At 44.4% G+C, this 71,298-nt stretch overlaps 1 protein-coding gene across 6 annotated transcripts; it reads left to right on the forward strand.

Annotated features, from left to right (window-relative positions):
• The first annotated feature begins 5,997 nt into the window (after positions 1-5,997).
• On the forward strand, positions 5,998-58,067 carry Dnajb6 (DnaJ heat shock protein family (Hsp40) member B6). Of its 6 annotated transcripts, none has more exons than XM_021162037.3 (10): positions 6,009-6,163; positions 19,502-19,592; positions 21,708-21,817; positions 23,203-23,265; positions 24,494-24,604; positions 35,292-35,420; positions 36,380-36,521; positions 37,351-37,421; positions 52,854-53,174; positions 56,742-58,067. In XM_021162037.3, the coding sequence occupies exons 2-10, from the start codon at positions 19,528-19,530 to the stop codon at positions 56,822-56,824; spliced, it is 1,095 nt and encodes a 364-aa protein (XP_021017696.2). In that variant the 5' UTR covers positions 6,009-6,163; positions 19,502-19,527; the 3' UTR covers positions 56,825-58,067. The 6 variants fall into 6 exon arrangements, with proteins under 6 accessions (XP_021017698.1, XP_021017696.2, XP_021017693.1 ...); XM_021162038.3 differs by having other exon boundaries at positions 6,012-6,163; positions 35,289-35,420; XM_021162034.3 differs by lacking the exon at positions 56,742-58,067 and having other exon boundaries at positions 6,011-6,163; positions 35,289-35,420; positions 52,854-55,696.
• The last annotated feature ends 13,231 nt before the right edge of the window (positions 58,068-71,298 follow it).

The following is a 71,298-nucleotide window of genomic DNA, read 5'->3' on the forward strand; positions in this document are numbered from 1 at the left end:
ACCTTCAAGTGAGTAACAAGATTTAGCATCAGAAACAGGAAATGAATCAGGGCTGGGTGCTGCTCAAGGATACTCCTCAGTTCCTGTAAAATGCCAGAAGTCTTGGGATCCAGTCTCAGGCACCACAACAATCTAATAATAATAAATAATAAATAATAATATCATTCAAAAAGAAAGAAAAAAACTGGAGGCAGGTATGTGACTATGTGATGTCATGTACAAGGGACCGACTGTGGACAGATTGTACCTTTTTTTTAATTAAAGATTTTATTTATTTATTTATTTATTTAATGTATATAATGTGTACACTGTAGCTGTCTTCAGACATACCAGAAGAGGGCATCAGATCTCATTACGGATGGTTGTGAACCACCATGTATAGTTGCTGGGAATTGAACTCAGGACTTTTGGAAGAATAGTCAGTGTTCTTAACTGCCAAGCCATCTCTCCAGTCCCAAACTGTACCTTTTTCCTCAGCACCTGAAGCAAGTGGATCTCTGAGTTTGAGGCCAGTTTGGTCTACATAGTCAGTTCTAGGACAGCCAGGGCTACCTAGAGAGAAACAAAAACAAACAAAAAACAAAACAAAAACAAATAACCAGGAAGTGGTGGCGCACGCCTTTAAACCCAGCACTCGGGAGGCAGAGGCAGGTGGATTTCTGAGTTCAAGGCCAGCCTGGTCTACAGAGTGAATTCCAGGACAGCCAGGGCTACACAGAGAAACCTTGTCTCGAAAAACCACACAAAAAATACCTACAAAAATAAATAATAAACAATTAAAATATGATGTTACGTCCATCAGGGAACTCTCAGCTATAGACCTCAACTGCTATCTAAGAGCATTTTTAAACCTTTGATTACTTCAGAATAGGGGTTAAATTAGGATATCCCAAAGGATTTTTTTTTTAAACTATTTATCACCATGTTAGGGATGTGACAGAGGGGGTCAAGGAATGGCTATTTAGTGGACTAAAGATAGCCTAAATAAATTGTAATTAGGTTCTGGACTTGCAACTACTATCCACAGTCATTGACGTTTTAATTAATCAGCCTTTGCAGGCACAGTTTCTTTGCAGGGATTCTCCTGCTATAAAAGGACACATACTTATTAGGGATGATCCCTCCCTCCTCCCACATATCCTCTGATCTCAACTCTAGCAGAAGTCTTGCTTCTTGTCTCTGAGGAGGATTTGCACCAGGGCCCAGGCAGAGCAACCTAATAATAAAGGTTTACTTCCATGGGTGAGAAAGCAAGAGTGGAAAGTCCTTTGCGTCTCCAGATGGAAGGCAGACAGACTGGGCAACAAAAGCCGAAGCCTAGTTAGTATGGTGTCTGGAATCTTATGTCTTGGTCTACCATGTCTCCTCTGGGCTGTTCTCCTTCCTTGAACATTCAGAAGCGCTTCCTGAAGCCCTTCTTCCTCATTCAAAGCTCGGCTGTTACAGTCAGATGAATAACCACAAGGAAGGAGTTGACAGGGACTGTTTGTGCGACATTCCACAAGGTCTGAACTATCTTAGGATCCAGTCACACAGCACGGTGACTGGGAGCTTGAGAAGACTGAGACAGTGATAGCAGGCTAGCGAGGCTGGGAGATGGCTCAGCAGGGAGAGGTGGGGGCTGTGCAAGCCTACCCGATGACCTGGGTTGAATCTCAAGAACCAAGAAAAGGCTCCTCTGTAGTACACAGAGTGTGGGAGCAGCAGGATAGACCCTGCTTCAATAAGGTGAAAAAAAACCAAGAGACTTCTAGAAGTTGTCCTCTGACCTTCCCAGGGATGCTGCGGCTCACAGAGGCAAGCATGAACGAACACACACACACACACACACACACACACACACACACAAACATAGACAAAGCAAACCAAAAGAACAGCTGGGTATGGTGTCCCATCCTTTAAGCTTGAATGAATCAAAGACTAGGGAGGCAGAAGCAGGTGGATCACCATTAGTGAGTCAAGCTAGCCATGGCTTCATAGTAAGACCTTGTTTTGAAACAATAAAACTAGGACTATCTAAGGTGATGCCAGGTGACTGGTGCTGTCTATGAAGTGAAGCCTTTAATTTTAGGACTTCAGAGGCAGAGACAGGTGGATCTCTGAAAATTCAAGGTTACAGAGTGAGACCCTGTCTCAAAACAAAAGAAAAGAAAAGAAAGAGAAAGAGCAAGCAAGCAACCTGGGTGTTAAGTGGCTCCTGCCTGTAATCCTAACACCTGAAAGGCAGAAGAGGCCCATGCAGAAACACTGCTGTGAGTTTTTGCACATCCTACAGGGCAAGACCCTGCCTGGAAAAAAAAGGTTCTCAATAGCTCTGCGTGGTGAGACTCCTGCAATCTCAGCACTTGAGAGTTGAAGGCAGGAATGTCAGGAAATGGTCTTCTGGCTACAAAGGGAGTCTGCAGCTTCCCTGAGAAACATTGTCTCGGAAGAAAGGAAGGAAGAAAGGAAGAAAGGAAGAAAGGAAGGAAGGAAGGAAGAAAGGGAGAAAGGAAGAAAGAAAAGGCAAAAATAGAAGGGGTATTCTACCAGGCAGTAGCTAAACAACATGTTTTTGAAACATGTAAACACTGAATAGCTTGGATTTCTTTCTGTAAGCCTTAGAGCATGGGATTTTTCTATTCACTGGCCTGGTTGGAGCCAAAGGCTCAGTTTTCAGGAAGAGCTGGTTTGCTTGGGGCTCTGTCACAAGTGTGTTTCACTTTGGGACATTTCCTATGAGTGACTGATTTACTCTGTTGGTGTCCTGTGCAGGAGCTCAGTACAAAGAACTGAGCCAAGAACTTTGCCAACTATGCCAAGAACTTTGTTAAATCTAGAGCAGCTAGCCAGGCAGTGGTGGAGCATGCCTTTAATCCCAGCATCCGAGAGGCAGAGGCAGGCAGATTTCTGAGTTTGAGGCCAGCCTGGTCTACAAAGTGAGTTCCAGGACAGCCAGGGCTATACAGAGAAACCCTGTCTCGAAAAAAAAAAAACCAAAAAACCAAAACCAAAAACCAAAAACCAAACAAACAACACCCCCCCCCCAAAAAAAAAAAAAAAAAAAAACCCTAGCCAGCCACAAGACTGAGTTCAGATTGTCCCAGCCAATGGGAAAAAGATACAAATCTGAACTTGTGTTATACTTGCTAGCTTAGTTTGGGTCACGGCACACTATTCTGTAAAGAGAAATTAACTCTGTTTGTGTGTCTTTGTTGTCACTGAGAATAATGTCTTCAAGAGATTGAACCCAGGGAGCTGGTGCACACAAGGCTTGTCTGGAGCTGTGGCTTATACTCCCAGATCCATGAATACTTTTTCCAAATTGTTTAGTCAAGGGGTGTTGAGTATGGTGGCTCTCACCTGTAACCTCTAATTTCTGGAGGTTAAGGCAAGAAGATTATCTCTAGGTTGTTGCCAGTGAGGTCTATACAAACAAGACAGTAAGACCTTTCCTCAAAAAAACAAAACAAAACAAAACAAAACAAAACAAAACAAAACAAAACACCCAACCAAACCAAACCAAAAAACCAGGAAATGGAAGTAATGCCTGAGGATTTCTTTTCAGAGACCTATATATTTTTCATTTTTTCCTCTCTTTTTTAAAAACAGAAGTCTCATTCTACATATTCTGTAGTCTTGGATGAACTGACCTCACAGAGATCCTCCACCTCTACCTCCCAAATTCTTTTTTTTTTTTTTTTTTTTTTTTTTTTAGGTTTTTCGAGACAGGGTTTCTCTGTATAGCCCTGGCTGTCCTGGCACTCACTTTGTAGACCAGGCTGGCCTCGAACTCAGAAATCCGCCTGCCTCTGCCTCCCGAGTGCTGGGACTAAAGGCGTGCGCCACCACGCCCGGCTTACCTCCCAAATTCTGGGATTAACAAGGTGTTCTTTGAGGCTGGAGAGATGGCTCAGTAGTTAAGGGCACCGACTGCTCTTCCAAAGGTCCTGAGTTCAAATCCCAGCAACCACATGGTGGCTCACAACCATCTGTAATGAGATCTGACACCCTCTTCTGGTGCATCTGAAGACACCTACAGTGTACTTAGATATAATAACAAATAAACAAACAAGATGCTCATTTCCAGCCCAAAAAAGACTTTAATATAGATTTAATATTGTGGGTCTTTTGAAAGCTCTGCAGAAAGATAAAACTAGGTATACATGCAAACATGCACATGTCTGGAGTGAATCACATCCCCTGGAGCTGAAGTACTAGGCAGTTGTGTATCACCTGATATGGGTGTTGGGAATTGAACTCAGATCCTCTGAAAAGAGCAACTAACGTTCTTTACTGAGTCATCTCCTCAGACCCTGAGTTAGAATTCTTTTTTTTTTTTTTTTTTTTTTTTTTTTTGTGGTTTTTCGAGACAGGGTTTCTCTGTGTAGCTCTGGCTGTCCTGGAACTCACTTTGTAGACCAGGCTGGCCTCGAACTCAGAAATCCGCCTGCCTCTGCCTCCCGAGTGCTGGGATTAAAGGCGTGCGCCACCACGCCCGGCTAGAATTCTTTTTTTGTTTGTTTGTTTTTTTTGTTTTCGAGACAGGGTTTCTCTGTGTAGCCCTGGCTGTCCTGGAACTCACTTTGTAGACCAGGCTGGCCTCAAACTCAGAAATCTGCCTGCCTCTGCCTCCCAAGTGCTGGGATTAAAGGCATGCACCACCTCGGCCCGGAGTGTTAGAATTCTTAAATGTCACCTGGCAAGAGGCTTCAGCCAGACTCTGAGGCAAGGAGAATCCTTTTCCTATTCTCTGCCTTATAACTGGCTTTATCTTTCGGTGCTGCTTCAATAGAAAGCTTGGGTTGATTGGGCAGTCAGCCCTCAAGTATGCAAGCACACACACCTTCCACTTGTCACTAGGCCAGACTCCTTGGTTCATGCCATTGGGGGTGGTAGTGGGGAGGATTGAGAGCAGAAAGGTGGAAGGAGAGGTGGAGGAAGGTAAAGGAAAGGGTAAACTGTTGTGTTTAGTTTTCATTTCAGTCTTGGACAGCCATCTTGTAGGGCTGAAAGTCAATTAGAAAAGAGATCTGGCCAAATTCTGTGTTTCACAAAAGGGGAAGTGTGGTGTTTGGGAACCTTGGTGGCAGAACAAAAGCATGGAGACAAGGGGCCATTCTGGAGAGTTCTATCTGGAGATGAGTCTGGAGAGGAGTATATCCCACATGTGAGGGAGCATCCAAGGATCTGTGACTCCAGACCATGGGTCTCCACGTCTTTTGTGCCTGTCCTTCTCAGGCGTTGAGAAGGTGGGTGTCCAACCACAACATTCTGAGGTCACTATGTTCACTTTCATTCTTACTTTCCAGTGCAGTGTTAGCTGACTCTTTGAACCTTGCTGGGCAAGACGAAAAACTACTCACCCTATGGGTGTAAGTGGGGGTGGGGGTGAGGATTTAAATGTCTATTTATTTATTTATACAGGAGCTTACTGATTTATTGACTTATTTATTGAGACAGGAGCTTATCGTGGGGTCTGATGCCCTTCTCCGGTGTGTCCGAAGACAGTATATTCACATACAAAAAGTAAATACATCTTTAAAAAAACCGTGGTTGAAATCTAGATCCAGGATTCAGCACTGCGAGTTGGTAATGATGAGGCCTCTCACGGTTCAATCTAAGTCGGGACTGCTTGTTGGGTCGGCCGAACCGAACCTCGGGACCACAATTCTCCAAGTCCATAGGAGTGTGAGTCATACTATGCTATCAAGTCGTTATCTCCGAATCCACTGTGTCAGAGGCTGTGAGCGTCCTTCCTCCCAGCCTGCTTCCGGGCAAACGCAGGCTCCTGGGCTTGTCTACAGTCGCCTCAGGCTTTAGAGTCTTCCAGGCCCAGAGCTTGCGCAAGAGGACGCTTCCCGCCCTATTCAGCCGCCTTCGCCTATGTAAACCCTCCAGAATCCCACCGTCCTCAGCTCCGAGAATCTTCCGGAACCCTAGACCGGCGCTATCGAGTCCGACGCGCAGGGAGGCTGCTGCGCACGCTAGCTTCAGGGCCGGGCGTAAGTCGACGTCGCCGCGCCGCCACCGCGTGACGCACTTCCTGTTTGTTGTTGGAGAAAAGAAGAGAAAGGAAAGCGCGAGGAGACGCCGCCGCCGCCACCGCCACCAGCGCAGCTGTGCCACAGCCGCGAGGAGACCGGCCGCCTGACTTCCCTCCTCGCTGGCCGCCGTGTCCTCGGTGAGGGTCCGCGAGCCGCGGCGAAAAGCAGGGTTGACTACGGCGGGAGGGGAAGGCCTGCGGATGGGCTAACCCGCTTGGCTCCCGGAATACGGGTGCAGGAAGCCGGGTCGACAGTGGGGCCGGTACTGTTCGCTAGGGGCGAACGGGCTCCAGTCCAGGCTGTAGTCTGGTGTCTAGGTCTGGGGCTTAAGGTGTTCCTGGTCTGGGCCGGTTGTAGATTGGGTCTGTGGAGAGCGTTTGCCGTTCTTGGTCAGGCCTAGCTCCGGGCTTAGCTGCGGTCCGCTTCCCTAGTTCTCTGGTCGGCGGTTGGGCCCGGCACGCGCTAGGTCGGCAGCAGAGCTCCAGGAGTCGGCGAGGGTGGTGTCACCTAGTCCTGGCGTCCTCACTGCACTCTGCAAGCATGGGGTCAGGTGGCATGCGAAGAGCAGGACTCCCATGGAAGGCGCAATCACTGGCCCAGGCCTCCAGGCTGCGAAAGGGGCCGGGTGGGAAGGCCAAGGCGGTTTCCAGGGACTGTTGGGAAGTTTGCTAGGCGACCCGCCTGGCTCAGCTTACTTTTAAAACTAGTTTGATGTTGGCCTGGAAGGTTGCTCTCCTGTGGTTTACGTAACAAAGTTTATGTAACTGGAGTTTACACTAAGTCTTAATTTACTTCGGTTGTGTAGACAAGGAACTCTGCACTGCAAACTAAAAGGTTGTCTTAAAAACTTTGGAGATGGAGTTTTTTCTTTTTTACAGGATGGGTTTGTCAAGTTTTAAAAAGCTTTGTTACCGAAGAAGTTGTGTGTGAACCGTTGAAAGGGAATGGTGGGGATGGTCCCACCTTCTAAGGTGTGTGTGTGTGTGTGTGGGGGGGGAGTGCCTGCCCAGTGCAGCGACTTTGTTTTTTTTTTTTTTTTTTTTTTTTTTTTTTTGGTAACATCTTTATTTGAACCTTAGATTTGTGGTTAGGGTTTACACATTCTAGGCTGTAGAATCTCAGGTTGTGCGTGCTAGGGAAGTGATAGCAACTTTAAGGCAACTGTTTTAGTAGAAATATTGGACATAAAAGCCAGAGGAAGGGACAACCTAAAGAACAAGCGTCCTGATATTTGAACTTAAGTCTGTTCTTGTTTGTAAAGTAAACCTCACAGCAGACTTACTGATTCCTGGAAGGACTCCTTTGTTGTACTTTGGGATATCACCACCACAGGCCGAATTGCCCTCCGGTGTGTGATTAATGTGTGATCAGTACATACACTTGGGTGGAGCTTTGGAATTAGGAAGAACGTGAAAGAAATATGGGAAGAAATGCTGCCTTTGTAGGTATGGGTAACTTGGAAGTTTCAGTCTTCTCTTCCATTCACTCTTTTGCCCAGGCAGACCATGCCTGTCTTTTTGTTTGTTTTTTGTTTTTTTTTTTTTTTTTTTTTTTTTTGAGACAGGGTTTCTCTGTGTAGCCCTGGCTGACCTGGAACTCACTTTGTAGACTAGGCTGGCCTTGAACTCAGAAATCCGCCTGCCTCTGCCTCCCAAGTGCTGGGATTAAAGGCGTGCGCCACCACGCCCAGCTAGTGAACTTTTGTTATTGTTTCTCATGGTTTCTTTGTGTACCCCTGGCTGTCCTGGAACTCACTTTGTATAGCAGCCTGATCTCAAACACAGAACTCTGCCTCCTTGTGCTGGGATTAAATAAAGGTGTGTACCACCAGCACCAGCCACATCTCTAGAATTTTAAAGACTGTCCACTGTTGGTGTGATAGTGTGTGCCTTTTACACTATTTAATATGTACGTATACTTTTAGACCTTGTCTGATGCCTTCCTAAAGAGCAAGCAAAGAGAACAGAATCGTCCTTTCTACTTGGTTCTGCTTTGCAGGATTCTTAAAAAACTGATACTTTGAAAGTGATTGTCTGTTAATTAAGTCTTAAATTTACCCTGGACACCATCTGGTAGTGAAGGGCCTACAGCTAAAGGCAGGACTTTGTAGGAGGGATTAGAGTGGCAAATTAATATTATTTTCATGTTTGAGAGAGTTTAACCTTGGGAATAAAAATAAGCCACAGTGAGCTGTGTAGTGTTGTGTGGTCCTTGATACCAGTCATTCAAGAGGGTGAGGTCGAAGTTCAGATAGAGGCCATCTCGGCCTGTAGAGTGAGACTCTAATAAGCCTGAAGTTAACTAGAAAAAAAACCAATGGAGATGGAAATGTTACTGTTGTAATTGGGCTGGTGAGGTGGTTAAGCACCTCACATAAGCATAGGAAGAAGGCCTGAGGACTAGAGTTGGAACCCAAATAAGGAAGTTGTCTTGTGGACTCCACAGGTGTGTCCCTCCCCTAATGAGCACGGGAGGGAGAAATGGACCATTCTCTCCTGAAGCCACTGTGTACTGCTCTGAGTGCTCCCCAAGCATGTTTAAGTCTGCTAAAAATCCTTTTTTTGGAGGGGTGGGGGCTGGAGACTGACTTAGTAGATAAGCCAGCTAGTAGCTAGCTTGTTTGTTTGTTCAGAGACAGGGTCTCTGTAGCCCTGGCTGTCCTTGGTTGAACAGCCTGGCCTGGCCTCACAAATATCCCCCAGTTTCTGCCTCCCAAGAGCTGGGATTAAAGGAATGCACCGCCATGTCTGGTCTAGGAATTTTGTTTGCTTGTTTTTTTTTGTTTGTTTGTTGTTGTTGTTGTTGGGTTTTTTTTTTTTTTTTTTTTTTTGGTTTTTCGAGACAGGGTTTCTCTGTGTAGTCCTGGCTGTCCTGGAACTCACTTTGTAGACCAGACCGGCCTCGAACTCAGAAATCCGCCTGCCTCTGCCTCCCGAGTGCTGGGATTAAAGGTGTGCACTACCACCGCCCAGCTCTTTTTTTTTTTTTTTTAATTATTTAATGTATGTGAGTACACTGTCCAACCTTCAGACACATCAGAAGAGAGCATCAGATTCCATTACAGATGGTTGTGAGCCAACATGTAGTTGTTGGGAATTGAACTCAGGACCTCTGGAAGAGCAGTTGGTGTTTATGGAGTTTGACAAAATACTTTATCCATAGAACTATCTAATAAAAATGAAATTCCTCACTAATAAAAACAAAATTCCACCGGGCGTGGTGGCGCACGCCTTTAATCCCAGCACTGGGGAGGCAGAGGCAGGCGGATTTCTGAGTTCAAGGCCAGCCTGGTCTACAAAGTGAGTTCCAGGACAGCCAGGGCTACACAGAGAAACCCTGTCTTGAAAAACCAAAAAAACAGAACAAAACAAAAAAACCCTCCATAATTTTGGATGGCCAAAGAAGAGCGCATGACTACTTTCATATGTTGTGCCTACCTGAGAGTGCAAAATGCTAAAATACTTTTTATCTCCTAGGGTTACAGTGTTCATCTAAAGAGGATTTTGTTCCATGTACTTCAGTTGGCTATAGGGTAGTTTTCTCTTAAAAGGACTCTCTAATCCAAGTCATAAAGACCTTTTCGGGCATTGTGAATAAATAAGGCCATCGATTCTGGCTTCAACTGCTGAACTGTGATGTATTAAATAATAGTATTAAATACTAGGGTATTCAGAAAGGTTCCTTTATGAAACATGTGATTTTTGTCCCCTGTAAAATTTTGTATTTTTTGGGGAAAGGGGATGATATTGAACCTGAAAAAAGTTGTATGTGAGGTATAGGTATGTGTATGTGTAAGTGAGGGTGTGCTAGTGCTTTTGGGGGCCAGGGGTGGCCATTGGGTATCCCCATTGCTTTCACATCTCTTCCCCCCCCCTTAATAGAGGTCTCCCACTGAATCCAGGGGCTCACCAAATGGCTACACTGGCTGTTCAGATGTATCACCCAGATTTGCCTCCAGCCCTCCTGCTCTGGCTAAATGTGGGTGGTGATGATCTGAATCAGTTCTAACTGCTTGCTTTGCAGGCACTTTACTGCTACCACAGCCTACTCTCAACCCCAGGATTTTTCTCAGTGGTAAGTTTTGAGACAGGGTGTCACTGAATTGTTCAGACTGGTCTCAATACGTGTTTCTAGCAGGGCTGTGGTTGTGCACACCTTTGGGAGGCACACAGGCGGGCAAGGCGAATCTCTAGTTCAGAAGCTCATCTGGTCTACACAGAGAAACCCTGTTTCAAAACAACAAACTAAACCAAAACAAAAATCCTAGCTAAAATTCTCTTAACCCTCAAAGGTGTGTATTGTGTATCCCCTCACCCACTCAGATTTGACAGATGCTTCATCTGTGGAGGTTGGAGAACAATTAGTAGGAGTTTTTCCATTTGGGCCCTGGGGATTGAATTTAGGCTTGGGGACAAGTGCTGAGGTCTCAGTATATTTAATATATTTTGGGAATTCATGAGATGATGATGATGATGAAAACAATGATACTGGATTTATAATTTATTTCCTTCCAAATAATTTGTTACTGCTTTGACAGTTGAAGTTTTTGTTAAGATTTCCATGGTTTGGAATTTTACTACTACCTTTGCCCCCTAGCTAGCTTTTTGTAGGACTGCCTCACCTGGCCTGGTTCTCTTCACATTTGTTTCCTGCTTCCGTTGTCAAGGAAATAGTACTACATTTACTTAGTTTGATGCTACCACATAAATTGAACTCCCACGTGAGATTTTTAATCCCCCCCCCCCCCCCCCCGCGCGCCCAGACAGGGTCTTGCCAAGAGTAGTGCTAGTTGGCCTGTAATCGAATATGTAGCTTAGGCTAATTATGAACTCATCTGCTGGACTTTGTCTCCTAAGTGCCTAAATTAAAAGCGTTTGCCACCATGCCCAGTGAAACTTACTAAAATTTTTTTCTTGTTTTTGTTTTTGGAGGCAGGGTAGCCTTGGCTGCCTGGAATTTTCTATGTAGACCATGCCAGATTTGAACTTAACAAATATCCATCTCCTCGCCCCTGTCTATAATGCTGGAATTAAAGGTGTTTACTACTACACCTGGCCTTAATTTACTTTTAAGAGGAAAGATAGCTTTAGTCTTTAGTGCATATGGCCTTGGATTGTATTACTTTTCAATACTGATCCTTTTGTGGGAAAGGAAAAGAGCTATTTTTGTTGGTGACCTGGCAAGACTCTTGCAAAAGATTGTTGCCCAGTCCTTCATGGACAGAGAAATGTGTGTACACCAGGAAAAATCTGTCTGGCAACAAGGCCCAGAAATATGGCTGTAGAGTTCAAAGCACAACAGATGGAAGGGATGCAGTAACAGGTTTGCTCTGACAGGTTTCTGGGCTGCCAGTGGGAGTGGGTTTCTTAAAGGAAAAATGTCTGAAGGACAGAGTTAAATCTTGGGGATTGAATCTGATTTATATGAAAATAAGCCACTGAACCAGGGTCAGTGTATGTAGATCTGAGATTTGAAAGATTTACACACATGTTGTATATTTCCTCTTTGATTTCAGCCTGCACTCCACCTTGCTCCTTCTCTCTCAGGACGGACAGTCTGTCAATGGGGCTTCAGTAAGCTTCCCATCTGGCAGCTAGCTTGTACTGCTCTTGCAGAGAGTTGATCCCAGCATTCTTATCAGGCAGCTCACAAGTAAGTGCCTGTAACTTAAGCTACCAGGAGGTGAGACTTACGGCCTGCCTCCCTCCCTAGGCATCTGCATTCACGCATTAATTAAAAATAAAGCAATCTTTATAATTTGTTTTACCTGGAATCCTACTATCAGAATGTTCTTTAAAATTAAAACTATCTTGCCAGCCGGGCGTGGTGGCGCACGCCTTTAATCCCAGCACTCGGGAGGCAGAGGCAGGCGGATTTCTGAGTTCGAGGCCAGCCTGGTCTACAAAGTGAGTGCCAGGACAGCCAGGGCTACACAGAAACCCTGTCTCGAAAAACCAAAAAAAAAAAAAAAAAAAAAAAAGCAAGCTGGGGAGATGTGGGACAATGGGCTACAGACAGACAGTCTGGTATCCAGTCAATCTTAGGTCTTGAAACCCGGTGGGACCTGGTGGGTGGTAGATGGTTGGACTAAGTATGGTTGGGTTCATATTGTATGTGGCAGTCTGTAGTATCACTGGAGGTAGTTGCCTGTAGTGTAGAGTACTTGTTTGAAGTGCATCTTGGTAGGCACTATCTTGTAGAATTGGACCAACCAGTGGGTCCTTGGGCTTTCATTCTACTCCAGTGAGTATCTTTTCTCTGTAGTCTTCCATCTTCATTTGTTTACAAGTGCTCTTTAATCTTTGCAGTTCATTGTTGGCTTCATCTTTCCTTTTTTGATCTTAGTTCAGCTTTAAATGCTTGTAATCATCACTGTCAACTGGTCTCCCTCCCCCCATACCTGGCCCTTGCTGGCATGCCTGTATTAAGGAGTAAAACATGGAAGAGTCAAAGCTTGGTTTTTAATGATCTCAGCAGGAAAGACCAACAGTTAGATGGAAAATGGACAAAGGTTATATAGGTAATCACTTTATAATAATGCTGTAGGTCCTCCCACCCCTAGACTTTATGGATACAAGCTTGCCATCTATCTCATGTGTGCAAACATGTCTGCTTGTCTAGGCTTGTGCATTCTGGGCAAGTGCTTTACTACTGAACCATGTCCATGGTAGATGGTGGTGCTAATACAAGAAAGTGCTAAAAGAAAGGCATAAATCCAGCCTTTTATTTCTGAGATAGTCTAAAGTAGCATAGATGGGTCTGGAGCTGGTTGAGACAGGATGAGCTTGGAGTTTTTTTTTTTTTTTTTTTTTTTTGGTTTTTTCGAGACAGGGTTTCTCTGTGTAGCCCTGGCTGTCCTGGCACTCACTTTGTAGACCAGGCTGGCCTCGAACTCAGAAATCCGCCTGCCTCTGCCTCCCAAGTGCTGGGATTAAAGGCGTGCGCCACCACGCCCGGCGAGCTTGGAGTTCTTACTCAGGTTTCACCTCTGTAGTGGATGGGATTAAAGGCCTGTGTGTCTTTACCACTCCGTTTTTGGTAGTACTGGAGATTGAACTCAGGCTCTCTGCTATGCCAGAATAACCCTCTACCCATTAAATGAAAAAAGATGGAACAGTGACAGAATTGTTTCTGAAGTTGACAGTAGGGTCAAAATGTAAAAATACTGCTGACTGTTGAGCTAAAATTTAGTGTTTTGGATAGAACTTGAATATTTTAGCCAAACACATGGTAGTCACTGGGTAGTGACCCCCAGTTCAGAATTATTTGTTTATATAATATAGTCTTATTCTAAAGATCCACTTTCTCTCCCCCAGAGCTTGAATTACGCGTCATGAGTTGCTGGGGATTAAATCCAGGGCCTTGTTCAAGCACTCTGCACCTGAATCCTCTTCATTCCAAGGTCTAGAAGATCTATCTCAGTGTAGCAGGTAGCTAGGATTATAGGTCTGCACCACTAGCTCCTACAATGATGAAGTTTCTCTAGTCTTTCTTCCTTAGCAGTCCCACTGCCACTCCACTGTTGCACCCCCCCCCCCCCCCCGAGGTCCAGAGAGTTCTTACTTGGGTTCTGCTGCCTTTAGGGACTCACACAATGTGTTTTCTTTTTGGGGGGATGTGATCTCACTGTGTACCTCTTGACTGCCTTCAACTCTCAGAGCCACCTGCCCCCCTGCCTTCCTGGTTTTGGGATCAAAGATATATGCCTGGCTTCTATCAATGTCTATAATAATGATCACAACTCAGATATATAGATCCTTTTAGTACCTGAAGATTAGAGGCCAGATTCCTGCTAAGGAATCCTAAAGGATCCTAAAGGAATACATAAGACACCACAGAGAGAGACAGAGAGAGAGAGAGACAGAGACAGACAGAGAGAGAGACAGAGAGACTCAAAGTGGGAGGAAAGGGCATGGATATCTTGACTCATTTGCTTAGGTATTTTTCAGGACCCTTGTTTGGATTTTGGTTTACTTTTGTTGCTTCCAGGCAAATCCAGTACGCTGGATACCTCAAAATAGGAATATGAGAAGTGCCAAAAGGAATTGTTTGATTTGGAAAGTTATTTATTAAGAAATATTTTGAGATAAAATCTCACCATGTAACTCTGGCTTGCCTAGAACTAAGATCTGTCTGCTTCTGCCTCCCCAGTGCTGGAATTAAAGGTGTATGCCACTGTGCCTGCTTTTATATAAACTTTGCTAACTTTCCTAAGCTTCTGTAGTTTGATTTGGTTGTACTGTCATAGTAGAAACATTTGCCAGCAGGAAGAAAAATTGACCTTGGTCATTTCTATCATTTTTATTTTTATTTATTATTATTTATTATTAATTGTTGTATCTTGGTCATCTATCATCATTTTTGTTATTACTATTATTAAAATTTTTTTGAGACAGGATCTCACTAGTTAGCCTTGATTGACTTGGAACTTGCTGTGTAGAACAGACTAGCTTTAAACTCACTGATAAATATCCTCTTGGTCTCTGCCTACTGAGTTATGGGATTAAAGGTGTGTGCTGCCATGCACCCCAACTACAGTTTACTTTTGTGTGTGTGTGTGAGGCAGGGTTTTTGTTTGCTAGTATTGAACTTGTTTAGAATTGGAAGGTACCTTTAAAGTTAAGTTGCCAGCTAGTGGTGGCACACAGCTTTAGTTCCAGCATGGTGAAGGCAGAGGCAGGTGGATTATTACTTGGAAAGTCAGCGTCACACAGAGAAATCATGACATGAAAAAACAAACCGGGGGCTGGAGAGATGGCTCATTGGTGAAGAGCACTGACTGCTCTTCCAGAGGTCCTGAGTTTAATTCCCAGCAAACATGATGGCTCACAACCATCTATAATGGGATCTGATGCCCTCTTCTGGTGTGTTTGAAGACAGCTACAGTGTACTCATACATAAATAAATATTTTTTAAAAAAGATTCATTTAAAAAAAGTAAAGAAAAGAAAAAAAACCCAAACCACCCAACCAAAACAAAAGATGTTTAATTTGTTTTCTGAGACAGGGTTACATGTGTTTCTTGTTGGTTTTTTTTTTTTTTGTTTGTTTTGTTTTTGTTTTTTGAGACAGGGTTTCTCTTTATAGCTCTGGCTGTCCTGGAGCTCACTTTGTAGACCAGGCTGGCCTCGAACTCAGAAATCCGCCTGCCTCTGCCTCCCGAGTGCTGGGGTGTTTCTTGTTGTTTACAAACCTGTGTGAGATTATGGTCTAAATTCCTGATCCTCCTGCCACGCCCAGCTTGATGTCAGTTTGGATAGTTCCTTAACTTTGTTTGGTGATCTGTACCTTATTTCATAATTCCTTCCCTCTCATACCTGACACTTGTCAATACAATGAAGTGATTCTTGTCTTAATTTCCTTGTAAACTTAGAGTCCCTTGTGGCTGGTACTACCTAGGGTATTACACTTTTTGAGTCTCTCTGTATTCGTTGAAAAGAGGGTAGCCCAAAGGCTTCTTTCTGCAGGAGTAAGGACTGAGGGCCATGCTGAAGATGTTTTGAAAAAGTGATTTTCTTTATGTGGTAGGTATAACAGCTTTGAGGTAATCAAGGTAGAACTTACTAGAGAAAGACATGGTGGGTGGAGTAGGGAGCTCAAGAGTTAAGTTTTGGTCATGTTCTATTTGAAACAACATGCGCATTATCCAAGTGGCTATTTTGTGCAGTCATGTACCTGTTTACTGGGTTAGGCTTCCATTTGGGACTCAGGGTGTTATATAATGGGCGGTTGATGGTGAGATGAGGCTTTGAGCATGTTTCAGTGAGGAAGTTGATAATAGACTGCACATCTGAGAAGACAGGAAAGAGATTTGGGAAGTCAGAAGAGCCCTCAAATGTATTAGGCTTCGGAGTTCCTGAGCTTATATCAGGTGATTTCAAATGATGAGGTAGGACAGAAGTGAAAACCAGTGAGTCAAGGCTGTGAAGACATACACTCACCAGCATTCAATTTCAAGGGGTTTGGTGCTTGAGAAGTTGGCAGCTCTCAAAGTGTCTCCAGTTTTCCAAATGAATTGTTTAACTCAAGGAGCACTCTTCATTTAAAGATGGCCAGCATTCAAGTGTTGGCTGAACACCAGGCACTGCCAGTGATGCTATGTACCCCACTGCCTTGAAATTAGGATTCATGGCTGGTTCATTTGGCCTCCCTACTGTCTGCTCTAGTTTTTGCATCACTCATAGTGGAAACATGAACATTGGAAATATTAGATCACCTGGAACAAGGAGAGAGCATGTACTTTGACTTTGTACTATACTAGCTTGTATAGTGGCTGTTGTCTTACTTTGTAAGGCTCACGTGGTGTTTTTTTTTTTTTTTTTTTTTGGAGACAGGGTTTCTCTGTGTAGTCCTGGAACTCACTTTGTAGACCAGGCTGGCCTCAAACTCAGAAATCCGCCTGCCTCTGCCACCCAAGTGCTAGGATTAAAGGCATGCGCCACCATGCCCGGCTTGCTTTGGTTTTTAAAATGCTGCTTTAGATAGATCCTTTGCTGCTACAACTTTTAATGGAGTAGCAGTTTTTTTCCCCTGGTGCTGATGACCAAACCCAGGGTCTCACATGTGCTAGGCAGGCTCTCTACCATTGGACATGTCTCCAGTCTTTATTTTGATATATTTGATACTTTTTTGTGTGTATGTTTTTGAGACAAGTCTCATTGTGCAGCCAGGTTGGGCATAACACCTGAAAGGGTAGGATAATGGGTTTTTGCCATCAAGGTGGTGTTTGATGTAACACAAGATTGTGCTTTTCCATTCTGCTTGTCAAGACCCTTATCAAAGATCATGGTCTTCTTCTTTAGAAAGTGAGTGGCAGTCCTTTTGAGGGTGATAGCCTTTGAGGAATCACATTTCTTTTTTCTTTTTTTTTTTTGGTTTTTCAAGACAGGGTTTCTCTTTCTAGCTCTGGCTGTCCTGGAGCTCACTTTGTAGACCAGGCTGGCCTCAGAAATCCGCCTGCCTCTGCCTCCCGAGTGCTGGGATTAAAGGCGTGCGCCACTACGCCCGGCTGAGGAATCACATTTCTTGTAGGGCTTTCAGTAGTAGTTTTTCTGTGCCTTGAAAGGTGAATGCAGTTTGCAGACTGGTGTTCAGGTTGCTACTGTGTTAGGATTATAAACGCCGTGGTGCTTTCCAGCAGCTGAGCTGTGCCTCCATCCTGTTCTGTCTGCCGTCCTTCATATTATTATTATTTTTTTTTTAAAAGATTTATTCATTATATATAAGTACATTGTAGCTGTCTTCAGATACACCAGAAGAGGGCATCAGATCTCATTACAGATGGCTATGAGCCACCATGTGGTTGCTGGGAATTGAACTCTGGACTTCTGGTAGAGCAGTCAGTGCTCTTAACCACTGAGCCATCTCTCCAGCCCCCGTCCTTCATATTATTATTATTATTATTATTATTATTATTTTAATTTTTGAGACAGGGTTTCTCTGTACTTGATCTGTAGACCAGGCTGGCCTCATTCACAGAGATCCACCTGCCTCTGCCTCCCGAGTACTGGGGTTATAAGCTTGTCCACCACACCCAGCCTTCAGTTTATATTCTGTTGTACATTTCTAATGTATTTGTGTCATGTGCAGAAGAACATTCTGTTAGATTTTTGTGAAGTGTTTTTGAAATTTGTTTATTTTTGAGGCAGAATTTACAGTAACCCACGCTGGCCTGGTACTTGGCTATAATAGCCCAGACTAGACAGCAGTCCACCTTAGTGCTACAATTACGGGTGTGATGGATGTTCCTGGTCTAGAGACAAGCATTGGGCTATGCTGAGCAATTGTAGTGGTGCCTTTAAACTCACTCTGGCCCAGATAAGAGTTTGAGGCCAGCCTGATCTACTTAGAGACTTTCAGGTCAACCAAAGCCACATAGTGAGATCTTTTCTCAAAACACAAAACAAAACTACAAACAGTAAGAGTTAGTTAGAATTAGTCTACACGTTGAATAAGAATTGTACGAGGAGATGGAGAGATGGCTCAGCAGTTCAGATAACTGATTGTTCTTCCAAAGGACCCAGGTTCAATTTTCAGCACCCACATGGCAGCACACAACTGTCTGTAACTCCAGTTTCTGGGGTCTGACATGATGATACACAGAATTCTGGGAAGTGTCATCCTGACGCACATGCAAAAATAATAAATAAATGCACATTAAAAATAAAAAGGAATCATAAAATCTTATAACTTTGTAAAAACCTCAATTTGGCCACGCAGTGGTGACGCACGCCTTTAATCCCAGCACTGGGGAGGCAGAGGCAGGCGGATTTCTGAGTTTGAGGCCAGCTTGGTCTACAAAGTGAGTTCCAGGACAGCCAGGACTACACAGAGAAACCCTGTCTCCAAAAACAAAAAACCAAACCAACCCCCCCAAAAAAACCCAAAAAACAAAAAAACCATCTCAATTTGGAAAGTAGATATGCTATACAAATGGGATATTTGGGGTTTGGGAAATGGCTAAGTTAGTACCCCCATAGCATTAGGATTAAAGACATGCCACGAATCAGGTTTTATTTTGTGGGCATGTGTGTGCACTCATAGATGGCATTAGATTAATTACCTGGAGTTGAGTGGGAACTGGGAAGCAAACTGTAAAGCAAGAGTTTTTAACCACAGGACCCTTAGTCTTATCTCTGTAGAGTGACCAAGTGATTTAGACACTGTTAAATGAAAGCACATTATTTAGAGAACAGTGAGACCACGCATCAGGTAGTTAGAAGCGGAATGGTTTCCTTGTGCTGCTCTGTGGAGACAGGTGAAGCCGTGCTCTGTCCCTGGATTTCAGTCTAGTCTGCATGATAGTATTAGAGCAGTGTTGTGTTGGTGTGGTAGTTGGGTGCTGGACAGAGTGGTTATTTATATAAGACTGGTCAACTATATTCCCTTTATTGTGGGTAACTTAATGAAACAGCCGTGCCATTCCCATGAGAGAGCCATGGTGCTGAGGCCGACATGCTTCTCAGTGCAGAGATAGTGTGTGTTCATCTTTGTAATCTTTCTTGCCTAATACCTGGTGCAGAAACTCATCAGGGAGGGAAGTAACCAAGTCTCCCTAAGTGCATTGTGGTCTAGGAAAGCAGATGCAGCCAGTCAAGTGGCATCTGATCTATGCTATTATGTCATTTCCAAGCATTTTTTTTTCTTGATAGATCTTGGGGGATGCCTCTCCCCCCATTTCTCTGTAGGCCTGGCTGTCCTGAACTTGCCCTGTAGACCAGGTTGGCATAGAAATCAGATCTGCCTGCGTTTTGCATCTCTAGCACTTCGAGTAAAGGTGTGCCCCACCACATGGATAGGAAATGATTCTTGAACCTAGTTTCTGGACAAAGGTCCTGCCTAAGATACAGGCTAGTGACTGGCTACCAGAAGTTCTCTCTGGGCCAGTAGGTGCTGAGAAGGAACCGACTCTCATCCGTCCTCTTGTTTTTCACTCATTGGGCAGTGTTATCATGGGCTGTATTTTTTTATTTGCAGGATTTATTCCAACAGTCAGTTAAAAAATGGTGGATTACTATGAAGTGCTGGGCGTGCAGAGACATGCCTCACCTGAGGACATTAAAAAGGCGTAAGTGATTCTATTTCTGAGTTGATATTCTGTACTATGATGGTTCATTGGTAATTGGATAATGTAAAAATTAGGTTTATATTTTATGTGTGAATGATTTGCTTGCCTGCATGTATATGTGTTCTAAGTGTTCAAGGAGGTCAGAGGAGAGTATATGATCTAGAAATGACTTTATAGTTGCAAATCACCATGTGGGTGCTGGGAATCAAACTTAGGATCTTCATAAGAGCAACAGGTTCTCTCAAACCCTGAACAAGGCACCCACCCTGTACTGGGATCTAATCTAGGAGACTCATACATGATAGGCAGGCACCAGTTTACTGCCCAACACAGACCTAAAGTGACTTTGAACCCTATGGTTTAGTTTTAGGTTAAAGTGCTAACATTTGTGAACAGACCTGGGGATCATTGGGCATTCTATCTAGTTGGTGATCTTTAGGTTCCTGTGAAGAAAGACCCACTCAGTCTTAAATGAGGTAGATGATTCTTAGGGTTGACCTGGCTTTCACACACATACAGAAACATATTTGTGCACACTCACACACATACACATACATCCCCAAAACTTGACAACTTATACCATGTCCAAAAATAGAAATAATAATATTGCCCTTGTGCGCTAGAGGTCTTGGGTTCCATCTGAAGTTCCTTGTACTATCTATATTTACTTTGTGATAATTTATATTATGCCTCTCCATGGTGTTTCTGAATTCCAACATAGACCTGTTGTCTCCACTGAACTATATCTGTAGCTCTTCACCATTTTTTTTTTCACCATTATTTTTTAAAATGTTGGTATACACTGGGTACTAGTGGCACATTCCTGTAATCATTGTACTAGGAGGCAGAGGCAGGCAGATCTTGTTGACTTTGAGACCAGTCTGGTCTACAAAGTGAATCCAAGACAGCCAGGATTCTGTTACACAGAGGGTTGGTGTGTAGCCAGGGGCATACATACATAACCAGTTGAGTCTTAGTGTTCTAGTTTATTTCTGTTGCTGTGATGAAATACCCAAAAGAAACAGTAGGAAGGGGTTTATCATGATAGAGGTCAGGTTATTACAGTCATCACTGTGGAGAAGTCATGGCAGAAGCTAGTTACATTAACAGCTAGTTACATTCTATCTACTATAGTTAAGATTAATGAATGTGTAGATGGCTGTGTTCTTGCTTGTGCTCAGCTTGATTTCTTTGCAGTTTAGCGGTCCTGTCTATTGAATGGTGCTGTACCTAATTTTCCCACATCAGCCTCCTTGATACCATTCTCCAAGTGATTCTAGGTTGTGTCAAGTTAATGATTACAGTTAACATCACTTCTGGGTTTTCATATGCTCTTTATAAGGTTTAATCAGGACACTGGAGACTTGTTTTAATTCCAGTATTGGACATAATTAACTTCCTCTAATGTTATGCTTTAGATTAAAGTTGTGTACATACTAGGTGCCCTACCACTGGCCATACTCTAGCCACAAAAGTTGATATTTCAATTTTGTTTAGACATTAAATCTAGAATAGGTAGCTATTTAAAAGTTACTAGGAGTCTGGCTTGTGCTATGGGAGATGATTCTTTATATCGATAAGTGGAATATTGGAATTGCTGGGAAAAGTAGAAACATGAGGGAATTTATTTAAGTTGTATCTGTTTGGCTCAGAGGGCAAGGATTTGTCGACATACTGTACATGCTTCACCTGATCACCAGAGCCTATAATTTGGACACCTGGATCATCCCATATACAAGTTTTCAAACGAATTCTTGCCAATTTCTGCTAGTATCCGAAATTAGAACTTGCTTATTTATTTCATTCTCAAGAAAAGGTGGATTGCTAAGATATTCTTATACCTAATGGTGTAGCCATTTTATGCTTAATGGTAGGTGGTTTTTGGTTTGTTTGTTTATTTTGGTTTTCTTTTTTTTAATTTCCATTTTTTGAGACAGGATTTTTACTGTGCAGCCATCGGCTGGCCTGGAACTCAGTATGTAGAACAGGCTGATCTCAATTCACAGACCCATTGCTGGAATTAAAGATGTGTTACTACTACTACCTCGGGTAGCTGCTTATGTTTAGGTATTAAAATTCCATGGACTTCAGTATACACCCGTTTCATCTTTCAAGGTATCGAAAACAGGCACTTAAATGGCACCCGGACAAAAATCCTGAAAATAAAGAAGAAGCAGAGCGGAAGTTCAAACAAGTAGCTGAGGCATATGAAGTGTTATCGGATGGTAAGTAAACCTGAGCTTGTGAAGGGCTCTGAGGGTGCATTAGAACAGGGCTTCCTAGAGAGCGCAGACACAAAATTTGTTTGCTCCTAGCTAGACTGTTCCTCCTTCCCAAAAGTTTTAATTTCCTTTTCTACTTTGTGTCTGGTACATCTGACCATGGGTGCTGAGGAGCTACAGCTATAGGCCACGCATGGGCTGTAGACATGTTCTACTGCAGCAGAGTACTGTTAGTGGAGTTTTACCTACCTGCACAAGGAAGAGATGCTCCAATTTAGACTCTGAATGACAGACAGACAGGCAGACACACACACATACACATCCACCCACCTACCCACCTGTCCCAGTCTGGGTCTAGAGCACAGACATTAGATGCCTCTGTGAAGGTTTTTTGCAGTTGGATGAAGGGTTGGCTGTCAGCTAGGGGCAGACATCAAATTTGAGTTTGTGGTAAAGGGAAGATTTTGCACCTACAAGGCTGGGAACAGTGCCAGAGACAGGAATAGTACTGCCCACACCCTAAGCACTATCCTGCTGGGTGGCCTGGCATGAGTCAAGGCAGAGGCATTTAAAAGGTTAGGTACTGATTGACTGATCATAGGAAATAATAGGTCACTGTCTTTAAAAAAAAATCTATTTCTAGAAGGAACCTGATCTAAAACTCAATGAGACAGCTTATTAGCATACAGCTCCTTGCGTTATGAATACTCTATAAGTCTATAAGTCTACCTTTTCCCCAGTTTTAATGACAACCCTTGAAACTTGACAAGTATCAATTTCTTTTTTCACTTAATGAAGACATTGATAGCTGAAATCCTGCAAATGTGCCAAGGTCTTAATACAGTTTGAGCTTTTGAGCTCTAGTGGCTGGAGCCTGGGCTTCAGAGCTCATGTTCTCACAAGGCTTCTTTTTAGTCAAGATGGGGTTGTTCTTTACTTTGGTTTCCCCTGTTGTAGAATATAACATAAGATTTTGGGGGAAGACAGAAGGATGTGGCAGCTGTGCTGTGTCTGTCCTAGAAGCACAAAGGCAGCAAGCAGGGTTCATGCATACCAGCGTAGCACCTGTGAGCCAAGTGAGGGGTCAGCTCAGCAGATCCTGAGTCTGAGCCTGTGTAAATGTAGCACAGGCCTGGCTCCTTTTATGGCATATGCTTATCCACTTCCCATTCTACCCAGGGCTTAACATCCACCCCCTGGACTTTGTTGTAAATATTTGTAGCAGTTACAAGTAGGTTTGCCAGTTCAGGAGACCTTCCTCCTCTTAAAGTTGAGGGCCTTCGAAATGGATGTAGATTTATAATGGGAAATACTGACTGAATTTTTGAGAGTTTGAAAACAAGAACTTATTCATACTGTTTTTTTTTTTTTTTTTTTCAAATTTAAAGCTAAAAAGCGGGACATCTACGACAAATATGGCAAAGAAGGATTAAATGGTGGTGGAGGAGGAGGTATGTCAATTTTCTTTTTGGAGACAAAAGGTCTTGACAAATTTACATAAATGTTTTCAGTTCTTTGTTTGTTTTCGAGACTGTGTTTCTCTGTGTTTTCCAGGGTTTCTTCGCTGTCCTGGAACCCACTTTGTAGACCAGGCTGGCCTCAAACTCAGAAATCCACCTCCCTCTGCCTCCCAAGTGCTGCCCCTACTGCCCGGCTTAGTTCTTTTGTTTGTTTGCTTGTTTTGTTTTTGTTTTTTTCGAGACCAGGGTTTCTCTGTGTAGCCCTCACTGTCCTGGAATTTACTCTGTAGACCAGGCTGGTCTTGAACTCAGAAATCCGCCTGCCTCTGCCTCCCAAGTGCTGGGAATAAAGGTGTGCGTCACCACGGCTTTGGCTTAGTTCTTATGATTTGTACCTGATAGTCAACAGGGATCTGCCTGGAAAGTGTTGAGTTTGTGTAAATGAGGAGAAATAAACATTTAAAGGAACTGCTTGTTGATCAGGCATGGTGGTACATGCTGAAAATCCTAGCACCTTAGGGGTAAGGTAGTGCACTGCCTGTGAGTTGAAAGCCTGCCTGGTGGGTTCTAGATCACTCTGTATGATTTTGATTCTTCTGCAGTAAGTCTGCCTTCTTAAAGGATTAAAAAGTAATTAAAAAAATATAAAACGGAACCAAAAGAGAATTTGGCAGGAACTTTTGAGTTTAAGGCCAGCCTGCTTTGCATAGTGAGGACCTGCTTCAATAAAAGGGAGGGGGGGAACCAACTACACATTTGTCAAGTTAGGAGAAGTAAGTGGAGATGTCTGCTCTGATAAGATAGCCCTACTGTGCTTTTAGCAGTGACACTGCCTATTGTGTGAAAATGGTGCTCAGGAGATAAGCTGCCTCCTCTTAAAAGGCTTGCTGGGATATAATGTTGTACCTATGGGGAAATTGGTGGAGTCAATATTCTTGGCTTTCATAAGCCTTTATAATTAATGACAAAAACATTGGACAGTGATTTGATTATGTTAAAACATCATTGTAGACAGAGACTAAAAAATTCATGGGCCTTAGAGATCTGAGCACTCATGTGGTCAAATGCTAGGCAAATGATAAGACTCTTGGGCTTTTAGAATCCCAGATGTATGGAATATGTTCTCTCTCTGACCATGAAATATACAATAATTTATGAATAAACAATTGCTTTGAAATAACAGAATTCATAAGCTAAACACTTTATTGTGCTTGTATAGGTGGAAGTCATTTTGACAGTCCATTTGAGTTTGGCTTCACATTCCGGAACCCAGATGATGTCTTCAGGGAATTTTTTGGTGGAAGGGACCCATTTTCATTTGACTTCTTTGGTAAGTACCTGCCTGGTCCGTCCTTTGGTCTGGCCTAGTTAGGGCTGGTGGTACCATGTTAAATGTTTGCATTTAACATTTGTTGTGTTACTGAACTCTGTCTTTATGGACCAGTGGAGTCCTCAGGCATTTCCTGCCAACCTTTTCAGAGCTTTTGGATTGGTGACTTCAGCGGTAAAGATTTTAGTGTATTACTTCCCTCTTCCACGTGTATTATTCTATCCTAGTTAATTTGTTTTTGCTCTCTGGTGAATCCATGGTTGGGACAGGATAAGATGTTCGAAATCTGATCTTAATCTCTTAAACGTTTATTTCTTGCTTTTGGTGCTCAGGATTTGAATCCAGGATCTTGGATATACCGACATCTTTAGTATTCACCTACTTCTACTCTGCAAGCTAGTTTATTAGTGAGTTTGTGAAATGCATTAAGTATCATAGATGCTGGTCCAGAACACATGGGTTCCATAAATACACCCTTTCTAACTGTTCTTGTAGTCCACTTTAGCGTGTGAAGAAAGGATGCATCTAGAGCAAGGCAGATGGCATTCTGGTAGCAGCTGTTGGATTTTGGGAAAGTAGATTCTCCTATCTCTTGCCTTTAGTCTGATGCCTGACCCTGGACTCTTAGGGATCTTGTGCATAGGTGCAAACGTTTCCATGTCCTTTTCAGCGGTCACTTAGTTACTAGAGATCTTCCTTATGGCTGAGCATTGGTGAGCACTGGACATGGAGGTCAGGGTTGAATGGGTTATTGCTGCCTTTCTTTTGTCCTGGTGCACTGAGAGGGAAACATCCTGTGTGGCTGAAGAGACTTGAACATCACCAGCAAACCCCCAGGAGGAAAAAAAAGACAGTTGTGTCTACCAGTGATAGCAAAGGGAGACAGGTGGGATCCCTGCATGTCATGATGTCATGGGTGTGAAGAGGAACAAGTCACCCAGGATCTGGTAGGTGGTGTGATACTAAGTTGATCTAAATGGGCCTATGTGTGGAGGGGAGGGAGAGGCAGAGACTGGTTTCCTTTAACCTGCCTTTTAGAGAGTTTTTCTTTTTTTGAGACAGGGTTTCTCTGTATAGCCCTTGAACCCACTCTGTTGATCAGGCTGGCTTCAAACTCAGAAATCCGCCTGCCTCTGCCTCCTGAGTGCCGGGATTAAAGGTGTGGGGCACCACAGAGGTATTTTACTTTTGTCTGGTCTTCCTGAGGGAAGGAAAACAGTGAATGTCCGAGCATGCTCACTCATAGCTGAAATTAAATAGGAAGGAGAAAGGTTATTGTGAGTGAGGGTTGGGATGGACCAGCTTGTTTAATGTTTGCAGAAACCTACAGAAAGCTTCCTATAACCAGATGAGTAAGAGTGAGGCCAGTGACAGGATTGTAGAGCATTTACAGCCTCAGATTAGGAACAGTAGACATCAGGAGTAGACAAGAACAGCAGCAGTAGTCTTGTCTAAATATGGCTCAGCAGGTAAAGGTACCTGTCACCAAACTTGAAAGCCTGAATTCCATGGTTGAGTATATTTGTACAGGAACACACTAATAAATAAGTGAAAAAAAAATAAGGATCTCTTCCAATGGCTTCTACATATTTAAGGTGAGCAAAAGTAATTTGTGGTAAGAGAAGATGAAAATGTGTTGTATTCTCTGTAACTCTTTAAGGAAACTAAGATACAGCTAGACGTGATCGATCATGCTTAGCTGAAGTACCAGCTTTGAGCTTCAAGGGAGCCTACCCCACCTAGGAATAACCAAAACAAAGCAATACAATTGCTTCTGTTTTTTTCTTTAGAAATTAGTGTTTAGTAATTTACACTTTGGTTTGTCATGGGACAGCAGTGTTAAACGGAATCTGTTCTCATGTCTTAGCTGTGGGTTGATAGCTGAATGAAAGACTTATCTTCTCCAGTTTGGGAGTTAATAAGATAAAGTAGGACAACTTTTCTGTCTTTGAGGAGGTCAGGTAACACTGCATTATCTTGCTTAATTAAAGAAAAAATTGAAACCTGTATTGTGCACATCTTTGTAATCTAGAACTTGGGAGATTGGGACAGAAGGATCATGAGTTTGAGGCGAGTTAAGGATACATAGTGAATCACAAAGCAACAAAAACAAACAACTCCAAAACTCACTTGGGGTGCAAGGTAGATAGATGACAGGTATTTTGAGATTACCCTGAGCTACTCTGAGATCCTGTCTAGAAGACAAACAAAAATTAAGGGCTATGGATGTTGGTCAGATGCTTGCCTGTTATGTACAAACCCTGGATTCTTTCTGTCCCTAGCACTGTCACAGAAAAGAGGCCCATGTTCCTTTTTAGTGAATTAATACTCAAGTGCTTGTTCTCCTTGAGAAAAAGAATGTGACACTCTGTCTTTGGACAGTTCTTTCTATGGAGTGTTTAATTAGATGTGCCTAAGTTTGTATCAGTAGTGCAAGAAAAAATGTAGTAGGCTTGCTAAGCCTGCTTCACCCCAGGTATGGCTCAGGTAGGCACTCCTTCCGTCCTTCCTTGCCAACACAAGTGTGGCAGTGATAATTCTTTAATCCATTCTTATAGGTCTTCTAGGGGACTTCCATTTTCAGGCAGTAAGGATTTTCGCACAGGAAAAGAAGTTACTCCATGGCTACTACGTGTATGAGGTGACCGTGCAGCCTGCTGGTGGTATGTGGAGTGTAGACTGGGTCTTTTGTGCAGGGCTGGGGGAGTTAGTGTATAGTCAGCAGTATTCAGAGCCCTTGTAAACCCAGTCACAATGGAAAAGTCAAACTTTTCTAGGAAGGCCAGAATATTGGCAGTTCCCACAAGGAGCTTAGTAGTGAAGGGGGTGTATATGGAGTGTTGAGGTTAGCTAACCTTTATATTTCCCAGAATATGGATCTCACCCATAAGTGAACCTTTGTTGAAATGTTGATTGAAGGCAGGGTGTGCATTATTAATTCATATTCGATTCATCTCTTCGTGTGCTTTACTGATCAGGACATGATTACTTTTGTCCTGGTTCTGTAAACCTGATAATATAAGACTGACAAGTACTTGGCAGCAGTAGGGTTTTTGGTTCTAGTTATGACAGGAAGTATCTCTTAGAGAACTGTGTGGGTTCAGCTCTACACTCTGTCCTTATGCTCAGGAATGACCACATTGCCTTTGACATTGCTGTTGGCAGAGGGTCTTTCCTTTCCCTTTACCACTTAGTATGCTCTTTCTTCACAAAGACTTGTAAATGTGGGGAAGGACTTGGTAGTCCACTGGCCTATGGTATGGAGAACCTTGGAAAAAACCTTGTGGGGGAGGGTAGGTGTGTGGAGGGTACTTCTTCTGAGCCATAAATTTAATGTAGTGAGTCAGTCATTTTACTCTCCAGGATTCGAGGAAGTGGCCAGTGAGGACTTGGAACCTAGTGAAGAACTAGACCAGCCCTGTTTTGAGGAGTCAGTAGAAGACGCCCTGAGTGACGAGCACAGTGAGGTTTTGGATGTGATATCCAGTGAGGAGCTGGACCTTAGTGAAGATGAGTCAAGTGAAGGCTGTAGCTGGGGCCAGGGCGGACTTCTCAGTGAGGACCTGGACCTCGTCTCCAGCGAGGAGGAAGCCAGTCTCGGGGATGCGGAGGAGCTCAGCGAGGAGTATGAGGAGCTGCTGAGCGAGGAGGAGCACAGTGGGCCGGACCCCGAGGCGCTGCTTGTTCAACAATAAACAAAAAGGAATGGCCTGGGTCTCTGTTTTATAAGAAGGTTTATTTTATTTAAAGCTTATCTAGAATAAAAAGAATTGCTTCTATCACCACCATGTTGTATTTGGTCAGATTACGAGAGTTGTCTTGAAGACGAAGGAAGGGAGGGGTCCAGATGCCCCAGGTCAGTGCTCTTTGTATGAGGACTGAACAGGACAGGTAGCACTGAGAGTGCTGTAACAAAGTGATTTAGACAACAGAAACTTCCCCAGAGTGCTGCAACCAAGGTAAAGGTATGCCGGGGTCCCCGCTGGCCTGAGGCAGATGTGCTATAGGCAGCTCCCAGCTGCTAAGAGGCCTCAGTGACCTTCATATCATCTCTGTGACCATGATGATCCCTGGTCCATAATCCCTTTTGATCTTGATTGTTTCAGGAGCTGGCAGTAAGCCAGGATCCTTTCAGATGAGATGAGATTCCAGCTCAGTAAGATATTTAGCACTTGCTTAGGTTTAAATCCGAGTCTGTACAGCTTAGAAGCTAGCAGTGCAGTTAGAAGTAGGAAATCTTGAAAGCTGGGGATGTTTAGAGAGAAGAGTTGGGAGTTAGGAAAAATGTAATTTCAGAGATCAGTGGTGCTGACACAACAGATGGCTTAATCTTGCATTGGATTGATGACTGCATCTCAGGCTTGATCACATATATGTCCTTAATTGCTTTAAGGACAAAGTACCATTTCTCTTCCCAGTGGGATTTGAAAGAGAACAGCAGATAAGATTTAAAAGTATGTAGAAACACGTTAAAGGCCAGTTTCCAGTTGTTAGAATGCTACATATTCAATGGGATTTAGACCACAGCTTGCCTGCAACTTTCATTAGCTTCCTTGTTCTTTCTAAAACAAAGATGGTAGATGTCATATTGAGAGAGAGTCTCATATTGGGAGACTTCACTGTGCTCTCAAAAGCTTGTTCTGGCCAGGAAGGAGGAGGATGAGGCTACTTTGGTCCCCCCCCCCCAAATATCTTGTTGATTCAAGATTGCTAATATATATTCATTTAAAAAAATTTTTTATGTGCATTGATATTTTGTCTGCAAGTCAAGGTTCAGATCCCCTGGAGCTGTTGTGAGCTGCCATGTATGTAGGTTCTGGGAATTGAACCCTGGGCCCTCTGGAAAAGCAGCTATCCCCTGAAGACATATTTGTTCTGAGGCTTGTGTTTTTTGCATTGTGCAGTACAGTGAGGCTTTCATTTACTTTCTAAGGTTTTTTTGTAACACCTTTTTTTCCTTCCCCACTTCCCCACCCCCCACATAAGTGATGAACAGGAGGAGTACCTTGCTTGGTTACACTGTATAAAATTTGATTTTTTGAGACAGGGTTACTCCATGTAACCCCACCTGGCCTGGAACTTGCTTTGTAGATCCAGCTGGCCTCAACTCATATTAGCCTGCCTTTGCCTCTTTCTCCTGTGTGAAGATTAAAGGGGTGCGCATCACGCGTCTGGCTTAGTTTATTAACTCTTATATTCTGTTGATGACAGTGGACAACTCACAGGTGAGCCCCACATCCTTGGTGGGCATATCCATGGTGTTCTTCCATAGGAGGAGTACTTTAATGAACCCCAAGCTTCCTGGTGTGGGAACAGTGACAATGCACTGCTCTTTATCTTTTGGAAGGGGAAGTAGCAGGTTCACACTGTGTAAGAGCAATTAGCACAGGAGATGGAACTAAGTGCTGAATTGTCATCTTAGAACAGCAGAAAGTCTCCCCCACCCCCACCCCCCAACAGAGCCATCGGATGTCCTAGCATGTTTAGTCTAGGGTAAAGTTCTGTGATTACTGTGTTTCCAAGGTTCCTCATGAAGTAGACTAATTATAAACAAAATCACTTTAGAAGATGGAAGTGACACAGTTTAACATACACAGCACCCTTTAGTCCTGTCTATCCTGAGTGTCAATCTGTGACTCAGTGTGGTGCTGGGCTGTGGTTTTATTTCTATTAATTCCAAGGAGTCATTTTCCATTCTTGAAGTGTAAAAAGATAACCATTTGAAAAATGGGAGTTGTATGCAATGAGGGAATACTTTAAATTTAGCTCTGAGGAATTAGTCCTTGCCCTGTATGTCTCCTTAGGATGTTGTTTTTCTTTTTTCTGTTTAAAATTAATTTTGTTATATGTTCATTGGTATTTTGCCTGGATATATGTCTATGAAGGTGTCAGATCCCCTGGAACTGGAGTTAGACAGTTGTGAGCTGCCATGTGGGTGCTGGGAATTGAACTCAGAACCTCTGAACCTCTGGAAGAGGAGTCAGTGCTTTTAACTGCTGAGCCATCTCTCCAGCCCTATTTTTCTTTTGTTTTTGCTTGAGAATTGGTTTTACCCTGTGGTCTTGGCTAGCTGAGAATTTATAGCAGTCCTTTTGCCTTAGGGCTAGGCTTAGGTGACATGTGCAACTGCTTAGCAGTTTTGTGGGGAGGTAGATCCCAGTGAATTGCCCAGGTTGGCCTAGTTCTCAAGTGCTGAGATTTTAATCCTATGTTGTGTTGGTAATTTGGTTTTAAAGTCACTCATAGTTTTTAGGTGTTAGGAATTTCCATGGTGTATTCTGCCTCTACCCTTAGTCCTCCACCCCCTTGCACTTTTCTGTTTTGGCTTTTGTATTTGGGAGTTGATATGGAAGCATAGGAAAATGTCTAACATAGGAGTGTTTGGGCCATGAGTCATTAGTATATTCTACCTGCCGTGTGCGTTGTGTTGAGTGCATAGTTTGCTCCTGGGCTTTTATTGGTAGGGAGCTCACAGAAACATAAGCTTTCTTTTTTTTTTTTTTTTTTTTTTTTTTGGTTTTTTTTCGAGACAGGGTTTCTCTGTGTAGCCCTGGCTATCCTGGAACTCACTTTGTAGACCAGGCTGGCCTCGAACTCAGAAGTCTGCCTGCCTCTGCCTCCCAAGTGCTGGGATCAAAGGCGTGCGCCACCACCCTGCTCGAAACATAAGCTTTCAAATTAGCATTCTGTAATATAAAATGTGGACATTTCATTAGTGTTACATGTTTACCTCGTTTAGGCTTTTTGTTACCTTCTATGTACTCAGTGTGTTTTTTTTGTGGTTTTTCGAGACAGGGTTTCTCTGTGTAGCTCTGGCTGTCCTGGAACTCACTTTGTAGACCAGGCTGGCCTCGAACTCAGAAATCCGCCTGCCTCTGCCTCCCGAGTGCTGGGATTAAAGGCGTGCGCCACCACGCCCGGCTGTGTTTTTCTTTCTTTTCTTTTTTTTCTTTCTACCACTTAGATATTTTTGTCAGTCCTTTGCATGTTGGTTACTTCAGTGACAGGAAACAGGATCACACAAAGTTCTTTCTTCCTTAAAATATTTAAAATGTATGGGTGCATGTCTGGTGTTGGCAGCTGTGTGTTTTGGCTGTTGGAGGTCAGAGGACATTCTGCAGTTTCCTTATCCACTTTTGATAATACCAAGGATTACATTCTTGTCAGCAGCCATATACACCTGAGGCATCTTAGCAGCCCTTGTTCTGTTTTCATTCTTTGATATTTTACTTAGTCTTTTTCTTTTAAATAATGGGTCTTATTATGTAATAGCTCCACTGGCTTCAAACTTGGGATCCCATCACTTTCAGATTGCTATTATGAATGAATTTTAACATTGTAACTGAAATGATGTGTCTTAGTGATTCATGGGATGGAGCACATAGCCTAGCACATGTTAAGGATGTGCTCCCACTGAGCTCCATTGAAGTCCCCAAATTACAGTGGCTCCTTTTGTATTGGTATCCTTTAAAAAACAACAAAAAAATAGACCACTAAATAAAACTTTAGCATTTGCAAATAAAGACATGGTTGGGCCAGGACATATGATGGGGCTTAGCTGGTTAAAAAAAGCATTTACTGTGCAAGCCTGATGACTTGAGTATGTCCATAGACAGAAAAGGTGGAAGGAGAGAACTGCCCTGTGACCTCCATAAGCATGCTATGTTAGTACCCCCACTCCAAATTGTGTACGTAGATATACTTCTAAAGATTTTGGAAAAGACAAAGGCTTGGTTAGTTTAAGATTGGCTGTGGAGAATTTGTTTGTCATGATGTGGATTGTCTCTAATTTGTGAATTTTCTTATAGTATGTTTTAACTGCTTAGGGCTAACAGTCACAGTCAAGATCAGAGCGCCTAGGCTGGCTTCAAACTCGGCTCTCTGATTGATCCTCCTGCCCTTTGCAGCTGCTGGGTTCACAGGTGCTGGGGGTGAAACCCGTGGTTTTTAGTAAGCTCCAGCCCAGCCATTCGAAATAAATTTGAAAAATAAAACAAACACAACTCTGTATTCCCAATTGGCCCGGAACCCAGAGGCTCCCCTTCCTCTGCTCCTAAGTGCTAGGATTAAAGTATTATTCACCATGCTGACTTAATGATTCTTTTGTTTTTAGTTTGGGTATTATAAATACAAGAATAACTATCCATGTTGTAGACCTGCTGTCTAGGAAACCTCTGTGGCATACATACTTGGTTTGTTGTCTGCTAATTAGTTTCTTTGTAAATGAAATGCCCAAGTTTTGTCTTTTAAGTTTTTTTTTTTTTTAAATTATTTATTATACACATAGTATCCTGCCTGCATATATGTCTGAATGTCAGAAGAGGCCACCAGATCTCATTATAGATGGTTGTGAGTCACCATGTGGTTGCTGGGAATTGAACTCAGGACCTCTGGAAGAGCAGTCAGTTATCTCAGCCTCTGAACCATCTCTCCAGCCCATGTACAAGTTTTATTTGCAGTCTTTGTAGCGACTGGGAAATTTTACTTAGTCTTTTTCTTTTAAATAATGGGAGAACAGGAGTCTGTTTGTAAGGTGTGGCCTATACTGGAACACAGCAACACAGCATTTGGGTCAGACAGCTCACATACGGTGCCCCTTTCTGGCTTCTGGGCACTATACCCAAACGTACAAACCCATACACAGATATACTCTTATACATTTAAAAATAGATTCTGCCGGGCGTGGTGGCGCATGCCTTTAATCCCAGCACTTGGGAGGCAGAGGCAGGCAGATTTCTGAGTTCGAGGTCAGCCTGGTCTACAGAGTGAGTTCCAGGAAAGCCAGTGCTATCCTGTCTCAAAAAAAAAAAAAAAAAAAAAAAAAAGATTCTGGGAAGAAAAAAGTAATAAAATACAATAAAACAAAATTCATAAAAGATGACATTCCTTAGTCAAAACTCACATACAGCTGTGGGTCATGTTGGTGAATACCTAAGTTCCTTTCACTCAGCCACTGTCAGACCGTGGAAAAGCCATCCACGGCCACTTAGGCAGGGCCCTTAGGCAGAGCTGCCTTGTTCAAGATAACCTTGCCCAGCTTGAGCCTCTTTTCTGTGCCCATCTCAAGCTTTCTGGAGCACTCCAGGCCTTTGCTCTGGTCCCTGTGGTCTACCCTGAAATAGCCTTGTGGGCAATCAATCCTAGACAAAATGCCTATTCTGGAACCAGGGCCTACTAGGATGTTCATCTGAATTTAAGCAGGCCAGCCGGCTCTTGCTTTGTCCTCTCGCTTGTCATTTATGCATCTATGACAACTTTCTGCATGCATTTATATTTGAAAGTATGTGATATATGGTTCTTTACAGATTTCCTACTTTACTAGGGGAAATAAAAACACTAAGGTAAGTTTAAAAAGCAATAGTTATAAATATTGTTAGCTGCCATAATGAAAACCTGAGCGTGCTGCTGCCTTTAGATTGTAGTGTGATAACGTGTTCTAGGTAGAGTATTCCTTGCTGAAGTATTGGTAAAGCGCTGTCTTTTCAGGGCCGTCATGTTTCCAGTTAAGTGATGGTCACTGGTCCCAGTAAAAGTACTTCAGAAGTATAGTCCTGTGCCTGCCAATTAATGTCAGTTCAGATTCCATTGGTCTTATAAAAATATAAGATTCTGCCTGCCTATGTGTCTGTATCACATAGGTATTGCCCATGGAGGCCAGAAGAGGATGTTGGGTTCCCTGGAACTGGAGTTGAGATGGTTGTCAGCCTCTATGTAGGTGTCGCTCCGTATTAGCAACACTTACTTTTAACTTCTGAGTCAACTCCATCCCTATCTTGACAGTTTTGAACCATCAAATTGAATAGATATGAGAAAGGAATTATTGGGTCATAATCATCAGGCTCACCAGCAGTTACATTCACCTGTTGCTGTTGTTTTGGAACTTTTGTAGACCAGGCTTGTCTCGGATTCAGAGATCTGTCTGTCTGAGTTGGGATATAAAGGTGTGGGGTACCATGCTGGACTCTGATTTTGAAAACTGCTCCTCCTCTCTGTACAAGTTTCTAAGGTTGGAGGCTGGAGAGATGGCTCATTAGTACTACCCTTGCAGAAGATCCGCTTCCAGAACTCAAGGCAGGCATCTTACAAGTACCTTTCTTTAACTTCAGCTTCTGGGTGATCTGATGAGTCTGGCCTGTATGCACATGCCCCTAAATGACACCTAACTAACTATGCATCAAATAGTGAAAAGTTGGAAAACAGCAACAAAGCTATCCTAAGATTGAAACCATCTTTTTTGTTTTTCAAGACAGGGCTTCTCTCTCTGTGTAGCCCTGGCTATCCTGGAACTTGCTCTGTAGATCATGCTGGACTTGAACTCAGAGATCCACCTGCATTTAGGAGTGCTGGGATTGTGGGCTTGTGCCACACAATGCTGGGCTGAAACTGTCTTTTTTAACGAACCTAATTGTGTACTGAGCTTTGTTGAACAGCCCTCTGAAGGCTTGATGAGGTATCTGTAGATACACCGTTCCCATTAGGCACTTGTCTGGTCATTTGCACTGAGCTTTACTTGAATGGAACCAGTAAATGAAAGTTGTAGAGCACGTGCTCCAGAGTGCTAAGAGCTGTTGGGTGTTTGTGCCTAACAGACCCATGTGTTTCAAGGCATTACCCCATTTTTCTTTCTCTATGGAAAAAAAACTTAAATATTTTCATAATGCATTTAAAAAAAATCTGTTTCTAGAAGACCCATTTGATGACTTCTTTGGAAACCGAAGGGGTCCCCGAGGAAGTAGAAGCCGAGGTGCCGGCTCATTTTTCTCTACCTTCAGTGGATTTCCTTCTTTTGGAAGTGGATTTTCTGCTTTTGATACAGGTATTAAAGCCTTTTTTACTTTTGATCTGCCTTTTAGCTAGTATAGTTTGAAGTTTGTATGGGACAGGGCAGGTAAGTTTGGTTGGAAATCTGTTTCCTGTTTTGAGGTGGGTAGTGTAGACAGATTCTTCCTTACAGCTCTGTGTGAAAGACCAATCCCACCACACTGGATGCCAGGTTTAAGCCCAGTTAGGGTTTGTAAAAGGCATCTTGTCAAAAGTCACAGCCACTAATTGTGGGTATTTGTGGGTGTGTGGTTGCCCCTGCATTAAGGTGTGGCCCAAATGTGACATAGACTCAGGGTTCTCAAAATCTGTATATGAGAAAGCAGGACTTTATTTACATCTCTAATATAATTCTGTTGTTGAGTGTATGGGCACAGGCATGCCATTGTGTGTTTGGAGGTGGTCTTCTCCTTCAACATGGCTTCTAGGGATGGAACTAAGGTCATCAGGCTTTAATGGCACTCCCCGTCTCCCCCCACACCCCTCCAACACACACACACACACACACACACACACACACACACACACACGCACGCACTCCCTGGGAAAAGTTAGCTGATAGTCTAGAGCAGTGATTCCTGGGTATGGTCTTAGCTGTTGACTAGCATGTATTGCCTCTGCTCCCAACCCTTAAGTCTCACTGTAGATTAGGATGGTCTTGAGACCTCTTCATCCCACATGCTTGGATTAATTTAAAGGCATGTACCACATTAGGACCTTGGCATGTTGTTCTCTGGGGCAGCTTTTGGGAGAAAAAATTAAAAATAACAGGTATTTGTGCATGCTTGTCTACTGTGTGGGTAGAACATCATTTAGGCTTGAACTAGTTAAGTACTTCACCCACTTTTTCAGCTCACTTAGCTCCCTTTGAGGCTTACAAATTTGGAATAAGGTAATTTTTGTGTGAATCTTAAACTATGTAGCTTTTAACTGTACTTTTCTGTTTCTTTATAGGCTTTACTCCATTCGGGTCACTAGGTCATGGGGGTCTCACTTCATTTTCTTCAACGTCATTTGGCGGCAGTGGAATGGGCAACTTCAAATCAATATCAACTTCAACTAAGATAGTTAATGGCAAAAAAATCACTACAAAGAGGTATCTCTCTCGATCTCTGTTTTTCTTTTATTTTTTAAAAAAAGATTTATTTATTATATGTAGCTGTCTTCAGACACACCAGAAGAGGGCATCAGATCTTACTATGGATGGTTGGGAGCCACCACGTGGTTGCTGGCATTTGAACTCAGGACCTCTGGAAAAGCAGTCAGTGCTCCTCACCGCTTAGCCATCGCTCCAGCCCCTATTTATTTATTTATTTATTTATTTATTTATTTATTTATTTTCGAGACAGGGTTTTTCTGTGTAGCCCTGACTGTCCTGGAACTCACTCTGTAGACCAGGCTGGCGTCGAACTCAGAAATCCCCCTGCCTCTGCCTCCCAAGTGCTGGGATTAAAGGCATGCACCACTGGCTAGTGTGCTTAATTTCTAAATCAGCTAAAGCTTTAAAGCTTTTTGCTTTGAATATTTGCTTAATTTTTCCTTTGATGCATATCACTGTGTGGTCATTTGTCATGAGAGTCCCTGGCATTGTCAGTGTCGAAAAATGAAAGTGGCTGTCTGAGCAGGAAAACCCTAATGGCAGAGTTGGGCTGCGACCACTTGCCATACTCCAGCCCCAGTCTTACTCTTTGTGGTTAATAACATCTCCTGTATTTGATAGTATTTGAGTCCACATTTACTTTTGGCAGGATTGGAATTTTAGGAAGAACTCTTGAGCTTAGTTTTCATGGTTCTGTTATGTAAATCACAAATATATATATATTTTATACTTCTAAGGACTGAGCTCAGGGCCATAAGTTTGTTAGTAAAACTCTTGCTAAACATTCTGATTGAACAGAGGTTTCTAAATGGGTCATTTCTTACAGAATTGTGGAGAATGGTCAAGAAAGAGTAGAAGTTGAAGAAGATGGGCAGTTAAAGTCCTTGACGATAAATGGTAAGGAGCACCTGCTACGCTTGGATAACAAGTAATTCAACGCACGCATTTAACAGAAATGTTAAACCATAACAAGCACCATTTGAGGAATAACAGGAACTTTTTTTTGAAGATTTGAAACGAACTCGACTTTCTGTATAACTGTACCTAAACTAAAGTATTTATAAAAAAGCTCATTGGAGCCTCCAACTATCAGATTTTTGAGTTTGTTGTTGGGACCACAAAATAGGACCTTTCTATTTCTTTTGTCTTTAAAATTGTTGTAATCTCTGTATGCACTTTGCTTTAAACAAATCGTAATCTGAGGTGAGCCCTGTGACTTGAGTAGTGCTAGGATGAGATTGTCTGTAACACCAGCATGGATCTGCTTCCCATTGTGGTGAATTGTGAGTGAGTAGTGTCAGCCTGCTGTGAAGTTAACATTGCCAGATAAATCTTCTACGGAAATACTTCAATTTTATTTTCAGTATTTAGTGATGAAAGCTATTACTGCATCAATGGTAATACATTTCTGGTTCAGTGTACACTAAGGATGTTTTCTAGTTGTGCATGGATGCTGGCAACCTCGTCAGTTTGACTATTGTTTAAATATGTAATGTTAAGCTTAGGTTTAAAAAAGCTGGTAATTTGGGTTTTTGTCATTTGCTTAAAAAAAAATAAATGCGAATGTGTTTGGTGCATTCTTTCATGAGTGGGGTCTGCAGCCTTCTTGTGTCTGTGTGATTTTGTGCCTGAGCTTCTGTGTCACCTCATTAGTGCTTCCTTCTGTCGAGGGTGAATTCTGAGTGGAAGTTACAACATAGACCGGTCTTCAGTGTATACAGAGGGCATATGAATGAAGACCTGTAAACTATGAGCAACAACTTGGTGTGGTTTGTAAGGGTGGGTGTGGGAGTGGAGATTATATGGTGACCTGTATAAATAATGAGCAGTACTTTTGTGATATCTGTCGTGAATCAGGGAGCACTGCTGGGGATTGAATCCAGGGCTTGATACATGCTAGACAGGTAGCTTACTCCTTATCTGTATTTTGAAATAATCTTTTAAGTGCTCAGTCTAGTCTTGAACTTGAGATCTTTCTGCCTTCACCTCAAGTGCTCCACCAAGCCTCATTATTACAGGATTTAGTTTAACATTTGTGTGAGGAAAGGAACTGGGTTCAAATGTTTTCACTGCAAAGTATTTTGAAGATTTTTTTAGGGATACAGTTTACAGAAGATCACTTCAGAGCAGGGCATTGTGCATGGGACATCAAGGTATGATTAAAGAGCCAGTAAACAAACTTACTTCAGTCTGCAAAAACAATCAGTGATTATGACAATTTTAACTAAAAGGTCAGTTAAGTGAGATTACACTAAATTTGCATTTAAACCCCTGCTCCACCATTTAAGAAGTGAGTAGTGTGTAGATTCTGATATAAGGATCCCGACACTCCTGGAATAAGGAATAGAAAGCTTTATCTCAAAGTGAATGAGTGGTCTAAAGAGAGCACTTGAACACGTTAGGAGAGAGATGGTTGTGGGTACTCAGGAACACTGCAAAGTCTGAGTGCCCTTTGCTTTATTTTGCAAGTTTTGATAAAGGCTTTCTGGTTCAGTGTACACTAAGGATGTTTTCTAGTTGTGCATGGATGCTGGCAGTTTGACTATTGTTTAAATATGTAATGTTAAGCTTAGGTTTAAAAAAAGCTGGTAATTTGGATTTTTGTCATCTGCTTAAAAAATGCGAATGTGTTTGGTGCATTCTTTCATGAGTGGGGTCTGCAGCCGTCTTGTGTCCGGTCGATAACAGGATGATACAGAAGCGCTCTGGTGTTGCCTAATGATATGTGAATGGAAAGGAGTGAGACAGCAAGTACTTGGCCCCAGTTTTGCCTTCTTTGCACATAGGATGTTGGAGCTTGAAGCATGTCACACAACACACGCTGGCCCAAAGATGGTTGGTGATGGAGAAGGAGGGCACACGGACAAGTGTTTGACTTTTACACTTGAGCAGTTGTCTTGCTCATTCTTTCTTTGCTGGCTGTGCAGACACACTTGTTCTCAGCTGAATGCCCAGGGGACAAGCCACTTTTGGGAGGGCTCGGATTGCTGGGTAGTGATAGTGTTATTCAGCAGTGACTTGCTAACCTTTGCTACATTGGTTTTAGAAGAATTTTGATGCTGTGCTCAGTTTCTGCACAGCGTCATGTCATCCTCAGTAGCTAGCTGCTGTGTGCAGAGCCACCGCATAGGAGGTATCTGTGTTTTGTGGATTCTCTTTGCCTCACTCATTTTCTTCTGTGTCTTCCAACTTGGTTTGAATGAAGGATTATTCTCCTTTTTTTTTTTTAAATAACAAAAGTTGTAGGGTTGATTCTGGGACTGAATGGCTTATATTACTGATATGTAATTATATGTAAATTAGTATATTATATACTGAATCTCAATACTCTTAGGTGGCTTGCCCTGTGGCAGGGCGTAATCAATCTAACCAGACACCAAAGTCCTCAGCCTGTGTGCCTGGACCTCTAAAGTATGGGGTGTGTCCAGGTGCTCACAGTTGCAGGACAGTGGGACGGGGAGCCTCTGGGCAGCAACTCTAGTTTTGTCCATCACAATGCAGGTGACCTCTTAAGAAATAACTCTTCCAGCTGGGTGGTGGTGGCACACGCCTTTAACCCCAGCACTTGGGAGGCAGAGGCAGGTGGATTTCTGAGTTTGAGGCCAGCCTGGTCTACAGAGTGAGTTCCAGGACAACCAGGGCCTCACAGAGAAACACTGTCTCGAAAAACCAAAAAAAAGAAAAAGACAAATATCTCTTCCAGAATTATTTTCTGGGAGGTGGTGGTGATAGAGAGAGGGTCTTGTTCTTCTGTCCTTTCCCCCCAAGTGCTGGGATGTTCTGCAAGCAGAGTGTCAGCTTTTTTCTTTGTTGTGTTTTGCTTTTGAGATAGCACCTCACAGTGTGTGTAGACTAGACTGTCTTGGAACTCAGACATACCTATCTCACTCCTGAGTACTAGAATTAAAAGTGTACACCATCACTCATAGCCTCTTGGTTGGTTGGTTGGTTGGTTGGCTGGTTGGTTGGTTTGTTTTGAGCCAGGGTTTCTTTGTGTAGCCGTGGCTGATCTAGAACTAGTCTGTAGGACAGGTAACCTCAGCCTCAGCAGGACACTGTATGAGAACCTCTGTGGGTTGGGGAAGAAGTCCTGGGGAGTGTTGAAATACCTTTCTCAAAGACTTAAAAGAATTACTCTATATTTGTGTTTGTGCCTGTTTCTTCACCTGCACTGTACATACATAAAAATTTAAAAAAATCAATTTTCTTTTCCATTCTGTGGGATTTGAGGATTCTCCCAAGTGTTACTATTAAGGATGTGCTCTGTCACCATCCTAGTTAACATTATTCATAATGCTTGAGAGTGTTGTAGAAAATATTTAATCTCAGACTGGGGCTTCTATCCCATGTTTGATCATTCAGTTCCTGGATTAAAAAGTCACAACTTTTATTATGTACAATAAGCCTTAATCAGCACAAGAGCTGGGCAGATATCTACCCTCTATGCTATTAAAGTCTACTTTTCTAACGGTAACCCCTGAGTTATTTTACCTGGGTTGCTCTTAACTACTTGGCCAGCCCTCGTGGCCATGCTTTTTTGACTCTTAACCTATGTCTGATTTTTCCTCCACCTTTTCTTTCTCCTCATGGTCTCCTCTGACCCTAAGGCCAGGAACACCAATTTCCACCTGTCTCAATTTGGCCCAGCTGTAAGCATCTTTATTCAGTCAGAAATAACTTGGGTTGGGGCAAGGTCACATAGTGTCACTTGGGTCTCTTTGCCTCGTCTCTGGGGCAGGTACGTCTTGGGAGCCGTACATAGCATTAAAGTGCATATCAACAATTTTAACGTGGTGTGTACATGCTGCAGCATAATTGTGGAGAAGTAACTGACATTCAGGAGTCCTGTGACTTTAACCACATGGAAGGAACGTAGGGGTCCGACTTGTGATGTGGGATGTAAGTCTTCCCTCAGAGCCATCTGGCTGCTCCTTTCATAAACTTGTTGCCAGCATTATTAACTGCTAGATGCAACCTTTTTCTATTCAGGACAGTGTGGAGGAATTCTGGGGGTTGGACCTGTTCTTGCTAAGCCAATCTTTCCTTTTTTTTTTTTTTTTAATTCTTTATTTACATTTTAAATGCTATCCCGAAAGTTCCCTATACCCTTCCCCCAATTTTTACTTACATAACTGGTTTTTAGGGTTTGTTTCTGTGTGCCTCAGTGGTTTTTTTGTTTTGTTTTGTTTCCTGGAAGGTCAGCTCACACTAAGCATTTTTAGGCTGACTTACCTTTTAAAGTTCACTATTTGGCTTTATGGGTGTTTTCCTTGCATTTATGTTTGTGTTTTGCATGTATGCCTGTTGTGCTGCTGTGTGAGTGCTGAGATTTGAACCCGGGTCTTCTGTGGAGCTGTGCAGTGTCTTCAGAAATACCAAATGTATTCACACCCTTTCTTTTGAGACAGGGATGGATGGAAACTTGCTGTATAGACCAGGCTGGCCCAGAACTCCTAGATGAGCCTCCTGAGCCCTGCGATTAAGAGTGTTCTGGCTATTCCACTTCGCCCCTTTAAGACCTGGGTTAGGGTAGAGTGCTTGTGATATTTTCTCAGGGGCCTGGCTTAGCAAGTTGTCAGTTATTTATTTTTAAAATTGTTCAGTGCTGGGGTAAAACTCAGTGCCTACTACTGTATGTAACCTTGGCTTGTCATTGTTGATTTTTAATTGTATGTGTGAGTGATGTCAGCGTGTATGCTTGTGCACCATGACTATGCAGTACATGAGGAGGCCAGAAGAGGGCATTAGATCCCCTGGAATTGGAGTTAGAGACCTCAGGACCATATGAATGCTGAGAATTTCCCTGGAAGAACGGCCAGTGCTTTTGACTGCTGAGCCGTCTCTCTAGCCTGTTCTTGATTTAAAAAGATAGAGTTCACATCATTCATGTAGCTGTACACTGTTAAGGTGACAGTGGGATTAAAATAAATCTGTATGGGTGTTTTGCCTGTATATGTCTGTACTATGAATGTCTAGTGACTTTGGAAACTAGAAGAGGAGTTACAGATAGTTGTAAATTGCCTTGTCGATCCTGGGAATAGATATCTGGGTCCTCTAGAAGGGCAAGTACTGTAACTGCTGATCTTTTCAGCCCCAGGATTTGGTTTGGATTATATATTTCTCTCAGTATGCACATAATAGTTCATGCACTCATGTAAATTCAAGAGCGTGTCTGATTCCTTAAAGCTGGAGTTATAGGTGGTGATGAGGTGGCTGCGGTGCTGGGAACCAAACTCCGGTCATCTGGGAGAATATGAAATGCTAGAGGGCCGGCTCTCCAGCCTACTGACAGCATCATATTCTGTGAGAGGCTGCTTTTAGAAAGATTAATATACAAAAAGTCTCCTTTCAGCCAGGTGGAGGTGAGACATACCTTTAATCCTGATTTTGGAGACAGAGGAAGGCAGATCTCTGACTGAGACCAGCCTGGTCTACGGAGTTAGTTCCAGGACAGCCCGGGCTTTTGAGAAACTTTTTTTTTTTTTTAAAGATTTATTTATTTTTATTATATATAAGTACACTGCAGCTGTCTTCAGACACTCCAGAAGAGGGCCCCAGATCTCATTACAGATGGTTGTGAACCACCATGTGGTTGCTGGGATTTGAACCTCGGACCTTCGGAAGAGCAGTCAGGTGCTCTTACCCGCTGAGCCATCTCACCAGCCCCAGAGAAACTTTTTTTTTTAAATTGAGAAACTTTGTCTAAATAAAACAAAAAACCAAAACAATACAAAAAAAGGTCTTTCTACCAGTTTTGAGGAAATAGATCCTGAAATTTATCCATTTTTCTCTGGGACTTTTTATGATAATGACTAGTCCTGATACCCAGAACCTAGAATGAACTGGGAGATGAGTCTGGGTGTGTATGTAGAGGATTCTTTTGATTATTTGAGGTGAGAACCTGCACCTGTGGCTGGCACCGTTCTGTGGCTGGGACACTGATGGTCAACATCCTGTGCTGCTCTTCTACCCTACTGTCTGTCAGAGTATTTCATCACAGTGGCAGGAAGAGAGACATACCACGCTCTTGGGGGTGGCCAACCTGCAGATTTACCGCCTCTAGCTTTCCAGTGTTTAGAGTGGTCTAGGAGGACAGGAAATGACTCAAGCTGGCATCTGCCTGGCCTTTACAAGATTTCAGCTGTGTCTGTGTCCTGCTATTTTCTCATCATTAGTGTTAGTACCACTTGGTTTACAAGGTTTCTGGGGCTGAAAGGGGAAAATGCTGCAGATAAGCCAGTGATCACAGACAGATACAGAGACAGAAGTGCAGAATTCTATTTTGTTTCCATTCCTTGATGAACTATCAATGCAGTAAGACTCAAAAAGTACTCTCCAATTTATTTTTGAGGTTTCAAGGCTGTCTTGGAACTCTAGAACCCCAACTTTAACACATGAACCTGCGCTTACCTCCTGAGAGCTGGGATTAAAGGTGTGCGCCTCCGCTGCCCGGCTCTGGTTTGGTTTCTAGGAGCACATTTTTAACTGCTGAGCCATTTCCCCAGCTCCAAAAGAATTTACTAAGTGGCATCTGGTTTTTGTCCAGCACCTTTCAGTCCTGTTTGTCTTTTTACTGGTACGCATGTGACAGAGGGAAGTGAAGTCTGATGCTGCCTTTAGCTTGTTCCCCATAAGATGTGGCTCTGGTCCTCTAGAAGGTGCTACAGGAGTGGCCGCAGCTGTGGGGTGCAGGGAGTTGCTATGCAGTACCGTCTTGTAACTAACAGCATTTGGCCCTGGTTACGGGAACAGTTGGTGTTTTTAAGATGCCCATTAAGTGCCAGCCCTACCGGTCTGAGAAATGATTGACTATGGGCACCTTTACCCAGTGGGACTTTTGATGGGTATGAGCAATGTGATTTGTGTGCCATCACATGGAACTGACACTTTAGGGCATACCAACTACACTTGGCTGCTGGAAGTCATTTGGCTGTTTGTCCACTGTGACTCACTGACTTCAGGATGTTTGTGACACAGCACCCAGAAGCTCAACTACAGAGGCAGGGTCTCTACTCTGGAACTCAGCTCTTGTCTTAGCATCCTAAATGCTGGGATTATAAGTGTCACCCAGCTCACCAGTTAATTTCATAGTCACTCTAGGTGTCCTCTGACCTCAGAGGACATAGCCTTTTTTAAGACTGAGGATGTGACTCAGTGGTAGGGTGCTTGCCTAGCCTGAGTTAGAAATAAAATTACTGTCCTGTTGAAATCAGTGCTTTAGGGATTCCCTGGTTTCTAGGTCTCCAGGTGAAATGTGACTTTTGCCTACTTGTGCATTTCCTAACTCTTCTCTACTAATGTCGGTTTCCTAAGATGACCCTGCGGTCACACCCTCCTTCATGCCAGGCTGGTTTTATACACGCCCCACTTGGTTTCCCACTTGCTGGCTGCTCAAGTGTGTCCTCTCACAGATGTCCCCATTCTGTTGTGTTCATTTGAGACTGACAGTGCAGAGTTTGTTTGAAACTATACAGCACTAAGGCTAAGAACAAGAGCCCTGTGTCCCAGTGCCTTGGCACTTGTTTTGACACCAGTGGTGTGACTGACTTCATCTTGTGAGCCAGCAGGTGATACAGATGAAATACCAGGTTGATGGCATTAATGACCTAGTGAAATAGACTTCTTTCTCCTTGTGTACTTGGGGAGGAGCTTATGTGAAGTCAGTACCCACATTCATGGGACTGCTGGACTCCGTGAGATCTGAAGCCCTACCACACTCTGTGACAGTTGAAAGTCTTTCTGTCTCAGCTTCCGGGTGACCTCAGTGTCTTGGCTCAGGACACTGGCAGATCGTGGGTTTGTTTTAACATTTCATTTCATTAGTTGTTTCAAAGCATATGTTTTCTGGTGTGTTACGTTCCCCAAGTGGAAAAGAAACATGACCTCTCATAACCCAGGGTGTGGACCAGTGCTTGACTTGCCTTAGGCTCTGGTTTGGGTCACCAGCATCAAAACAAACCCACTTTTTAAAAAAAGAAAAAAAGAAAAAAAATAGGTGAATATGGGACTTGTGAGATGACACTAACTGCTCTTCCAGAGGTCCTGAGTTCAATTCCCAGCAACCACATGGTGGCTCACAACCATCTGTAATGGGATCCGAAGCTCTCTTCTGGTGTGTCTGAAGAGAATGACAGTGTACTCACATAAATTTATATATTTTTTTTAAAAAAAAGTGAGTGTAAGGTGGTTGGGTGTGTTACGTGCCCTTGATCCCAGCACTCAGGAGTACAGAGTGAGTTCCAGGGTAGCCAGCGGCACACATCTCAAAAAACAGAAAACGAAAAACAAAATCCAAAGCGATCACCCTCTCCCTCCCCAAAACCCCTCCAAACTAAAAAACAGGCATCAAAGGAGCAGGAGAGCCGGCTCAGCAGTCAAGAACACTGACTGACTCTTTCAGGTTCAATTCCCGGCACCCACATGGCAGCTCACAGTTGTCTGTAACTCTTGATAATAAGCAGGCAAAATACAAATATAAGTTACATTTAAAAAGGCATCAGTAAAAACCTTTAAATCTATCAAAGTAAGGAGAAAGTCTGAGTTCAAAGCCAGCTTGGTCTGTGAGGAATTCCAGACCCTACTCTCATGAGTAAGTAGATAAAAACAAACCATAAGTGAAATAAAAATCATGCTAGCAGATGGGCTAGCCAAAATTGTGCCTTTTTTGTTCTGTTTTTGGTTTTTTTTTGAGACAGAGTTTTTCTGTATAGCTCTGGTTGTCCTAGAATTCACTTGTAGACCAGGCTTCCTTCAGACTCAAGGGATCTACCTGCCTCTGCCCTCCTGAGTGCTGGTATTAAAGGCATGTGCCACTACCACCTGACTGTACTAAAAATTTTAAATGGATTTATGTTTGTGTGTTTGGCTGCATGTATTTCTGTGCACCATGTGCTCACGAAAGCCAAAGCAGGGCAGATGTGGACACTAGGAATCTCACCTCTGTCTCCCTGACGGGCAGCCAGTGCAGGCCTCCTGATAACATCCTGTCCAGAAAGACTGCGTTCCTGACTCTCAGATAGTTTCCCCAGTTTTGAAGGGTTGCTAGGAGGACCTGGCATTTGTGTCAGTTGCAGAAAATATGCGCTTCTGTACATTCCAGAAAAGGCTTTTGTATATTTTTCATTAAATTTGTTTATATGTGCATTTGCATTCTGTCACACACTTGGAAGATGGAGGACAGTTGGTGGCTTCCAGAAAACTGGGCCATTAGGTTTTGAAGCAAATACCCTCGTTCTGAGTTTTCCTGCCAGCCCCACTTCTGTAAATATTAAAGATGAAGCACATGATTGATGGTTTAATGCAGGTGGCTTTGTGTGTGAGATGAGTTAAATGGAGCAAGCCCTAGGATCCTCACCAATATCCAGGGTGCACATACCCACGTTTCCTCCCGGTGTTAGAGCTGTGAGCGGTGAGCACTCTGAAACATGCTGGCTCGGCCCGGCTTGTCTTCCATGTATAGCAGTTGACCCAGTGCAGGTTCTTCCTACCTGTGCGATAGCAATGGCATTTCCTACGGAAACCCCACCCCCTACCCCCAGACTCTTTTCAAGTCTTTCAAGTTAGGTTTTGAGGTTGGCTATCAGGGGCTTCAGATAAAAAGGATTCAGAGGCCCCTGGATTGGAGGTCTCATGCTTACAGACCTTGTGAAGTCGTTCACTTACTCTGCTTCCAGGCACATAGCCTTAAAGATTCCACTGACTTGTGTGTATCAGCTGCTGGGTGTCTGTTTATCACAGGGTGGAGGAGGAAAACTTGTGCCTTGACTAGATGGGATTGTGGTGAGGTGAGGCAGGACAAGTCATGCAGGTTTGGACAGATTGCCTATGGCCTTGAAGCTGTGGGATCCTCTGTGTTTCTAGGGACCTGAAAGGTATGACAAAGTTTTGCTTATCTTTGAGGTGAGGTTAATAAACTGCTGTTTGTGGAGTTGGAACTGTCCTTCCCTAGGGTTCTGATGGGTTCTGTCTAAGTACTGTCTTGTTGCACCTGTGATTTTCCCTGTTAGCATGGGTTTTACTCCATACTTGTGATCTTGGGATTATTACATTCATCCCAGTCTGATATGTTAAATTGTGAGGTTAAACTTTTGTATAATCCATATCTGTTAAGGGAATAGAGCAGAGCTGGTCAGTTGAAGGGTTGGTTCCTTCTACAGTCTTTAAATATGATTGCTGTCTAATCTCAGATTATGCAGATCCGTCCTTCATTGTGTCCTGGAATATTCTGCCTGCCTAACTGCGGTAGATACTAGACTCCTGGCATTTGGGTCCCTGGAAGAGATAGACAGAGCAAACCATAGTGTAAACTGGGACCAAACCATCTTCACTACTAAGAAAGCAAGCCTTGAGGACATCTGTTAAGAGTTTATGGCAGTGGGTGTCAACCTTCTAGTGTGTAATCCTTTAATACAGTCCTTATATTGTGGTATACCCCAATGAAATAAAATTACTTTGTTGCTACTTCATAACAGCACTTTTGCTATTGTGAATGGTAACATAAATATCTGATATGCAGGATATCCGATATGCAGGATATGTGATATGCAGGGTATCTGATAGCCCTTGCGAGGAAGTTGTTTGACTTCCCGCCCCCAAAAGGAGTCATGACAGACAGGTTGAGAACTGCTGGTTTATGATGCTTTTTTTGTTTTGATGGAACTTTCTTTTGTTTTGCTCCCATGGATATTATGGTATTCAGCCTTGTTTATAGGTTTGTACTTGTTTATAGGTTTTTTTTTTGAGTCCTAGGTATGGAGTCTATGATGTCACATTGCTGAATGAGCACTTTCTCCCACAGCTACTGCTCTCAGTCCTTGCTCCAGCCATCAAGATTCCATCCTCCTCCCAGCCACCAGATGTGTTTTGAGGGCCCTGTGGATTAGCTCTGTGCTCTACCCTCTGTGCTGTGGGCTAGCTCTACCTCTTACTTCAGGCCTGATTAGGTGTTGAGGGATAACCACAGAGCATGGCAGTACCACAAATAATTTTGCTTTCATAAGGAAGCCCACCAAGAGCATGGCCAGGGCACACAGCCACTTTGACCTCTGCTCTGCCTTTCTGTCTCTTTGTAGTCTTTGCAGTGAGCAAATGAAGTCCTTTCTGCGGTAGGTGCTGGTCAGGACAAGTAGTGCTGCCTTACTTCTGGGTTCTGTGGACTCTGATTGGCTGCTTTGTGATGTGTGGTGTGGTGTGGTGTGGTGTGGTGTGGTGTGTGTGGTGTGGTGTGGTGTGGTGGTGGTGGTGGTGGTGTGTGTGTGTGTGTGTGTGTGTACACCTGTCCAGCTCTGATAGAATGTGCTGTGAAGGCTGTGGTTGGACCCAGTCAACCCACTGTAAATGAGGAGTGATGTGCTTTGGGGCAGGATATGAAGATGGCAGGGATGGTCCTCACTCATCTGCCAACTTCTCAAAGCTTATAGGGCATCTCCACATGAAGGAATAAGGCTGAAGATGCTTGAGCCTAGGTGTTTGCCATCATTTTGAAGGTGGTGGTGTAATAGTTATGTGTAGCTTTGTGGGTTTCTACCATAACAGGACAATGATAGGTCATCAGAACTGTAAGACAACATCCCCTGTAAAAAGCAATTTCCATGGGCTATTGTCAGTCTGGCCATGCTCCTGGACCCATAGAGTACTTATCTTCCTCCTTATAGGCAGCCATGAAGACAAAGAACAGAGGACTCAGGACTGGAAGGTTCTCAAGCAAGACAGGAATGTGATAGTCACTGCGTGGTACTTGAGAGAAAGCTGGTGTGCTGTGAGATTTGGAGCTTGTAAGCACAGAGCAGTCAGTCCACAGGGCCTTCTGTATTTGGGCTGGATCTAGGTTTGTGTGCTGAGGTCAGTAGCCCAACCCAGATTCATCCTTCCACATGGATCGATCATCGTCTTGGTAATGCCCCAGACACCAGTGGTTATGCTGTGCCTACTCTGGTCCAAATTGCCTTAGAGGTAGCAGTTGCTAAGTGGATCAGCCTCACAGGTCTTGTCACAGCAGCCAGTTGATTATTTTGGGGTGCTGGCTGCCAGCTACTCCTTAATATATTATGAGGACAGCAGGCTGGAAGGAAGGAGTGCTTGGACAAATACATGGTGAGTTATTTCTTAGCAGGAGTGCCTAGTGAGGATGCCTGAAGAGAGGTGACCGAATAGCTGCTGATTTCCCACCTTCATTTCTGACCCAGGCACTTAGTTTGTGGCACCCTGTATCCTGTGTCTCTGTGATTTTCACTGCTGGGCCATGGGCAGGGAAATTGCTAGTGAGGATTTTCAGGAAAACCCTGAGAGCTGGGTGGCACTCAGAACAGGAAGGATGAGAGGATTTGCCTGGCTGCTGTAGGCCACCAAGAAGTACTGGCCTTGTGCTTTGAGTCCTGAGCTCCTAGTTTACTAGTTATTTGTTATAAGAACGAGATCCAGGTTCTGAAAGAATTGTCAGGCACAATGTCAGCTTTCTGCTAGTTCTTTTCTAAGCTTAGTTCTTTCTAAAATTATTACATTTCTTTGTGAGTGAGTGGTGCATGTGTGTGGGCGTGTGCGCGCCCACCACAGGTGCAGATTGGAGGACAACTTGAGAATTGCTTCTCTCCCGTGCGGGTCCTGGGGATTAAGTTCAGGTTATCTAGAGACTGCCATATCCAGGGATCCATCCCATAATCAGCTTCCAAACGCTGACACCATTGCATACACTAGCAAGATTTTGATGAAAGGACCAGATATAGCTGTCTCTTGTGAGACTATGCCGGGGCCTAGCAAACACAGAAGTGGATGCTCACAGTCAGCTATTGGACGGATCACGAGGCCCCCAGTGGAGGAGCTAGAGAAAGTACCCAAGGAGTTAAAGGGATCTGCAACCCTATAGGGGGAACAACATGATGAACTAACCAGTACCCCGGAGCTCTTGTCTCTAGCTGCATATGTATCGAAAGATGGCCTAGTCGGCCATCACGGGAAAGAGAGGCCCATTGGACTTGCAAACTTTATATGCCCCAATACAGGGGAATGCCAGGGCCAAAAGAATGGGAATGGGTGGGTAGGGAAGTGGGGGGAGGTATGGGGGACTTTTGGGATAGCATTGGAAATGTAATTGAGGAAAATACGTAATTTAAAAAAATATATATAATAAAAAAAAAGTTCAGGTTATCAGGTTTAGCTTATCCGCAGATCATCTTTACTCTCTAAGCCACCTTGCAATTCGCCAGTCCTGAGATAACAAAAACCAGCCAGTTTACTCTTCAGAAAGTAAGCACAGAACTCGTTGAAGGTGCTCTGAATGAAGTCAGGTGCACTCTTATTTCCGGGCTGGGGAATGTAGGGAGTGCAAGTGAAGAGAACCTGCAATAAGAAACTTGCCGTCCTTGTGACTGGCTTCCTGCTATAGATAACCCAGCTAAGGTCTGAAAGCCAGAGTGTGTGGAGCTTGCGCAACAAGGGCCAAGGCCTGTAAAGGTCTGTTAGGACATTTGTTTATTTCCACTGGGGGTTGTACCTTGTGGGGTCTGCGGATGGACCCAGCAGGCCTTTTGGGATGGGTGCTCCCTGAGCAGAATGTGGGGTGCACTCTGTCTCCTCTTATGGCTGACGGGAACTTGGTTCTGCATAGACCTGAGGATATCTGTTTTGGCACTGAGGTAAGTAAGAAGATGAGCAAGAGGCTGCTGTCTGGAGACTCAGCACGATGTCCCCAAAATAAAGGTTTGGCAGCAGGTGATGGGGTGTCACACATAAAAAAAAAATAGTTTCCTTCGCAAGTTACAGTAGTTAGTGCTTAACCGTACCTTTCTCCTCAGCACTCCCTCCTCCCCTCCCTTCCCGTGATGAAATATGGGGGTTGTTATATAGCTTCAAATTATGTAGTTCCAGGCTGACTTAGAGCTGCTTTTTTTTTTTTTTTCCTCTTTGAGACAGGGTTTTTCTGTGTAACAAGCCCTGGCTGTCTTGTCTTGCCTTTGTAGACCAGGGTGGCCTTGAACTCATGGAGACCTGCCTGCCTCTACCTCCTGAGTGTTGGGATTAAAGGCAGCTGCCACCATGCCTGGCCTGTTTGCTTTTTGATAAGGTTTTGCTATGTAGTCCAGAGTGGCCTCCAGCGCATTGTCATTTCAGCGCACTTGTCAGTGTTGACATTACAGCACGTATGACCATACGTGCAGGGATTTTACAGGCATGGTTCTCTGTTCAGCAGAGACTAGTCTGGCTTGGAGTCTGTCTGGGCTTCCTTTCAGAGTGTTGGAGTGACTGGCCAGCTGTCCTGGAACTTACTTTGTGACCAGGTTGGCCTGCCTCTGCTGCTTGAGTGCTAAGACTAAAGGGAAGTGCCACCACCCCCCACCTGCATTACCCTGTTAAGATTCTGCCAGGTTCTATTGTTACCTACCAGGCTTCTCCACAGGTCTGGCTCCTGCAGAACTTGGTCCACGGGAAAGGTCCAGATGAGGGCTGATTTAAAATACTTACCACGTTGCCCTGAGCATGTGCCTCCCAGGGATGAAAGAGGAACCTGCATGTGGGGCAGTTGTACCTTTCTTGCTTTACTACCAAAGAAAGGCAGCTCTTGCATGTCTCTGTCTGAGTTGACACATAGGCTGCAATTGGTGGTTGCAGGTTTATGCTCTTGGTAAGCTGAGTGTCTAGAATGGAGAGTCACTGCCTCCAGCTTTATGCCTGGTATAAATGATAACGGCACTGTTACTCAGTTACAGGGAATAGAAGTTAACCCTTTGTTGCTTTCTTGTTTTATTTTCAGTATCCGTCTAGTGTGTGAAACCTTGTTTCAGTTTTGCCAAAGATAAACAGCCTTCTGAATGATGACAGGGCGGAGTGTTGAGCGTGTGATGAGCTGGGAAATTTCTGGGAGATTACCTGGGGCCTGGCTCTACCACCCTAGGGATGGAGGGCAGAGTGAGTGCCCGAGGCTTCTGCAGTCCTCCTACCCCACTTTGTGCTTGCTTTTAGAGGTGATGCTTCCGTGGTTGCTAGCCTATGAACATGCTTGGCCTCTTTGCAGGGCTGAATTGTTGGGTTGGCAAGAAGCATGTTAAGTGGTATCTGCCAGGCCTATTTCTTGATTGTTCAACTGAGAATCTGCCTGATGATAATACAGCAGAGAGAGAGAGAGAGTAGATTTCTCTGGGATTGTTTTCATTTCCAATGTGGGAAGAGAATGTTCAGGCCCAGTAATGCAGTGGAGGGAATGGATAGTTTCTTCTTTTATAAATGGATGGTGGCTCTAGAGATGGAGCCATCTTTTGGGAAAGAAGGTGTGTGAAGCCTCTTGCTCCCAAGGGAGGGCTGAGGCTCACAGCTCTCCCTGGTGTGCTGTGTTTTCAGGTGTGGCCGACGAGAACGCCCTTGCAGAAGAATGCCAGCGGAGAGGCCAACCCACACCAGCTCTGGCCCCTGGCCCGGCCCCAGCACCAGTCCGGGTCCCCTCCCAGGCCCGGCCCCCGGCCCCAACTCCAGCCCCAGCTCCAGCTCCAGCCCCAGCCCCAGCTCCAGCCCAGACTCCAGCCCCTTCTGTCAGCACCCGCCCACAGAAGCCACCCAGGCCTGCCCCAACGGCCAAACTTGGGTCTAAAAGCAACTGGGAAGATGACGAGCAGGACAGGCAGCGGGTTCCTGGCAACTGGGATGCCCCTATGACCTCAGCAGGTGTGCAGAAGGGAGATGGTGTGGAACATCCCCAAAGTGTTTTGCCCCCAGGTCCAGGACAGCAAGCACAGGAGTCAGGCCTGTGTTGCTGCATTCTGACCTGAGGGGGCATGGGGAGCTGAGGGTAGGTGCCAGGCCTGCCAAGAAGGGACAGAGAGGATGCCTGTGTCCCGCTCACCTCCCACAGCTGCTCTATGTACGGCCTAGCTGCGTGGCTCAAAGCCAACCCCATGATTAAAACAGGGGTCCCAGTATTCTGATGTGTATGGAGTATATTGTCTGGGTTAGATTGACTGCTAGGGAATTGCTAGGTACTGCTTCTGTCCTTAATAGTTCTGGTCTATAACTTTTTGGGATCTGTCACTTAACCTGACTTACCACTTGCACACTTATTAACTTCACTCTCCAGACGGAAAGCTCCAGCCATGCACCCAGTAGAGTTATCTCAGTTGAGCCACAGGTGGAGGTGGAGGTGGAGGCCTGGCTCCTCCCTCTGTGCTCATGGTGGGATTGTTCACCATCTGGCTCTAGCCTCAGCAGGTAGCTTGTATATTTCCAGGAGTATTCCTCATAGAACATTCTATGAGGTGGTCAGCGTGTTCACATTGAACTTTCTAGTGAGGCCCCAGCCCTGTATGAAGGTTGTTTTATTGTCCAGAAGCTAGAGTTTGTGCCTGTGGCTATACAACTCCCTAGGCCAAACTACAGTGATATGTTTTGGTGGTTTATGTCACATTGTGTTGCAAAGTGCTCCAAGCAGGAAACAGGGCAAAGGTCTATTCCTTTGTTTTTCAGAAGTTTGCATTAAAGTCAAGACCTCAAGCCCCTCTGGTTCTCCTCAGAGAAGGATGAAGCAGGTGTCCTTTAGGGTTCTATAAGCAGAAGCAAACATAGTACTTGTGGCATTACTAGAATTTTGGGTAGCCAGCTTAGTTACCTTGCTGTGGAGAGATGCCAGCAAAACCAGATGGGTGACTGAGCTCTGTGCAGCTGAGTGGCAGATGCTTCCCTGCCTGCACTGGGGAGCTCCTTGTGCCTCAGTGGCTGTGGACACCTCCCATGAGCACTGTCTCGGTGCTGAGTGAAACAGAATAGAGCAGCCTTGTAGAGTTTGGTGACCTCCCCCAACTCTTGTTCCCCCAACTCTTGTTGTAAAGGTGCTGGAGCCTGGCCTAGGAGGTGCTATGTCATTAATCTTCTGGTAACTAGAGGTATATAGGGACAGGCCTGACTGCAGAGCTTGTTTATAGGTGCGTAGGGCCCCCACAGCAGGATCTGGACAGGAAGTGTGACTGCAGCACATGGCCCTTCTCTAGGCCCTGGCCGTCTCTCTTAAGCCAAAGGTGCTCAGCCAAGGCCAATCTGGAGACAGAATTTATTAGTAAGAACAGCAAAGTGCTTTCACTTTGTTGTTCTGCCAGTGCAGATCTAGACTCTACGTGTGCATGCGTGTGTACAAGTGTGTAGTGGTGAGCTTGTGGATCCTGGTAGAAATCTCTCATGAGAGGCTGGAAAAGCTGTGCGCGAGGTGGTCTCCCTATGTCCTGAGCCTGGAGTCAGCAGCACTGCCAGCGTGGCTCTGGCTGTGACTGGCAGCTTCTCTAAGCTTTGTCCCTTTACTCCCTTTTTGTTTACAACAAAACAACTCCCCGCGCTTTAAGTTCCAGAGCCATGCTTTCCTATAGGAAGGAAAATGTAACGCTTCACTTACCTTCTCTCTCAGAGATGGTGGCCCGTTTTGAAGTGGGGTTCTCCAAACTGCCACCTGAGCTACACAGGGTTTGGCTTAATTAAGTGAAAACAGAGGCCCGTTGGGAGGGAAATTAGAAACAGCTACCACACAAAAGTGGTTTCAGTTTCCACAACAAAACCGTGACCGGGGCAGCGTACCTTGCTCTGTACTGTAAGCTACTGTCCTCCTCTGGCTAACACAGAAGCCTTTGCAAAGTCTGGTCGTCTGCTGTTGGGATCAGGGGGACCAAGTCCAGACCTTAAAATTCTGAGAGCCACCGTTGAAGACCTAAGATGTCCTGGGCCAGGCTTCCCACACTTCACCCAGTGCAGCCTTCAGGGGCTTTGCTATTATTATTGGTTTTGGTTGGATTGACGAGTCTTGGGCCAGTTTTCCTAAAAATTCATACAAGGAGAAATTTGGTGCAAGCCATCCCAGTTGCAGGTCCCAGTGTCTGTCAGATGTGGAGCTGCTGGGTACAGTCTAGGTGCAGCCTGGCTCCTTGGCATCAGCAAGTGGAGTTTCCTAGATGAAAAACATTCTCATTGAGGTCCCTTCCTAGAAAAGGATTTACTGTGCAATTTAAGCCACCAGGGGTTGTCAGGAGTTGGACTGTGGTCAGCCAGCATAGCCATGGTCCATACTGTGTTGGTGATGAGGGGAGAACTAAATATAGTTGGATTTGCTGGCTCTGTGCGTGTGTGCGTATGTGCGTGCACGTGTGCTGTGGACTGCCTACATGCTTGGTAAGCTCTGTATTGCTGAGCCATGAGTTCAAGATATGTAGCCCCCCCCCCCCCCCCCTTAACTTTTTTTGCAGGCTATTCTGTGGCCTTGAAAGTTTGTTCTGCAGAGGGAGCTGCATTTTGGTAAAGGGAGTAGTGGCATTTTGCATTTGTTTGTGGATTCCACATACAACGCAGTCAAAAAGAAATTACTCAACATGAGAAGAGGCATGAATAAAAGAATAAACATTTCCTTCCTCCTCCTTCTTGCTCAACTTGACCCTGCCTAGTAGTGCTGTGGAGTGTGGCCCTTTTCACAGAGCATGGCTTGTCATTCCCAAAGCTAGAGCCTGCATCTAAGCCTGCTGCTGGCCTGCCTTCCTCACTGCCCTCCCCCGCCCCCGCAACTAATTCATGTGTTGAGGTTTTGGTGGATCTCACCATGGGAATTTTGAGGTATCTGTGGGCATGTTATAGAAGCTGGGGTTCTGAGGTCTCTTTTGTGGCTCTTGTTCAGCACCAGGCCCACATCCCACCAACTGCATGTGGCCAGAGTCTGAGCTTCTGTAGGCCTGAAGGCAAAGCCCATCAGCTTGTTGGCAGTATCCAGAGCTGAGCCTCTGTCAGTCTTACTGTGGCCTTGGTTGGTAAGGTCATGCATCTGTTAGCTTTAATGACAGGAAAAATTCGACAGGCTGTTTTCAAGATTGAAAAATAGGCTGCCAGAGAGAATGGACTTGCCATTTCAGAAGGCAGCTGTGGGGGGTGTCTGACTTGGCTGCGTAGGTGACAGGGTTGTACATTTTGCAGGTAGGGTCTTGGTAGGGCCGCTGAGGAGCTGTTCCACAGAGGTGTTTCTGTGGCTGGGCTGCTGGGTAAATGTAGGAGGCTTGCTGTGGGTTGCACACTTCCCTGTGTGGTGGTGACATTCTGGGAGCAATATGGAAAGTTTTTAGCATGCTATTTCAAACAGTTTGTGTTTTCTTTTTGATATGAACACCATAAATGACTGTTCTGTTGCTTTGTACACGGGGAAGTGTCTACCGAGTGACCCATCTCAAGGGGATGCAGTTGCTGGTGTGCAGTGTTTCATAAGCCATGTTTCCTTAGGGCTCAAAGAAGGTGGCAAGAGGAAGAAGCAGAAGCAGAAAGAGGACTTGAAGAAGAAGAAGTCGACCAAAGGGAACCACTAGGCTGGACTTGGCGGCAGCCGCGGCAGCCACTGTGTGTGTGTGTGTGTGTGTGTGTGTGTGTGTGTTGCTCATGCGCATGGCAGCGGCATCCTTTAAATGTCGCCCAGGGTCACTTCGCTTAGCAGGATTATGGACGTGTGCCCACGGATCGGTAGGATCCAAGGGTGTTGGAGACAGAGGCAACGATCCCGGGTAGCTTGTATAAGTTTGTGACACAGCCTGAGCCTTGTAACTCTGCTTTGCCCCAACACTAAATCCATAGCTTTTTCCTCGAGTTTTCAGCAGCCCAAGCCCTGCTTTGAGCTCTGAGGTATTTGTAGTTGTAGGAGTCCATAGGGTCCAGGAGGGAGCTAGGTATGTGTTCATGATAGACTACCTCCTGGCGGTGGTACAGTGCGAAGTTTTGAGTACAGCGGAACTTAGAGGTAAAGTAAGCTGTGCCTTGAGCCATGGGTGTCAGGATGCTTTTGATTCAGGGTACTCTGGCAACACTTAAGGCTATCAGGAGCCACTTCAGATAGAGTCTTTCCTTATTTATTGTTCAACTTTTAATCTTCTCCAGGTAGTCAAAAATTGACACCAAATATAGTTTAGTTTTTGGGAAATCTCATCTTTTCTTCTTGGAGAAATATTTGTCCTTTTTCAGTCAAAAGGTTTTGCTTAGCAATACCATTTCTAGTAATGATAGGTCAGTGCTACTGGCTATTTACACAAACACACAGCACACAGAGGCGCATGCAAAATAATCAGCTAGGAAGCAAGAAGCAAATAAGGGCCCCTTCACAAGCTTTGACCTGTCATAACCCATGCCATGCTGTCACCTAACCTGTGGCTTACATGGAGCACTAGGTAGTTCTGACGCCATCTCACTTCTATCTGGGCTGCACATGTCTCTTGGCAGTGTCACTTCCTTTTGGCCATGAGGATCTATTGTTTGAACTTTGTCCCCTTGGCAATGAGCACATGATGAACAGTGTTGGTGAGCTTGAGATGGGTCCGCAGTGTGGAAAGGGGAAGCTTTGTGAGTTCTGGGCACTGGTGTAGCTAGGAGCTGAGACAGGACCCACCCACGTTTTGAGGAAGTGACCATGAAGTGTTTGCTGAGTTTGCTTGGTTTTGGTGGGAGGTGGTGTGGGCACTTACGGAGTATGGATTGGTGTTAATGTGTGTTGTGGAAATGTGACCCTCAAGGAGGAATGTATTTTAGTGCTACTGAGGTAAATAAAATGTAAACGTCACTGAGTCCAGCTCTCTTGTGGTCATTCCCTGTCTGTAAGTTGCACTGTTACTATGAAAAATAAAAGCAGGTCTTGTATTGTTTTTTTTAAATACAGTTTTATACATTTATTTTTGTGTGTGTATGTGCAAGGGTGTGCTCTGGTGCATGGGTAGAAGTCAGAGGACAGTTTGTGGGAGTTGATCCTCTCCTATCTGGTGTATTCTGGGTGCCCATTTTAGGTGGTCAGACTTGGTGGCATTTTGACCCACTGAGCCAACTCACCAGCCACAACGTTTTCAATTATGGAAGATAAAGTGACACTTGGGGGGGGGGTGGAATGTGTTGGTGTCCCATACAGAGGTCAGTTGTCATCCAGTGAGTGTGGCTTTTTGGACTAGCAGCCTGAGTGAATGTGCTGGGAACTTGGAGAGGCTCCTCCTTCTGAGTGTGACAGCAGTGTGTGACAGTAGTTTCCTGCCCAAGAATGCCGTCCTGGAGAGCAAGGTGTTCAGATGCATGTGTGAGAGGCCGCTTCAGAAGAGGCTCCTCGGACACTCAGACCCCACTGTAGCTGTTGATGTCCTGGTCAGCAGAGGTTTTAAGGACAGAGTCACGACTCTTTCAGCCGTAGCAACCAAGGCCTGTCACAGGTGTGTAGCCAGTAGACTACCCTTGACTCTTAACCCTAACCCTAACCCTAACCCTGAATCTGGGCGTGTCTTCAGGTAGCCTGGCATTCCAGATGAACTTAGGTCCAAGGGCAGCTCTGCTCAACATGGTAGCTGGCAGGAATGAGCCAATGTCTATTTAGGGCTTGCTGTGTGCACCTAGGCTAGTGCTTAGATGAGGAGACACAGAAAAGCCAGGGCTGCTGGTCCATACGTGGTCTGGCGCAGTCAGCTCTATGTGTTCAGTAGTTTGCAGAATGCTAGCCAGGCCAGGCTGATTACTGCCTCCTGATGTGACAGGTGCAGGATCCTGCCAGAGGGTCAATGAGTATAGGATAGGGGTAAACTCCTGTGCATCTCCAGTGACGCAGTGCTGGTGCACATGTATCTTTGCCATCTTTCGCATGTGAGATGAAAGGTGGAACTCTGGGTGTGGAATGCCCAGTGGGGCTGGGGGGAGGGGACCTGGAGAGATCAGTGCCATGTCCAGGATCTGCCTGGTTTGTCCTGGACCCTTCCACTCTCTTTGTGAGTGAGTGTAATCATTTTGAGCATGGTGAAGGTCTAAGGTCTGGCAGCGTCTTAGCTGTAGGGCAGAGAGAGAAACCCCAGAAGGGATGCTGCACTCTGGAAAACTTCTCTAGTTATTACCCAGTGTCTCAGAACAGTGGCATTCAGAGTCACAGTTGTAGCCCCACATCGTAACACATGCCTTTAATACTAGTACTAATTTATTTATTTATTTTTCATTTAATACTAGTACTAGTATTGGGAGGCAGAGGTAGGCTGAAAATCTGAATTTGAGATTAGAGCTATGCAGTAAGACACACCCTACCTGTATACTCCCCATCCCCCAAAAGAAGAACAGTTGCAATATATGGATTAAACAAGGTTTTACTTTGTGGCTCATTTGGGAGGTGATCTAATTTATCCCATCGACTTCCAAATTTAGTTCCAGCCTCCCTCCTTAAGGGTCTTCTTCACCGTAGTAGATTCTACTTGGCATTTGGGACCATCTGGTATCCTCAGATCTTGGTCTGGAGCAGCTCCCACCACTTATCAATATTTTCTGTCTCTTTTATTCTGCCCTAAGAGATACCACTGAGAATGTCCAAAGGTGATTCTTGGTCTATAAAAATCTGCTGCCCGACATGTCCCTGTCAACTGACTTACCTAGTGTGGTGCCACCCTGTCTGAGAGCCATGGTGAAGACATGGGTCTTAAGAGGTTGTCAAATATGCGGTAGGCTCCATGTGAACAAGCTATGTGCATCTCCAGTGGTCCAAGGCTGAGAGGAGTGCCTGGGGCTCTGACAGTGGTCTCTCTATGCTGTCTTGGTAGTGCCATGGAGCTTTCTCTAGGCAGGTGGGTGGCAGAGCCTACCTTAGGAGGGCCCGACAGTATTTCATGCTCTCCATCTCAGTAAAGGGTACTTCTCCATCACTATGTTGCCTCTTAAACCCAGGGCTGCCAGTCAATGGTGGGTAGCTCCTAGGCAACAGTCAATGGCTTGCCAGCTGAGCTGGGTACTGGCAGCACTTGGAAGAACCAAGCCCTTTACTCACAGGACCCTGGCCACCCTTAAAGGTAAAGGTCAGAACACTTCCCGTCCATAGGCGGAGAGCAGATGACAGGCTGAGGCAGGAGGGCTGACTCTGGGCTTTGGCTGAACATTGTAGAAAGCCTGGGGACCAGGAAGGCTTTACTGGACATGGCTTCTGTGTCGAGGTGACTGAGGGACTTTGGAAAGTGGAGGAGTGGGAGTGACAAGGAACTGAGGTTACAGTTGTGAGGAAAGGATATGCCCCAGGGAAACCCGGGGCTCTGCCATGTACTTTATAACAAGTTGAAGCCAGTCCCTAGCCCTGCTGTGTCCCTCCGTAGTGGGTGGGATCTGTGTAGGTTTGCTCTGTTGCACTTAGCCCCTGTTCATCTCATCCCTTTTTCTATGAGCCAAGTAAAAACCACAGAAGCTGGGTGGTAGCGGCCCATGCCTTTAATCCCAGTACAGAGTTGGCGGTCATTCTGAGTTCCAGGACAGCCAAGGCTACACAGAGAGATGTCCCTGCCTCCCCCTGTCACTCACCCCACTCCAAAACAAAGAAATCCAACAACTAAATAAAGACTGTCTGACTGTCTGTGTGCCTGTCTTTGCCTTAAATGTCTTTCTCAAATAGCTTGGGCTGTGATGGATTCTCAGGGATGTAGGCTATACACCTGCCAGCTTACAACAGCCCACAGCCAGATAGATGATCTTAGGAGAAGTGGTTTTCCTAGAATTCTGGGAACCTAAGGCAGTCCCTAAGACAGCAAAGGTGGGGTCCTTTTATCACCTATTTAAAAATGTTGCCATGTGCGGAGTGAGTTCCAGAACAGCCAGAGTTGCACAGAAACACTGTCTTCAAAAATAAAAAACCCAGCTGGGCAGTGGTGGCGCACGCCTTTAATCCCAGCACTTGGGAGGCAGAGGCAGGCAGATTTCTGAGTTCAAGGCCAGCCTGGTCTACAAAGTGAGTTCCAGGACGGCCAGGGCTACAAAGAGAAACCCTGTCTCATATCCCCCCCTCCAAATAAAAAACCAACCAACCAACCAAAAAAAAAAAAAAAAAACCCAAAACAAATATTTTTAAAAATTCAGTTTTCTGCGACAAAGATTCTCTTTGTAGCCCTGGCTGTCCCAGTACCCATTCTGTAGACCAGGCTGGCTTTCAGCTTGGAGCTCTGCCTGTCTTTGCCACCTGAGTGCTGGAATTAAAGGCATGTGCCACTGATACCCAACTAAATAATTTTTAAATATGATTTCAGGGTGGTTAAGAGCACTGGTTGTTCTTCCAGAGGACTCGGGTTCAATTCTTAACCCCTACATGGTAGCTCAAATCATTTGTAACTCCAATTCCAAGGGATCCAATGCCGTCTTCTCCATTGGAACTTTGGCAGACATGTATGTAGGCAAGTCACACACATACAATATAAATAAATAAGCTGGACAGTGCTAGCATGCGCCTTTAATCCCAGCATCAGGGAGGCAGAGTTCTAGGATGCCCAGGGCTGTGCAGTGAAACTCCGTAAAAGAAAAAAAAAGTAAGTGTGTGTGTGTTTGTGTGTATACTGTAAATATATATATATATATAGTATATAATAAATCTTAGAAAGGCAACCTCCCTAATAAAGTATGCATAGCACAGAATGTATCATTTTAAGTCTGTAGCTATTCAGACTTAAAGGAGAGAACATACTGTGTGGCCACTGTAGTGGGGTTTACATCACAGACTTACTTCTCATGTGGAAGAGGGTGAGTCCAAGTTCAGGGCTGGCTCATCCTGAGGCCCCTCTCCTTGTCTTGTAGATAGCATTATTCCCTAATGTCCCTCTGAGTTGTCTGTCTTGATCTGTTATTTCCCGATTGTCATACTCTGGGGCTAGGGCTTAAAGTAGCAGACTTTGGGGCATAGTCCAGCCCAGTGCAGCGTGTAAGCCTGGGGCTAGCTGCTCTTCCTGTCAGCTGACTTAGTTCCATGTTCACTGCATGTTTTGCTGTAGGGAGCCATACTCAGGCCATACCTGCTTCTTATAGCTTCTTTGATTGGTAAGGGGCTCCAGATGGTCAGCCATGCTCCTGGGCCTCGGAGTGGCCAGCTTCATAGCTCTCCTTTTGTCAATGGGATTTTGCTGTCCCACAATGTATATAGACAAGCAGAATTTGGCTTTTATGATATAATGACTGTTTCTCTGATGGGTTAGCCATTGCACAGTAACACGGGGTCTTGATGGTGGCATGGGACAATGAGTCTTCCCGGTGCTGAGAAAGAGACTTTGACTTGTGGAGTCAGATGCGTAGGATTGGGCAGATGGGCTAAAGTAGCACCCTGGTTTTTGGCTGCTCTGGGTCTGGCTATGGGAGGCGGGCTTGCCTTCACCACAGGATGGCCTTCACACACAAGGTCTTTAGAATGTGGGAGCTCTTTAGCTTCTGTTTACTGGGTATCAAGGCTGGAGCTATGTAGGGAGTTTTAGGCTTCTGGCTGGCGACAGTGGAAGAGAGGAAGGACATGTACTCCAAGATGACAGTGAAGTCTGTGGGGTCCACAGACAGGTATGGAGGTTACCCAATATATCCCCAATATATCCCAGCCCTGTACTATTTTTTTTTTTTTTTTTTTGTGGAAGCGCATTGTATCATTCATATTGGGTTGGCAGCAGGCAGCCTGGGATTCAATTTAGCTAATTCTCCCGGCCGGGACACAAGTCTATGTTGTTTTAAATTGGGGCTTTCCATAAAGTCTAGTCACAGTTATGTTCCCAGCACCTGCAGGTGTCCTGTTGGGGACTAGAGATCTTGGGATGACTTCCTTCCTGGAGAAGGTACTGTGTGTAGGTATGCCGCAGGCTGAATTGACAGGTCACAGAGCCTGGGTTCTCCCATTGAGCCCATTGACTTAGGAAGGCATGGCTGGCTCTGAAGCATGGGACTCCATGTAGAGGTTTCCTTCTCTGTCCTTCATTCCTGGGACTAGAAAGCAGCCCTAGATCTGTAAGCTGTGGAGAAGGAAGGGCAGCCTGCTTCTGCATCCTTTCTGCATCCTGTTTGTGCTGCTGTATGCTTCACACCTTCCCATCAGACCCCACAGATTTGGGAGGTAAGAATGAAGCCAGGAGAATAAGAGCATTATTTAGGTCAAGACCACCCCAGATAAGAATAGTCAGGACTTTATATAATGCCTTCTCTGCCCCTTCCTGAGGTGTTCTGGTTTCTGCACAGATTAAAAATGGCCCTTAGGAAACTGCTCATCCTGACCGTTGGGCCCCCCCCGGATGTGACCCTATGGGTATGGGGAGTCAAGGCTTTGCAGACAGACAAACATCTAGATGAGACTTTAGTTTGCTTTAAGGTGGACACTGTAGTGCTAGGTTGCTAGGACACTGTAGTGCTAGGTTGCTAGGTGTAAGAAGAGGGCGGGGCTTGAGACACACAGACAGCTACATGAAGACAGCAGCAGAATGTGAGTTTGTGGCAGGAGTCAGGCCGCCTGGAACTTTTTGAGACCTGCCGCTAGAGTTAGAGCTTTGAGAGGCTAGGGGTAACCTCCAAGTGTATAACGTCCAAGTTTGGGGCCTGTTGTTACTGCAGCCTAAGATACAAGGAAGTGTAAGCCTTTACTCTCAGTACTTGGTGGGGGGAGGGGCAGAGGCAGGTGGATATCTATAAGTTAAGGCCAGCCTGATCTACAGAGTGAGTTTCAGGACAGCCAAGGTTCCACAGAGAAGCCATATATTGAAAATAACAAAAGAAAACAAAACAAAAACAACAAAGATACAAGGCACTGATTGTGCTCAGAGCCTGCTGTGTCACTGATATCAGGGTATCTCTCCTCTGTGCCTCTAACTTCAAGCATCCCAACTTAACATTGGTTATTTAATATTGTCTATGTCTAATATCTGGTGTGTTTATGGGGTAAACTCATGTCACACTACACATATAACTGTCAAAGGGATGACCTTGTGGGGTGTGTTCTATCCCTCTGCCTTCTTGTGAGTTCTGTGGATCGAGATAAGGGTGCAAGGTTTGTGTGGCAAGAGCATCTCACTGTTTCTAGCTCTGGATGGAAACTTTGAAGTGGGGTTTTCTTTTGCTTGGTCTGGCCTCAAGTACTTGGCCTCACTTTAAAAAAAAATGTGTGTGTGTGTGAGAGAGAGAGAGAGAGAGAGAGAGAGAGAGAGAGAGAGAGAGAGAGAAGAGACAGAGAGACAGAGACAGAGGCAGAGACAGAGACAGAGAGGGGTGCCCACAGGGATGAGATCTGGAACTGCGGTTGTTGAAAGTGATGGAAGGCTTACTAATATGGGTGCTGGGGTCTGCATTTTATTTCTCTGACAGAATAGTAAGTGTGCTTAACCTCCAAACCTGGTATTTAGCCACAAATAAAATGTTTTGTGAGAAATCCCCATATGTCTCATGTACTTTATTTGTCTTTGTGACAATTTTTATTTCTACACTGAGAATCTGAGAAATCACAGAGAATCACAGAGAAAAAAATGACTCTGTTCAATCATTATATGAGGCAACCGTTTCAGGGGTCATAAGAGGGCTCCTCAACAGAAAGCAGGACCACACAGATCATCTCTTACATACAAGATGCATACAAGCATGATCACACATGTGGGGGCACAGTAATACCTGTATTCACATACGCATACTCACACACAGAAATGCATGCATGCACATCGAGTTTCACACACGTTCCCACACAAACATGCATACATAAACATATGCTCACAGATAGACCTTTGTACCCCCCCATACCTACATGTGCACATAATGCACATGTGAACACATGCACTCACATATATGTTCACACAAAGGAACACACACTTGGTATGTTCAAATTTGTGTGCATACACATAAATGCTTGCATGCACACATGCATACAGAAGGAAGTTGTTTGCCTTATGTTCAAGCTACTTGAGGTTAAAATTGAGGATGACCGACATGTCCCCTTCATAGTTTTCCTGAAGAGTTGGAGGTTTTGCATCCAAGAGTCACCACTTAGCATTTTGACCCTATGGGTGGCACATAAAAGGAGTCCCAAAGACAGTGGTAAATGATAGAGGGTCATTCTGTTCTCACACACTCATGACTAATAGTGATTTGTGTTTTCCTGGCTAATAGCAAAAGTAAAACCCACCAGTATTTCCATGCCTTTCTACCTAAGATAGTCTGGTCACTTGCTGAGCTCTCACTACCTTGACCCTAACCAGTACACACAGAGCTGCTGGAGTTAGCCTTTAGCCGTAGGGACAGGATGGCATTTATCTTCTCACGCCAAAAATCCCATTTCAGCATGATTTAGGAAGTGCTTAGTGGGACTGTCTGGTCCAGAATTATACTTCTCTGAACATTCCATCCTTTTTTTTTTTTTTGAAGATATATTAATTTTATTTATATAAGTACACTGTAGTTGTCTTCAGACACACCAGAAGAGGGCGTCAGATCACATTTCAGATGGTCATGAGCTACCATGTGGTTGCTGGGAATTGAACTCAGGACCTTTGGAAGAGTGGTCAGTGCTCTTAACCACTGAGCCATCTCTCCAGCCCCTGAACATTCCATTCTTGACAGTACAGTGAACAGCCTAAGGGATGGGGTTGTTGAGGCAGATGGGAATCTCTCTACTCCTGGTTTTCAGACCTTCCTTTCTGGATTGTCCAGTGTGAGCCAAGTGTGTGCCACCTTGTATCCCTGACTTTCAATAAATTGTTGAGTTGTAGAATAAAATGAGAGAACCCCAAAATATCCCAACCCTAGTTATATCTGAAAGAAAAGTCATCACCCCTCATGTGATGTTTTTGCTCCCTATCAAAAATGTAAGAGCAGGGAGAGATGCAGCAGATTACCTCTGACCCCCACAAAGTGAGTCTCAGAGTCAGAGCAACACAGGAAGTCAGAGCAGTTTACAGACTGGCTGCAGGACTTTAGTTTTGTTTTTGTTTGTTTTTTAAAATATTTATTTATTTACTTACTTATTATATGTAAGTACACTTGTAGCTGTCTTCAGACACTCCAGAAGACAGTATCAGATTTCGTTATGGACAGTTGTGAGCCACCATGTGGTTGCTGGGATTTGAACTCAGGACCTTTTGAAGAGCTGAGCCATCTCACCAGCCCCTTAGTTTTGTTTTTGCATTCCTCCCTCCCCCTCCCCTGCCCCCCCCCCCCCCCAATCTCTTTGGTTTTTCGAGACAGGGTTTCTCTGTATAGCTCTGACTGTCCTGGAACTCACTCTGTAAACCAGGCTGGCCTCCAACTCAGAAATCTTCCTGCTTCTGCCTTCCAAGTGCTGGGTTTAAAGGTGTGCGCCACCACTGCCCAGCCGCATTAGTCTCTTTATGTGGCTCAGACTGGCTTTGAACTCTCAGTTCTCTTTAGTCTTGGCTTTCCCAGTGCTGGAGTTGCATGTTTATGCACTATGAGTGGCCCCAGGCTCCAATTTTTTAAATTAAATTACATCAAACTTTACTATACATACATTTATTTATATTTTTATTTTTCATTCAGCGTTTCTCTGTGTAGCCTTCACTGCTTGGAACTCACTCTGTAGACCAGGCTGGCTTTGAACTCAGAGATCTTCCTGCCCCTGCCTCTGAGTCCTGGATTAAAGGTATGTACCACCACACTTGGTAATAATAATAATAATAAATAATAATAATAATAATAATAATAATAATAAAGTGGGGTTTCACTATGTAGCCTTGGCTGTCCTGAAATTCATCGACCAGGTTGGTCTCAAACTCAGAGATCCACTTGCCCCTGCCTCCAGAGCATTAGAATTAACACCACATCCAATACCAGGTTTTGATTTTTTTTTTTAAATCTTAGACTGTTTTCTGTGTGAGTGTATGTGTGATGGGTAAGCAGATATGCACAGTGGTCATGTAGATCAGAGGAAAACTGAGAGCTGCTTCTCTTCCACCAAGTGGGTCCCAGGGAACCAATTCAGGTTGCCGAGCTTGGCAGCAAGCATCTTTGTCCACTGACTGACTATCTTGCCTGCCCTCTGGCTTCAGTTTTGAGGAAGGCCAGTTGATTTATGATTGATATGAGACTAGGTAGACAATTCTCACATGAAGTTTATTGTTAGAACTGAAAGAAGCAACACTCGAGAGTAGCAGTGGGCTCTCCAGCACCTCTCTGGGTAACTCCAGAAGCCATGCTATGTAGTGGTAGTTGGTTAATCTGCTTTAATCTCCCAGGCAGTGGTGGCAGCAGTGGGTGTAGAGTTCCTCACTACTGCTCCAATGTTGTAGGTTCTTGAATGAAAGACACACACACACACACACACACACACACACTGCCTTATATAATATGCCTCAATCAGTTTAATGCTTGGGCATAAACTTCCACATTGCTAACTCCCCTCCGATATTCCTGAATTATTACTTACTAAAATGGGGGGCAGGAGGGTTGGGCCGTACTTTCCAGGCTCTTACATAATTGTAAGAGCTCTCTTCAGCTCTCAAGCCTGCATCTACTTCCTTTTTTGGTCTCCTTGCCTGTGAATCCTAAAGTCCTGCCTCTGTCTTTCTGCCCAGCCATTGGCCACCTGCAACTTTATTTTCAAATCAAAGCTAGCTGGGACAGGGACCCTCAGCGTCCTATGTGCAGACATTCGGGTTCCTATGGAATTTTGGGAGCCAAACTAATACAGGTAGAATTAGAACCAATCCACAACAGTGCTGCTTTGGGAGGAGTTCCTCTTAGGCATCCTCCAGCTGCCTTCTAGGAGCAGGTTCAATATACTCAATGGTTGCTGTGGCTTGGGAAGGGAATAGTTAGAAGGAGACATGTGCTCTTACAGCTCACCCCTTAGTTCTTAGCTGTAGTGATAGCTTTAAGTGCTATATGCCTTAGAGACCATCAGCCCAAGATAGACTCAAGCCAGGATTATTTCACACCCAGAAGCTGCTGGCATGCTGGTGGTTTGATTCTCTGTATCTCTGTTAAACACAGTTGTGTATCCAGCTGAGAGCATCAGGATCTGGCTGGGCCCTGCATTTGTAGACTCCCCTGTGTGTACTTCACCTCTGGTAGCCTCTTATAGCTCTCCTCTTCAGTACTGGTTCTGTTTATCACAGCCAGTTTAGTCAGAGTTGGAGTTAATTGGGGTGCAGCTCAAATTAACATTAAACATTAAACAAAACTATAAAAAAATAAATTGTTGTTATAAAATATGACCACTTGGGTAAAACAGTAATTGCTTTGAAATGGATAGTTTTGTTACCACTTTCAAAGATCCCTTAATCAAAAGAATTTCAAATTTCATATGAATAGCAGATGATAATTGTCACAAGAAATCATGGAACTTGATTCTAAAACATTACCAAAGGCTGATTCAGTAGTCAATTAAAATACAGTTTTTGCTAAAGGAGTGCTTGTGTATTTAACATAAGTCAGTTCTTTGAATTCTAGGACATGGGATAAGATTGAAAGCTCCATCTTGTCAAAGATCGAGTGAAGAGCAAGACTCTTCTTTGAACTGAAGGATAAAACTGGAATAGAGTCATCTGGGGCCATCAGTACTGAGTAGCAGGGTCACATTGACTGGATGTTCCTGTCACACACCATTGGTGGCCACTAAGGGGAAAAATGGTTACCAATAATTTCAGAAGTTTCAGAAGCTATGAATCTCACCTTGTTCCATGGGGACAGATGATCCAGACGTAGTCTGTTCTGCTGGCTGCTGTGGCTCATACCAAGTTCAATTGGGAACATGTCCATCGTAGGTGCCTCCTTTCTAGGTGTTAAGCAATGCCTAGATTGGGTGGCTGGGAGTCAGGGACTCATCCTCAGGTCAACAGTACTCACATATGGATACAGAATCTATGCTAGGAGAACATAGGCTAAGAGAACAGGTTATGAGGCTATATATGGGTTTGACTTGTGTTTTGGCTGGTTTTGTGTGTCAACTGGACACACACTAGAGTCAGCGCAGAGAAAGAAGCTTCCATGGAGGAATTGCCTCTCTGAGATCTAACTGTAAGTTATTTGTCTCAATTAGCCATTGAGGGGGGAGGGCCCAGCCCATTGAGGGTTGTACCATCCCTGGGCTGGTAGATGTAGGAAATACTCTCTTGGTATTTGAGAGCTGTTCATGGTGTAATCACTGCAGACCTTTCTACGGCTCTATCTCCACCCACCCCACTCACATGCCAGAGCTTCCTCAGCCACAGCCTATGGCAGCAAGACTGAGAGCTGCAGAAGCCTCTCCCACCTCAGGGCAATGGGTGTCTCCAGAGGAGGCTGAGCTCTCTACCTGGGATAGTATAGGTACACCCTACTCCATTCCCTATGCTGGTAGGTGCTCTTCATTCCTTTCCCTAGGCTGGATGGGTATCCATACTTCTTTTATTTTATTATATGCAAGCCTTCACCATTGGAGCTTTGCTGTGCAGCACACACACGGTGTGTCCTGTGAGCTTTATAAAGTCCTATGAAGTAAACAAATTACAGTTTCCACTTTGTAGACAATACTTGAACTTCCCTGATATCCTTCCGTTGGTAGCTGTCAGGGCAGAGACTGGTACTTTCTTCGCCTGTATGTGGCTCCTTAGATTAGCCCTAGCTTGCTTGATTCTGAAGGATTGTGGGTAGAAGCTGAAGACAACTCTTAGGAAAATAAACAGGTAGAGGCAGGGGCAGCTCCTTCTATTTCCTCTTCACCTGCCATCCTTCAATCCACTCTGTTATGTACTGAGTTGCCAGGAGAGAAGCAGACTGAATCTGGCTATGCAATCTGTCCTTTAACCAAAACTATAACAATTTATGGCTCTCAGTCCTGATTGTTCCTGTTCACAAGTGCCCTAATTCTATGCCTTGTTTTAGGATTTAAAATTTTCCACTCTTCTTTCTGATTTCTTAGTGATAGGATTAGAAACATCCTTGCTTACTTGGAGCCAGTGAGGCTCTAGGGATGTGGGTTGTGTCAAAGGTCATTTAATCAGCCCTGGCTGAAGAGAATTAAAAGCTGCCTTCTCACTTTGTGCATCCTTGAAAGCTGCATGTGGGAAAGTCAGTGACCCCTGATCCACACACTGTGTGCTTTGAGCTGACTGACTGTGTGATTGGGATGCTGGAGAGATGACTCCACAGTTAAGAGCACTGGCTGTTCTTCTGGAGGATCCAGGTTCAATTCCCAGCACCCACATGGCAGCTCACACTCTGTAACTCCAGTTCCAGAGGACCTGGCACTCTCACACAGCCATGCATGCAGTCAAAACACCGGTGCACATAAAGTAAAAATAAATAAATTATGTAAAATTCCTTGGGGTTTTGATCCCTCCTGTGTCTTTGGCAGGGGATGGGGGTGGGGTATGTCACATCCCTCCTTTAGTTCTATGTCCTTTTGGAAAGAGACAACCCTGGACTTGCTGCCTGGCCCTGTTTAGGGACACCAAGCCATGTTCCTTGTGTATAGCAGGACTTTATTGTAACTGCCTGTGGCTAAATAATGACACAGAGACTTATTAATGTTTATTATAGCTGAGGGCTTTAGCTGGGCAGATTCTCAGCTAGCTCTATCTATATTATCCTGACTATTCTAGTCCTGCCACATGGCTAGTTCTTTACCACTCTTTCAGCCCTGGTTCATCTGCTCCTCTCCACATCCTGATGGCAAATCAATTCTATCAATTCTTCTAGAGACCTTTTCTCTGCCTGAAAGCTCTGCCCTCCCTTCCTGCTTCAGCTATTGGGTATCCACTCTTTATTAAGCCAATCAGCAAGTAAGGAAGGCGAATCTTTACAAACTAGAAAACCTGGTGATGGGCCATAGCTCTCTGCCAGTCAGAGTTAACAGCTGAATATACAGAGAAACACCTTCACAGAATGTACAAGGTAACCCGAGCACTTGTGTTCTTCCTTGAGTGGATTCTGTGGAAGAGGTTTGTCAGTGAGACCCTCTCCTCCATCCTCGTCTTCAAAGGTAAGGAGAGGTGTCCTCAGGAAGTGAGCCTGATAATAGTTTCTGATTCTTCTGAAAACCTTATCTAGAAGCTTTTGTGTCAGTCTCTACCAACAACAATGTTTTCCAGAG

The sequence above is a fragment of the Mus caroli genome, unplaced genomic scaffold (genome assembly GCF_978045245.1).
Source record: "Mus caroli unplaced genomic scaffold, Mus_caroli_1 scaffold_4, whole genome shotgun sequence".
NCBI classification, from domain to species: Eukaryota; Metazoa; Chordata; class Mammalia; order Rodentia; family Muridae; genus Mus; species Mus caroli.

Coding starts and splice junctions, on each gene's coding strand:
- Dnajb6 (XM_021162034.3), top strand. CDS start 19,528: ATGGTGGATTACTATGAAGTGCTGGGCGTGCAGAGACATGCCTCACCT. Junction 24,605..35,288: donor ATTTTCATTTGACTTCTTTG/GTAAGTACCTGC, acceptor ATCTGTTTCTAG/AAGACCCATTTGATGACTTC. Junction 37,422..52,853: donor AAAGTCCTTGACGATAAATG/GTAAGGAGCACC, acceptor CTGTGTTTTCAG/GTGTGGCCGACGAGAACGCC.